The following is a 72,089-nucleotide window of genomic DNA, read 5'->3' on the forward strand; positions in this document are numbered from 1 at the left end:
CTTCCCCAAAAGACTTATATTGTAATGTTTTATGCATATATATCTTATATATAAGATACAATGTTATATATATAAAATGCTATATCTATAAAGTTTTATATATGTTTCTCTTTAAAGAAATAAGTATGTAAATTAGAATTTAAATTACAAAATATTTCTGTGACTGTAGGCTTTAGTTATCTATATTTTTTACATGTACAATTGATTAAAACAAATATAAATGTTGACCAACAATTATAAAAAACTTAAAAGTAGTGTTTTATTTGGAAATTTACATCTTAGTGAGGAATATAGGTATTTAAAAAAATTAGTTCAATTATCTATGATGAATATTCAATATTGTTAGCATGAGAGACGGGTCAGCATCCATATTCTCTGTTTTAATCATTTTTTCTAGTTTTAAGCCTCAAGAAACTTTCATTCACAGCAGTAAGTAATGAGACTGGAAGAACTTTTATTAGGCAATGTAACTCAATTTTTTGAATGATTTCTAAGTTACTTGCTAAATATAACCTAGTACTCTTTCAAGATATATTTTTTAATGATCAGTGGGCAACTGGCTTAGTTTGGTTCAATGCTATTAAGAGCAAAAGAATTGGAAGCTACCTGACCCACAAAAGGACTAGAAACTCAGTCATTAGAATCATTTACTTTCTCAGCACAGATACCAGTATTTAAAATTGTCCCTGTGATGGATTTCCCATAGATACCTGTATCCCAAACAGTGCACCTTTGTAACCTTTGGTTGTGTGGGAATTAAGCTCTTTTTTTTTTTTTTTTTTCTTTTGGGTGCACCATTGAGTTCTAACCACTGGACCTCCAGGGAACTCCCCAAGCTCTTCTCCTTTTTAAAAAAAATTTATTTATTTATTATTTTTGACTGTGTTGGGTCTTCCTTGCTGCCCGCGGGCTTTCTCTAGTTGTGGCAAACAGGGGCTACTCTTCGTTGCGGTGCACGGGCTTCTCATTGCGGTGGCTTCTCTTGTTGCGGAGCATGGGCTCTAGAGCGCATGTGGGTTCAGTAGTTGTGGCTCGTGGGCTCTAGAGCACAGGATCAGTAGTTTTGGCGCATGGGCTTAGTTGCTCCGCGGCATGCAGAATCTTCGCGAACCAGGGCTCAAACCCATGTCCCCTGCATTGGCAGGCAGATTCTTAACCACTGTGCCACCAGGGGAGCCCCGCCAAGCTCTTCTTTTTTAATAGGAAAAGGGGGAGACGGGAACAGAGTACTATAACAATACAACACAAAACAACATGACACAACATCACAGTTATACCAGCATAACAGCTGGCCAGAGATTACCAGGGCTATCAAGTTTAACAGTTTTAGAAATTACCAAGATTATCAAATTTGGAAACAAATACAAATGGAATTTGAAGGTACAAGGGAAATGTATCTCCTTTAAATTATTCATATATATATATATATACACACACACACACACACACACACACACACACACACACACACACACATATCCCTTGCAAAGTCTTTGCTCATCCCAGGTTGAAATCACTGGTTTATCCCAAAAGCCAGTCTATGATGAAGCTTTCCATAAGTCTGATGCCAAATAGGACCGTGGTGGTAGGGGCAGAGGGGGGCATTGTTAAGTTTTCAAAGTGTTAAATTTGCTGACTTTAAATAACTCTTCCTTATTTTGCTGTAATGTCTTCTGCATTGAAAAAAAAAAAAAGAAATATGGTGCTAAGAGATGTCAGTATTGATTTTGAAAGCCCATGCCATGTTGGTGTCTCACTTATAGTGCTTTTTAAATTGTGCCAGTTAGAATAGCCTGAATAGGCTGACGTAGTAAACAAGCCCAAATCTCAGTGATTTGAGAACAAGTTTTATTTCTGCTCACGCTGTATGTTCATTGCAGGTCGGCTGTGTCTCTGCTCCTTGCTTAAGACCATGACAGAGCAGCCCCTCTCTCGGACAGCTGGATCGTGGCATAGAAAGTCATGAGCATTCTCTTAAAACTCCTGCTCCCAGGGACATGCATCACTTCTATCTACATTTCTTTGGAAAAAGTAAGTGCATGGCCTCTGCTGAGTTCAACACGGTGAGGAAGTACAGACTTGGTCCAGGAAGAGGCAGCAGATGTTCTGACAGACAGTACAAGCCCCCAACAGCCATAAAAACCCCAACTCTAGGAACCATTAATTTACAGTCAAAAGATGGTAATCATTTTCTAAAATTATTAAATTAAAATAGCTATTTTAATTTTAGAATTATAAAATATTTCCAACATACAGAAAAGTATAGAGATTAATATCACAAAGACATGAGTACTTATATCCCAAATTACCAGGGGATAATTATGTTAACGTTTTCCATATTCCCTCAGATCCCTTTGTCACAAAGAGAAATAAAACATTGTAGGTGCAGGTGAAGCACCTCCAGTAATCCCATCTCATTCCCCTTCTAAACCCCTAACTTTTTAGAATTAACCCTATTCTGATGTTAGTATATTTTCTTTGTGCCTATTCTTTTATATATTTGTTACAAAGTGCTTTAAAAATATACGTGATGTAAAATGTATATATTTTTCTACAACTTTTTCCACTCAACATTATATGTTTTAGTTGTATCCGTGTTGATGCATATAGATTTGGTTGTTTCATTTAAAGTATTCAGTAGTAGCATGAGATAATGTATAGATCACACTTTATCCAGGTTGTTGGAACTTTAGTTCATTTATAGCTTTTTGCTGTTACAAACAATGGAATGATAAACACCTATATATGTATCTCTGTGTATAAGACAAGAGTTTCTCTAAGATTTATGCCTTCTAAATGATTGAAACACTTCACCAGAATGGCCTTTCAGGGTCGAAAAGCTAATTGCTTTTGCATACCAAGTTGAAGCTTTATAAAGGGTGGCCCCAAAGGGGCAGACTCAACAAAAAATGACACTGTGGCCCAGTCTTCCTGAAACTATCTTGGCAGAGAGAATCAGAGACAGCTCCACAAGACTCTCCTGGGCCTCTGAGTTGTGCTCAAAGCAGATGAAAGATCATCATCCTAGAAAACCAGGTTTTCCTAGGGGCTGTGAGTGGTGTGGTGGACATGGGATTGAGAACCAGCAGACTTGGAGATGCCTTGGGGTTGGATGAAAAAGGCCCAGCAGGGAATGCCGGGGGTGGGAGTGGACTTGGTATCAAAAGGGTAATAAGGACCAAAGATTGGAAGGAAAAATGTACAGCTGAGCTGATGTCAATTTGAACAGATAAGGACTGAGAACCCATATATCCTTCCTGATGCCCTGATGCCATGGGCTGTAGTGAAATTGCTATTGCTACTTCCTGCTTTTCCCATTCTACTAGAACCCAATTTTGTTCAGGTGTCAACCCTTCACCTGCAGAGCCCATATGTTTCAGTTCCAAATATAGGTGTAAATGGAATAAAGGCAATCCTACATCCCTTGCCAGTAATCCATCTAAAAATGGACTTGTAATAAAATTTGAGCCAATAAGAACTGAGGAGAGATTTTTCTGGGGAAACCCTGAGAAAGCCTTTTCTTACTCCTTTGGAAGAACTTCCAACACGTTGTTTTTCTCTTCCTTTGAACCTGGCTTAAGTGCAAATGTAATTGCTGAAGCCTGTGGATAACACTGGCATGTGGAGTAAGGCAGAACCAAAGGAATTGAAGTGAAAATGAGCTTGAATCATGGTCCTACCTCTGTGCTTTTAATGATGTAAGCAAACCAGGCCCTTTATTGTTTAAGCCTGTTTGAATTATGTTTTTAAATACTTGTCACTACAAGTACTGCTTCTAGAGAGTGGCAGGAAGTGTATGTTGAGGAATGGGGAGTGTGCTGAATTGACTGATATTATTCCAAATTGACTGAGATTCATTTCTGCCATAAGGTAGAATGAGAGATTAAAATAGAAATTATTTTTTTATTGAAGTATAGTTGATTTACAATGTTGTGTTAATTTTTGCTGTACAACAAAGTGATTCAGTTATACGTGTATACACATTCTTTTCCATTGTGGTTTATCTCAGGATACTGAATATAGTTCCTTGTGCTATACAGTAGGACCTTGTTGTTTATCCATCCTATATATAAGAGTTTGCATCTGCTAACCCCAAACTCCCAGTCCATCCCTCTCACACTCCCCCTCCCCCTTGGCAACCACAAGTCTACTCTATGTCTGTGAGTCTGTTTCTGTTTTGTAGATAAGTTCATTTGTATCATATTTTAGATTCCACATATAAGTGATATCATATGGGATTTGTCTTTTCTTTCTGACTTAACTTCACTTAGTGTGATAATCTCTAGTTCCATCCATGTTGCTGCAAATGGCATTATTTTGGGTTTTTTTTTTTTAATGGCTGAGTGGTATTCCATTGTATATGTATACCACATCTTTATCCATTCATCTGTTGATAGACACTTAGGTTGTTTCCAGGTCTTGGCTATTGTGAATAGTGCTGCTATGAACATAGGGATGCATGTTATCTTTTTGAATTATAATTTTGTCTAGATATATGCCCAGGAGTGGGATTGCTGGATCATATGGTAATTCTATTTTTAGTTTTTCAAGGAACCGCCATACTGTTTTCCATAGTGGCTGCACCAACTTACATTCCCACCAATAGTGTAGAAGGGTTCCCTTTTCTCCACATCCTCTCCAGCATTTGCTATTTGTAGACTTTTTAATGATGGCCACTCTGACCATTGTGAAGTGATACGTCGTTGTTTTGATTTGCGTTTCTCTAATAATTAGTGATGTTGAGCATCTTTTCATATGCCTGTTTGGCCATCTGTATGTCTCCTTTGGAGAAATGTCTATTTAGGCCTTCTGCCCATTTTTTGACTGGGTTGTTTGTTTTTTTGTTGTTGCATTGTATGAGCTGTTTGTGTATTTTGGAAATTAAGCCTTTGTCAGTTGCATCGTTTGCAAATATTTTCTCCCATTCCATAGGTTGTCTCTTTGTTTTGTTTATGGTTTCCTTTGCTGTGCAAAAGATTTTAAGTTTCATTAGGTCCCGTTTGTTTATTTTTGTTTTTATTTCTATTGCCTTGGGAGTCTGACCTAAGAAGACGTTGGTACAATTTATGTCAGAGAATGTTTTGCCTATGATCTCTTCTAGGAGTTTTATGGTGTGATGTCTTATGTTTAAGTCTTTAAACCTTCAAATAGATATTAATTTTGATCACAGAATATATACAAGCAGTCCTTGCTTTGCACAGTTCTGATATGCACGCATGTCAGTTACCATGCTTTAGTTACATAAACATGGTTCAAATTCCAGTTACTCTGATGTGATATATTAGCTGTGTGTAACTGGATAAAAGTATCAATTTCGCTGTTTCAGTCCATAAATCACTACATAAATAACAGATCCCGTTGTGACCAATGACCAATCACGTCAGTTCTTTCAAAGTCTGTTGTTCATGCACAAAGTCTGTTCATGCAGACAGAAAGGGATGTAGTCATGTTGCCTCTGCGTTTCCCAGTGATGCAAACACATGATATTTTAATAAAATCAATACTGGAAAGAAAGAATTGGCCAAAAAAGATGAAAGTGAAGCAAAGAAAGAAAAAAAGCGATAATGCTGGAGGTGAAATTCGAACTGAATATAAATGTAGTTAGAAAGAAAAAATTGATAGTGAGGATGTAGACCCTGCCACCATTTGAGAGACTATAGATATACAGTTAGAAGAACTTAATGAAGGTGAATTTATCAATGTACGTGAGGAAAGCGATTGGGATGAAAAGGATATAGATGCCCCCAGAGAGAGTGATGCCTGCAAAAATGCCACATTAAATGACCTCATAGAGATATTTCATGAAATTGAAAGTGCAAAGGATAAAATTTGGAAGCTGACTCAAACTTAGGAAGGAGTATAATAATCCGTCAAGACATAGAAAAGATGATCAGTATTCACTGTAATTTATAGGATAAGAAGTTAGGAGCTGTTCAAGCTATTCCTTTCTTTTTTAATATAAATTTATTTATTTATTTTTGGCCTTGTTGGGTCTTCGTTGCTGCGAGTGGGCTTTCTCTAGTTGCGGCCAGTGGGTGCTACTCTTCGTTGCGGTGCGCGGGCTTCTCATTGCGGTGGCTTCTCTTGTTGCGGAACACGGACTCTAGACACGTGGGCTCAGTAGTTGTGGCTCACGGGCTCTAGAGCACAGGCTCAGTAGTTGTGGCACACAGACTTCGTTGCTCCATGGCATGTGGGATCTTCCCGGACCAGGGCTTGAACCCATGTCCCCTGCATTGGCAGGCGGATTCTTAACCACTGTGCCACTAGGGAAGTCCCCAAACTATTCTTGATAAGTTTTTTTTATGAAGAAATAAAACACTTTAATTCTCAATGTTTCTAATGTTTTAAATTACATACTAAATCAATATTAGTTTTACTACTTTTTCATTTCCCTAAATATTTATAGTCAACAGTAAGAAAGTTTTTTTTTTTAATTAATTAATTAATTAATTAATTAATTTATTTTTGGCTGTGTTGGGTCTTCGTTTCTGTGCGAGGGCTTCCTCTAGTTGTAGCAAGCGGGGGCCACTCTTCATCGCGGTGCACGGGCCTCTCACTATCGCGGCCTCTCTTGTTGCGGAGCACAGGCTCCAGACGCTCAGGCTCAGTAGTTGTGGCTCACGGGCCTAGTTGCTCTGCGGCATGTGGGATCTTCCCAGACCAGGGCTCGAACCCGTGTCCCCTGCATTGGCAGGCAGATTCTCAACCACTGCGCCACCAGGGAGGCCCCAGTAAGAAAGTTTTTAATGTTTTGATTAAAATGTTTAAAGATCACAGAACAATTGTAATTATGCATCCATGCCTTTGCACCAGCCATTCCTTCTGCCCCTCCCCCCACCTCTATGTCTCTACCTGGCAATCTCATATGCATCTCTCAAAACCCAGGTCAGGTGTTAAGATTGCTTTGCACAGTTTCAGCTTGCTGTGTAAAGAGAGGACTGCCTGGGAAATAAAGTCACAACTTTCTGCACACCCAAGTTTGTGAGTCTATAAAATTCATACATCCTGAAAATTGGATAGATTTGTATGGATGTCTCCTTCAACATCTTGTTAGAAGATTTTGCCTTCACTTGATAACTGGCATGGCATAGGACAAAGGTGCTGGACTGGGTTATTGGGAGGCTCGTGTTCTGGTCCAGCTTTGCGGTTAAGTAGCAGGGTAATCCAGGCCAGGTCACTTAAGCCCCTTCCATTTCCCCTCTGTAAAATACAGTGAATATGAATTTTCAAGGTACTTTTGAACTCTACATTTCTATAATTCTCTACCATTATCAAAGAGAGATAACAGAAGGGAGAGAACAATGCACCCCCCCTCCCAAAGACTATTGCCATTTTCATAGTAACAATAAATGTTTATGGAGTGAATAAATGATTAGCATGATTTTGGTGGGGTAGGTAGAGCTATGCAAATATTGATGCTGGTGAGAAGCTGCTGTTTACTCGCTATTTTCATGTGAACCTTGCATATGAAGCTATAGCTACCTTGAAAACTTAGGGTACCGTATTATGTATTCTTCAGCTTGGTTGACCATTTATTCACATACTCATTGGGCACAGTGCTAGGCACTAGATGAGAAAAACTTAAGCCCTGCTTTGGAGGATCTCCCACCATGGTGGGGAAAACAATTCATTCTTCCCAAGGTAGGCGCATTTAAACTGGATTTTGGAAAATGCATATGAGATAGCCCAATAGAGAAAGAGAAATGGGGTTGGGAGGAGGGCATTTTAGGAAGAGAGGATGGCTGGTGCAAAGGCATGGATGCAGAAAAGAATATGAAGGGCACTGAGAGTGGAGTGATCCACAGAGGATGGGTGGTGGGAGGATTTAGAAAACACTCTGGGTATTTCTAGTAGGAAGGTTTTCACGGAGAGAATTAGGTGCTTACAAAATTGCTGGGAGGGAGGGAAACGAAGTAGGGGGTTGTTGTGCAGTGTTTACGTCCTGTCACCGCGGCTGCTACCCAGAGGTTGGGGGATGCTGTTTCCTCACAATGGTTGGGAACAGTGTGAAACCGCTGCCAATATCACAGCTGGTACATAGTCTTTGACTGGACAGTAGAATAAAGTATGGCTGGTACAAAACTCAACCTGATGCCATCTGTTACTATAGTGTAAGAGGAAGAACAACTTCAGCTTCCTTTCTCTCTACCAAATCCTGCATGAGTGTATTTAACTGACAGGATCACATCTAGAACCTGGTAGCAAGGGGATCTGGGAAATGTAGTTCCCAGCCTCCCAGACCCTGTGATAAAGAACTCAGAAAGGGAGTGGGAATGAATGCTGAGGGTCAATAGACAATATCTAGCATAGCTGGGAAGCCAAGTTGGGACCAGACTGTGAGGGGACTGGAAAGGCATGCTAAAAGTATCAGAAAATGCTGCATGGAATGCCACTGAAAGTTAAAAGCAGGATTTTCACAATTCAATCGGTTTTATAAGCATTGATGGCATAGTAGATGCCATTCTTCTAAACGAAGAAAACCCCAAGCTCTATACCACAATGATTTATTAAATAAATAATATACGTATAACCATGCAATGAAAAAGTCCTCTAAAGGTTTTTTTTTTAAATTATGTACAGTCGACCCTTAACACAGGTTTGAACTGTACGGATCCACTTTTACACTTTTTTTTTTTTGCAAAAATAAATACTAGAGTACTACTACATGATCTGGGGTTGGTTGAATCTGTGGATACAGAACCAGGATGTGGAAGAACATCAAATATGGAGGGTAAGGGGCAGACTGTAAGTTATACACGGGTTTTCAACTGCATGGAGTGTCAGCGTGCCTAATGCCCACGTCATTCAAGCGTTAACTGTATTTGTGCTAACTCATCACCCATTTTTTTATTAGGCGCACATTTTATGGCAGGCATTGTGAATACAGATATAAAGCACCCATGGTCTCTGACATTAAGAAGCTAATGTCCTTTTTCTTTTCGGTAAAGACTAAGAAAGTTTTAGAGGGTTATTTGGTAGATTAATTCATTGATTCTCAAAGTAACTTCTGCTGAACCTTGTAAGATGAACATCTTGTAAGATGCTAAGAAAAAATATGGTCCTGCTATCAAACCAGGTTTAAAGAATTTGTATTTTATTTCCTCTTGCAAATTTCAACCTCTAATAAATCCTGTAGTAAAAAATTAACTATTTAATTTTGTTTTACCAAAATTACCCACTTTTGACTCCTAATATCTTTCAGCAGTTGAGTTCTTCAGGGCACAGTTGGGGAAAGACCGGCTGCTTGTGTAGAAGAGCCAATCAAACTTAAGGCTACCATTGTGCTATTTACAAAAAAGGGTTTAGATATGAGAGAATGAAAAGAAGAAAACTATTGTAGCTTCAGGTATGATTTCTTCATTTCAGAAGCATTTGAGGACAGAAAGGACATTGAACTAATCAAACTGATCTTAATACTAAAAACATTAATAGCTATCAAAAATTAATTTCTTAAAGATGAGATATTAAGTGCCATAACAATCATCTAGGAAGATGCAAATCTTGGACCGTGGAAGGTTATAACTATTTTAACAGGGTGTTAAATGGTGAGCTTGGCCGCAGCAGCAAATTATAATTGCATTCCAAACAATTGATCAAGGAGGTTTTGCAAACCAGTTACACACTATGGAACCCCTTTACCCACAAGGCCTTGAAAGAGCCTTGAAAGGGTTGAGCAAATGGAAATAGAAATGGATTTTGTGGAGAGTTATGCTGTGGTTCTTCACCTGTGGCTCTAGGGAGGCCTCCCTAGAGCCACTAAGGGGAGCTGTGGGGTGTTGCTCGCCTCACCTCTTGCCCGCAGTTGAGACGCGTTCTCTTGTATGACTCTGGCCCGGGGGATCTGGGTGGGATCGCAGCTTTGGCAGGGAGGGGGGAGGCTGCGTGAGTTTGGCTGGGCCTTCTCTCCACGAATCAGGGCAAAGAGCACTGGATGTGGGCTAAGACGGCAGATAGAGCCAGCCCGGGGCTGTTCTAAATCCTGCCCAGTAGGGTATCTGGAGTGGATGCAGGAAAACCGGAGACTGAGGGAGAATATCAGCTGCAGGAAAATGAACTGCCTGCAGCACAGAAAGTTCAGGCAAGTGTTCCCAAGCTGAGGCTTCTGAGGAACTGTCCACACAAAAGAGCTCCAACCTCTGCCAGCCCCACCGTATGAGAAGCCTGCTTACGACAGAGCCTTAAACCGCTGATACGCTGCGGCCTTTACCTCTCCCACTGCCCCTGCTTTGACCTCGCTGGGCACAGAAATCTAGGCCAGCTCACTGGGAGAGGAGAGACGCCCCGCAGAGAAAAGACAACGGACCATCATCGGTGACCAGGCTACAGCGAGCCCCAGTGGCAGAAGTTTTAAATGCTCATTCTGCATCGTGAACCGAGACTGTCTTAACTTAAAATGACTATAGAACTTCTATTATTTACAGTAACAAGGAGGTCACAGCACCTGACCTCATGTTCCTACAAGGGTTAGTGCATTACCCCCACTGACCAGGCTCAAAGGGACACTGGGAGACAAAACCAACTTGCTTCCACGATTACCCCATGAGTTCTGCTTGTTCAATGTACCCTTTACACTGTTAAAGACAACCAAGACGGGCATGTGTGAGAAGATATTGGTAGGTGCCTGCAATACAGCAGGGCCTTGTTATAACGTAACATGCCACTAAATATAGGCTGGTAAAATCCTAATCCTGGCATGTGTGTAGAAGCAAATCTATCCTGGGTTATCTTAGACACGTCTGTCAGATGAAGGCGGAAAACTGGGACAAGAAGTGATGTGTTGAATCTAACTGAAGGCTGGCAGAGGGGCGAGCCCTGTTGCGGCAGGTCCTACGGTCCCTCCATTCACCATTTTGGGGGCCTCCAGAGTCCCAAGTGCCAGGCTTGGCGCTGGGGTTTCAAAGCTGTTTCCCCAGCACCTGACAATTTAGCAGGGGAGACTGACAACAATGCAACCTCTGATGGACTCCGGAGATCATACGAGCTAAGGAAAGTCAGAGTAGGTCAGCGTGGAGGTTCATTTACAAGTGAGGGTTAACAGTAGAATCTGGCTTTGAACTACAGGTGGGCATTTGCTAGACTGAGAAGCATTTAACCTTGCAGGTAACATGAGAAATCAGGAGGTAGTCTCACCTGTGATTCTTACATTGGTGAAGCTTCAGAGTCATCTGGAAGCTCCAAACCCCCAGTGATTCTATCTCTGGTAGAAATCAAAAGCTCAACAGTATAGTCCCTCGACCCTCCCAAGCTCCCACGTGATTCTGATACAGTAAGTTTTGGCGTTTGGGAACCACTGGAAGGACTCAGCAAAAGGATCTGACTTGGGTTTATGAAGGTCTAGTTGACTGTTCTGCAACGGTGAATGGTTTTACTGAAATCGGTACCCACAGAAAGCCCAATAAACCCAACCAACAACTCTTGTTAAAATGAATTAACTTTTATTGCTATTTCATAAAGCTTAATACTTTGCTAAAGGAAAAAATTATATAGATAATATAGCCATTAGAAGAAAGAGCAGGGCTAAGTGATACAAAAAAAGCAGTAAGCAGCAATAAAATTAATACCTACACAAAACTAGCAGTGCAATAAGATAAAGCAGAAAGCAGCTTTACACTGGGAAAAAAAGTTATTTAAATACAGAAATAGCACCTTACAAAAAGGAACTGAGAAATGTAAACTTGGTAGGTAGATTCAAGTATAAAAGTTATACCCCCAACTCTTGTACCAGAATGAAAGGGTTTCACAAACCCCAGACAGTGTAGGGCACACACACACCTCCCTCAGTGCTGACTCGAAGCTGCATTTCCTTAGCAGGATCGTGGACAATCTTTTTTTTTTTTTTTTTCTTTTACGAAATTCTACAACGATAGACTCAAGATTGCCACGGCTTCTTCACCACCCCTAATATCCAAGTCTAGCTCAGCTGCTCCACTACCATCAGTTGCTCTGTAACAAACAGATTCATACTCCCGACAGAAACAACCACTGCATTATTATTTCTACACATCACAAAGACACGTGAAGAAGTGGGGACTGAGTACAAAAGGAACCTGCTCTTGGTGTTCTATTGCTAAGTATGGTCACAGAATCATAATCTCATTTATGGGTTTGTTTCTTAACACCCCTCAAGAACTGTGAATCCTCTGAGGTTTATGTGGTCATATCGTGAACAGAATTAAAAAAAAAAAAAAGGATAGCAGAGAAGTTAAAGTGGCGGGCATCCAAGAACAGCAAGGAGAAAATCGGTCTGTGTTTTCATCTAAATATAGACCTCTCAAGTGAAAGTATTTTGTGGAAGGTCTGAAGCATGATATATTTAAAATGCATGTATCCTGTGCAGATTTATATGCCATGTGTCTTATAATCTACTTGAAAAAGGCATATTTTTGTTTCGATAGGCAACCCATCATATTAGTTCAGGGTAATCGTCACCATGCAATTAGATTAGCTGATGATGAGAATCACATTTTTTTATCAGTTTAACTCTAGAGAAGACTGTGAACAAGGGGGAAAAAATACCATCTTGTAAACTTTAAAAGTTTAGTGTTGATAAAAATTTTATATAATAGCAAATTTATTTAATCTGGCTACCTACCTCAAGTTTTCAAAAATCTTGTGGGGGTGATAAGGCTAATATTATCCTGTAGTTAATATAAAGCTACTTTATTCAGACTCCCAGAGTCTCTTAAATTAATATTTTTATTCTTTCATATAACATTTCCTTGGGTCCAAAAAATAAAAATAAAATCCCACACCAAGATTCCACAGCTAAGAAGTATAAAAAAGGAGAGAGGAATAAAGAAAGGAAGGAATGAAGGAAAGGAGGGAAAAATGAAGGGAGGGAGGGAAGGAGGGAGGGAGGGAGGGAGGAAAGGAGGGAGCCATTTACTCTGAAGAGACGAGGTAAATAATACATCTAGGCATACAAAGATCTAGTTTGGCTACTTAATGAAACCCTAAAGTAATATGGTTTAACAAAGGGATACTGGTAAGTTTCCAGAATTATATTTATGCTAGAACAACGATCCCCTGCACTCTCTGTTCTTATTTTGCACTCCTATGAAAAATAACTCTGATTTGAATATTCTTGGATTCTGAACATCAACGTGTCCGTTTTCCCTCTTACTCTTCCCAACATGAAGAAAAAAAAAGTAAAAGAAAAAAAATAAAGTATCACCTATTGTCCTACATCAATTTCTACACTGTCACTCTTCAGAATTCTACTAAAAGGTCCCAACTAGGTTCCAATTTTCCATATAATTCCTTTCTACCATCCTGATTTATTCAATAAACAGCAATTGCTAGAAGACATCCCATACCTGACGTTCTACAGTTAACATTTAAATTAAAAAAACCACAAGGGCATGTAGTGAAGGAAACTGAACATAGTAGGATTTTTTTTTTTTTTTTTTTTTTACAAACGAACAGTAAAACCTCACCGTTCACACAGTTATTGAGAAGCAGCTATCTGGCTGCTATAGTTCATCTTAGTTCTCAGGCCCAGCTCAGGTTAGCATAGTTCATTATAGCAAGGTGTGTCTTCACAGTTATTTTGGTCTTGACATTCCGTCATGTATATACACTTATCCACATTATTACTAGGTTGTAAAGTAAGTGCAGGGCAAATTATAGGAAAAAAGTACAAACATTCAAGTCGTCATACCCTGAAAAACATGTGTTTTGCTGTCGTTGTAAACTTCTTGCACTAAATCCCACTTCAGGAAAAAAATAAATAATACCATAGGATTCAAACTGAAGTTGGCTTCCTGATGAAGCCGAAGGAAGCAGTAGCTTTTTCAAACTGCAGAAAGGAAGTTTCTCTCACCACGGATCTACTCGGGGTGAGTGGGAATACACGTCAAGAACGCTCAACCCAGTTAAGTGCTAGACGGGCCCCCCCCCCACAACTTTAGAAAAACCACAAGGCTCCAGGAGGCTGTTCAGATCTCCTTCCAGCAATAAGATGATTCTTGAGTGAAAACCACGACAGTCAGTTGGTGCTTCCACTGTGACACCACGCACAGAGTCTAGACTCTAACTGGTAAGAAATGCACAATTAGGAACAATTACTTTCAGGAAAATAGATGCTTCCTGAAGATGGATAGTTAACATTAGAACCAGGGGATGCAGGAGAGAGGAAGGATGCATGCTGAAGACCAGATGGTTTGCATTCTAGTTTCCATTCACCATTAGGACATGCATGACCTGTAACACAGGGAAACTCAGGCACCTCCATCCCACCCCTGCTGGGCAAAGCTTCAGGTTAGGTGGCCCCGCCGCTGGGGATTTCGAGCCTCCTCTGTGCTGAGCTGGTGTTTCGTGACTGATTCCTTTCTCTTCTCCTAAGGACAGGGTCCCCGAGGCTGCCAGGCGTCTTGAAAAACGTCTCTCGATGTGTGCGTCGGATGCTCTTGGGGGTCACTGGAACTGGTGACTAAAATAGAGAAGAAAAAAAAAAAGACTACATAAAAACAGAAGTGAAGTCAAATTGTACCCAATCTCTGAACTGGAAGCCCCCTCTTTTTTTTTTTTCTTTTCTTAATTGAAGTATAGTTGATGTACAATATTGTGCCAATCTCTGCTGTACAGCAAAGTGACTCAGTTATACACATACAGATGTTTGTTTTTTATATTCTTTTCCATTATGGTTGATCATAGGATATTGAATATAATTCCGTGCTATACAGTAGGACCTTGTTGTTTATCCATCCTACATATAATAGTTTACATCTGCTGATCCCAAACTCCCAGTCCTGCCCTCCCCCTTGGCAACCACCAGTCTGTTCTCTATGTCTGTGAGTCTGTTTCTATTTTGTAGATAGGTTCATTTGTGCCATATTTTAGATTCCACATATAAGTGATATCATATGGTATTTGTCTTTCTCTTTCTGACTTACTTCACTTAGTATGATCATCTCTAGTTGCATCCATGTTGCTGTAAATGGCATTATTTCATTCTTTTTTATGGCTGAGTAGTATTCCACTGTATATATATACCACATCTTCTTACCCACTCATCTGTCAGTGGACATTTAGGTTGTTGCCAGGTCTTGGCTATTGTGAACAGTGCTGCTATGAACATAGGGGTGCATGTATTTTTCTGAATTCTAGTTTTGTCTGGATATATGCCCAGGAGTGGGATTGCAGGATCATAGGGTAATTCTATTTTTAGTTTTCTGAGGAATCTCCACACTGTCTTCCATAGTGGCTGCACCAACTTACATTCCCACTAACAGTGTAGGAGCCCCCTCTTGACCTGTGTCGCTGTGATCCCCATGCAGGTGTTCCATCCTCTTTGCTTTTCTGTCACACTCCTCCAGTGTATCTCCTTCACAACGCTTACCACAGCTGGAAATTAGCTGATTTATTCTGTGTGCAGGAAGGCAGCCTAGCGAAGAGGTCACAAGTGTGGCACTGACACCTGCAGCCAGGGTTTGGGCTCTGCCATAACTAGCTGTGTGACCTTGGGCAAATGACTTAACCTAACCAGTTTATCCCTCAGTTTCTTCATCCATAGATGGGGACGATAAAAGTACCAACTTAGCAGGGTTGTAGCAATTAAAGGAGATGATATTAATAAAGCACTTTGGATCATGCCAGGCAAGTAGTATGTGCATGTGTCTTTGCTCTTTTTGTTTACTTGCTAATATTTATCCTCTCACGTTAAATATTTATCCCTTTAATGTGCCCTAAAAGGGCAGGAACCATTATCCTGTTTACTGTTATATCTTTACTGCTTAGGTCAGTGCCTGGCACATAACTGGTGATCAGGAAGCATATGCTATATTATAATCGCCTTGTTTAAAAACTAACATGTATATTTCAATGTCTAACAAACTTTTGAGCCCCTGAATTACTTATCTAAAATACTTTTGGCCACAACGTAACCCTTTCTCTGGGAGAGAAATAATTGCTCTGAACAATGCCTAATGCATAACAGGAATTCAACAAATGCTCACTGACTGAACTACAGATGGAGTTGGGGGAGGCAAATAAAGTACTGATTAATTTATATCGATTACAGACATTTATCTATGTACACCTGTATCGATTTTGAGTATGTATATATATACACATCAAGGAAACAATGGATATATTAATATATAGCCATTGCCTCCTAAACAATGCATTTTATGAAATGATAGACACTAAAAATCTTTGAGCTAGTATCAAGACTTTCGTTTCCCTTGATTGTTTCTATAGCTGCACAATTAAAATTCAGGATGGTCTCCGTTATGGACCTAATGAAATGAGAGCTTGGAGAAATCATCTGAATATTCAGCGTGCATCAAAAATCCCCAGGAACTATGCTTTAAATAAGTTCCTTCTGATTCTAAGAAACAGATTGACACCTAAAACGAGTTTTGCCTTTAAAGCACAGGATCTCCCACCTTCTGTCTCCACGCTTTATGAACTAAGCAGATACCTCTGGGTCTACAGTGGAAGCCAGGTAGAATCTGATGTAGAACCCCTGTCCTACGGTTGTTTGACTAAAATCTGATTAAACGCAGGCGATTGCTATCACGGAGTGAAGCGCCTTCTTGTGCGGAGCTGAAATGAACCTCAGGACTCACCTGTTGTAATTTCACCACAGAGGCTGGATGTCCTCCGTAAACGGGGGACTCGGGCTGGATGATGCTGTGTGATCGTGACATCACCGGACTCAGGTTAAGTGAGTGCGGACCCTGAAGCTGAGCGTCTGCGGAGGGGAGCGTCGATGATTTTGGATTAACCAGGGCAGCAGGGCCGATGAGAAGATGAGCTCTTGATCCGAGGCCAGGCAAGCCAAGATTCACAGGTCCCGTGCTTGGGAGGGCACTGGGAGCAGAGGACACCGGCCCGGGCATCGTGGGTGAATAGAGAACAGGAAAAGGGCCCAGCGTCGGCGATGGTAAGACCACGCATGGAACACTGAGCGGCGGCAGCGGACCTGAAGACGGTCCCACAGCGCGGGGGGTCTGATTGCCGGATAAGAGCACACCGAAACCATTTAATCCTGGAAGAGAAGCAGAACAAGGTGAACGTCAGGGCGATGTGAAGACACCGTCCAAGCTCCCACCCCTCAGGGCCCTTTCAAACGGGAGCCCACTGTCGATCAACCCTCACGCCGCAGCCCGGCCACCCACTCTGTGCTCTCCCAGCCCCGCGCCGCCTCCTTGCCACAGTGGCCACCGCTGAATTCCCACAGTTACCTATGTGGCAGTTTGGTGGATGCTTGAGTCTCCTGAGAGACTTTATTAATGTGAGCTCCACTGAATCCAAATTGAGGAGGAAAGTGAACTTGGTTGGGAACAATGATAGCTTCCTTTTTTACAAACTTCTAACAGAAATTTATATCTCCCTCAATTAAGACCACGGGCAACAAATCACAACAGAATGAACGGTACCTTGACTTTATCACTAGTAAAAAGCACAGGATGTATTCATGTAATGTTACCACGATGGCAGATGTCTTAAGAGTCTAACGGTCTCCACAACTTTGAAGTTATGAGAGGCCTGCACTTGCTGTCAGATCTTTTTATTACTATAATTTAAGATAATTCCTTTTCTAACTGGATTTCAATATAATTGGCTTCCTCTGTGATCCTATGTATTTAATTCTCTGCATTTGTAAACATCCTGAGGAGGAATCCACAGCCTTCACCATAGTGTCCAAGGGTCCATGGCCCAGAAAAAGCTACTGATGCCTATGCTGGGCTGTCATTTTCATTCTGAAGAAGCCGGGTCTGTTTTTTTATTTATTAAGGTATCAGCAACACTGAGTAGCGTGCTTAGACGAAACCCTCACAAAATATTTGCTAAAGGAATAAAGAATGTTTTCTAGATAAATGAGTAATAACAAACACCTACCTAACCTGTGATGGGAACAAGGAATTGAAGAAAATCACTTTAAGTCTCTTTGCAAGAGAGCAGCTTCATGTACACAATGCATATTTTAAAAATTAGGTATCTGTTATATTTCAGCTTTATTTCAAGAGTAAGGGCATTTATTGAGTCTTACTAAGCGTCAGGCACTATTATTCTAAGTGCTTTAGATGTATTATCTTATTAAATTTAATCCAATTTTCACAGCACCCCCATGAAGCAGGTGCTCTTATTATTGCTGTTTTACCAATGAGGAGGGCTGAATACTTAAGTTCACGCAGATAATAAGTGGTTTTAACGTCCAGCCCTCTCTCTCCAGCCCTGCACTAGACCACAAGGGCATGTCAGCACTTCTGGATATTTAAGAGATCAGCATGTGAGCTGCACATGGTGGCCAGGACGTTCATATTGTTAAACTGAACCACTGCCAGATTCAGCTGAATTATGAAAACAGAATCATCTTTTGAATTCGTTGTGCTTTTTTACCAAGTAAAGTTGAGTGCATTAAAAATAAATTACCTGCCCTAACTGTTTTCTCCTTACCCGTGAGGTTGGTGAAAGTGAAAGCAGCCTCTGCCTTCATTTCGTCGATGGAGAAAGCAAGGGGCTAGGAGTGAAATGACTCAGAGGAGGCAGCTCATCAATGCACCAGCTTGGTCGGGTGACATGAACAAAAATTTAAACATCAAATTTATGGCCCGAGTACCCCAGGGGACTCGAAGACATGACACCCCTTACCTGCTGGCGACTGCACATAAAGATACTGCAGCAAAGAGGGCTCTTTGGTGCTTTCATTTTCTTTCGAAGGCTTTTCTATCTCTGTATTTCTAGAAGGATTTCCCCACTCAGAAGAAATGAAGCAGTCTGATGTAGCCTTTCCCGAAACCTCCTTTGCCACAGAAAGTTGTCCATTCATGTGAATGTCTTCATGGGGTGCAGGTCCCCTTTTATCCACGGTCTTGGAAGAGGCAATGTCTGTGGAATCTGAGGGTTTCTAAGCACAACGCAACCAGGAACCAGAAAAGCAAGTCAAAATCCCAGCAGTAAATTATAATAACAGCTTTCTCCAAATAGCTAACACATAAACAAAAAGGTCAGACACAGCTGTGTGCCACCCTGATTTGTGTATGTCAGTTGTTTCTGTCATATTTATAGGAATGGCCTGAAGATCACTGTCACGTCACGGGCTTCTGTAGGCTTATGATTTCTTAAGCACAGAAACGATGGAGATTTTAATAATGGGAAACTGGGTATGGTGTTTAGACTGTGAAATAAATTTCTGAGCTGGAACACATAAAGGGTGTTGATGCTGCAGGCTTTTAGGGCTTGATAAGAATTGCAGGGCTGACCCAAAGCTGTCTTGGTTATCTAAGACACGTATATATACATATACCAGTCAGTCTTTTCCTTCTGTTTTGCAACCCCAGGCTATATACAAAATTAGAAAAATTCATTCTGGCAGGAGGAAGGCATAGGGGAGGAAGGGTCTTAATTAATGGACTGATTTCCATGAGGTGTGCCTCACTGATCCTCTACAAACGGCTGCAGGGAGTGCTTCTGCTTTCTGAAAGTTTTACCAGTCATATCTCATTAACCTCCGAAAGGCTACTGTGGACAGCTCAGATTTTTGTTCGTTTCATTTTGTGGCTAGGGGAATGGGCTCTCTGAGCAGTGACACGAGCACTGACATAGACACTGAGAGCCAAACGGCACCTACATTCCTGACTGTGGACCTCAGGTGCACCCTGGATTAAGATGATTATTTCATCAACGTGTTAAAAAAAAAAAAGTATAGCAAAAAAGACTGGGAAAGAATATACAAACATGTTGACAGTGATTGCCTCTATGTGGTGGGATTATGGGTAGGTTTTTTTCCCTTTATACTTTTTATTTATTTATTTATTTATGGCTGTGTTGGGTCTTCATTTCTGTGCGAGGGCTTTCTCTAGTTGCAGCAAGTGGGGGTCACTCTTCATCGCGGTGCACGGGCCTCTCACTGTCGCGGCCTCTCTTGTTGCGGAGCACAGGCTCCAGACGCGCAGGCTCAGTAGTTGTGGCTCACGGGCCCAGCCGCTCCGCGGCATGTGGGATCCTCCCAGACCAGGGCTCGAACCCGTGTCCCCTGCATTAGCAGGCAGATTCTCAACCACTGCGCCACCAGGGAAGCCCCAACCCTTTATACTTTTTAGCGTTTTATGCAAAGTGTGATTTTTATAAAAATCACTTTTATTACAGTACTGCTTCATGGCAAGATTATTTGGGACAGCCAGTCCTGGGCTTAATTATACAGGTGACACATGCACTACTTCCTATTCCAGACTCAGTAGCTTATCTGTGTGTCTCTGTTGGGAAGGAACTACGGGTCGACGGGCCGTCAGCTAGCACGTCCACCTGAACCCCTTACCTTGGGCATGACGAGGGAGAGGGGGCCGTCTTCGCAGTCCCTGCTTTGTCTCTTCGTGGCCGGCTCCTCCTCCTCCTGCGGCTTCCTCTCTTCCCCGAGGCGCTTCTGAACTGAGGGCGTGGCTGACCGCTCTGCTGTGCCTTCCGAGCCCCTGCTGTCCCTCTCGGACCCTGACCCCGACCCCGGGGACGGCGGCTCTTGCAGGCTCCCACACAGCATGAACAGCGAGGTGGAGGGCACGTACACCAGGGGCTGGCCGGCCAGCAGAGCTGGCTTCAGGCTCTCCGCGTCCAAGGCGGCAGAGGCGAGGGAGACACCTCCTTGTCCGTTCAGACCATTCTGGGCAGAGAAGGCCTGCAAGTCCGTTGGAGCCACGGAAAGTACTGGGTGGGCCAAGGCATTAACACAGTATTCTGAGTCAACAGAGAGGCCGGGGAAAGGAGCAGCGGCCTCCAGGCTGCTTGATGGAGGTATCGCTCTCTGATTGGCAAAAGCTTCTGCCCTGTGATAAAAGAAACAGAGTGGGGCCCATCCAGTTACCACATTCTACCAACTCCTGACTCTGCTTTCCTAAAGAGAGATGTACCAAAGCAGGAGTGAGAGAATACTGCTCAGGATGCTATTAAAGCGCACTCTCTGAGCACGTGAGCCGACTCCAGAGGCAGGTGACCATATCACCTGGATGGATGGTTAGGGGTGGGGCAGGGGGATCTCAGGTGAGGGCTAATAGCGGCTCCCCCCCCTGCCTCTCCCACAGCCAGTAGTCACCAGCTACCCAGCACGTACCCCTTCCCAGGCACACAGATGCTACAGTGACTAGCATAATAGGGTAATTATTTCACGTAATTATTATAACACTAGCTACTCTCATCCATCCCCCCTGCCCCCGTCTACTAGGGAGGAAGACTGAAGCTCAGAGGCTAATCCACCCACTGAAGGTCACCCAGTGGGGCCTCACAGTCAATCACTGTGAGAGATCCTGGGTAGATAACAGAGTCTAGGCCAGACATTGATTTAAAGGACACACCTAGTTTGTCTCAAATCCACTGTGAGATAAATGAAGTGGGCAGTGAGTGAGGAAATAAATTTATCTACAAAATTATTTTCTGTTATTCTTGTCCCATTCTGCTCCATATTACTACAGAATTTTTAGGCAGCACACATTCAAAATTAAGTCCCCTCAATCTAGGAGATTATAAACGATGTCTGGGCCTTTTATAGAGAAAAATTTCCAAATACTAGAAAGCATGTTTATATTTTTAGTATTATTTTGGAAGTAAATGAGGAAGACTCTTTTGACACTCCTTTAAGAACTAGTAAGTAGAGAACAGGGATTTCCCTAAACCTCTGTGATGGAATCACTGAGAGCAATTTTGCCCACATTCTCGCCCCCTGTGGTGCTGGGAATAAGCGGAGTGCACGGGGATTGCAGAGATGAGTAAAGCTCTCCAACCACAGCCTCCCGGAACGAGTGATGGCTATCACTCAGCTCCATGAAACAACGTGCCCACGCTGATGGTCGCGCCCACTGCCCTACCTCTGGCCATTCACCTTCAACCTCCCCATCTCCACCAGTAAGACCACCGTCACCTGAGACCCAGGTGTTCTTTGTGATGCTTCTTTTCTACTTCAGTGACTCTTGCTGACTCACTGTCTTATACTGATTTCCATTTCTTCCCATCCGCAGCTGACACGGCTCAGACCAGCACCACAGCAGACCAGAATGACTCGGAATGCTCTATTCTATGATCTCCTAATCTGAAGCCCTTCTCTATTCCAACCCCACCTGCTTAAAGCAGCCAGAATGGTCTTCTCCAGTGAACCTACAATAACTCTTTACCATCCATCTAATAAATCCAAACTCTTCAACTTGGCTTTCAAAGCTTTCTGCCAACTTGACCTACTTACCTCCAATATCCCAAGCTCTTCTTATAAATACTTTCTTTCACGATCCTATTTGGACAAATCATTAAGGCCAGACTAACCAGTTTATTTCCCCTCCACTCCCTGATCCTGGCTCAACAATCTGTTTCTTCCCATGTCTGGCATTATAAAGTCTTTGCTTTAGCATTTCCTCTGCTAATATATGATTTCCTTGAAAATCAGACCCCAAATCTGACTCAGCTCTGTCGCTTAATAGCATTGTGACCTTGGGCAAGTTACTTAACCTCTCTGGGTTTCAGTTTCCTCTCTGTAAAATGAGGATAATAGTACCAACCTCAAAAAGTTGTTTTTATGATATTAGATGAGATAATACACATAAAACTTCAGGAATAGTACCTGGTAGTTCATAAACAACGTTAGCTACAATGATGACAAAGTGGTTCATGGGACTATGATGTGTCATTTCTCAGTGTCACGTTAGTAGTGACTTGTCTTTTCTCATTGTATTTGCCTTTTTATTTATTTTTTTCCTTGTAAGCTTTCATGGCCTAGGGGAATAAATTTTTCATACTTTTGTGTCTCTGATGCCATATCCTGCACAGTGTTGGGCACAAGGGGGAAACTTACAAAATTCTTAATAAACAAATGGCTGACTTTTGAGCAGGACTGTTAAATTTTACCTTTTGATGGGTGGCATTTCAATTTAGTCAAAGTTAAGACTAGGAAATAGAAAAAAATATACTTGGAGTTTTTAAGACTACTTACTGTGAATTGTCTTCTATTTTCTGTCTGTAGACAGCTGCCAGACTTCCAATTTCTAAGGAGTAGCCACTTGATCCTAAAAAGGAAAATGAAGGTCTAGCGAATATAGCAAGGGACTTATACACACCAATTATATATAGCAGGATTCATTATTCACAGCTCAGGGATTATAAGACTATCTCAAATCCATTCTGGTTTTGATTCAAATAGAGAAATGTCCAGAAGCTAGCTGTTAATGGTGAATGCAGGTCTCATCAAATATTAGTAAGAAAACAAAACAAAGCAAGTATTGCTCTGTAAGTCTGATGAATTGCTGAGACGCATCAAACAGGCCAACCATGGCAAACCAAATGATCTTCAATCTTTAAGGCCGACTAGAATCAATTTCAGGCGTGGGGCTATGTTTATAACCTTGAAGTCACCAACTCTTTTACCCCCCCAAATCATTGCACTTGAGGTAAGTGGAAAAAAACAGGCAAAGCCTAGAGTCAGCTCACTTTAAAATGACAGTGCATGGGTCGGGCTACAATTACATGGTGACTGATGGATTCCATGGATTAAGTAAAGGCAGATACCTTGTTTTTCTCTGTAAGGGCTGCTGGGTTCTGAGTTCACTTTCCTCTGGATCCTCTCAGAAGCCTGATCTGAGTTAAAAGAGCCATGTCGAGCAAGCTTCTGTTTTGCACAGAACTGAATGTGGCCGTACGTTTCTCTTTTCAATTCTGGTAGGACAGATGCAGAAACATCCACTAGTTCTTCATCTAAATAAATAAGAGAATTGGTAGTGTTGTTATACAGCTATAATTCAGGATAATATTAGCCTTTTTAAGATATGGCTTTGAGGACCTATCATTGTAATGGAGCTACCCTATAAATTAAAAACTAAGACAATCAAAGGAACTTTATGAGCCTTGTGTCAAACCCCAATTTCTTTCAATGTATTGTACTAGTCCTTTTTAAAAGTTAGTGGATGACTTTAAAGTAAGACTGAATCCATATATATTCTAAAATTATCTAAACTGCAAAAAAAGTAGAACAGGATGTTCTATAACCCAAATTAGAATGGACCTGACATTTTAGATGCTTTCTTTGGGCAGAGATATCCAAGGAAAACCCAATCATACTCAGCCCAACATGCATATTTGGAGATTTTAACATTAATTGAGATCAGCCTCTTACGCCACAGCCCTAGGGCAATGAGTATAAGAACCTGTGTTTTCTATTATTATGCTTTATTATTTCTTTCTTATGCAGTAGGAGGCTCAGTTACTAAGTGACCAAAGGAATAAGGTCAGCAGAAACTTCACGGCTGAAATGCTGCAGAACAGTGAAGATAATAGAAGGCTGGGCTTTGGAGGCACATTTTATGCTTAAATAAGCCTGTATGAAATCAGGACAGAAATTTCTATACAGAACTAGGCCAAGATTCTATAAAGAAATGACCCCTGTTGTTCAGATAGTCATTCCTACCCCGCTCATCTGTGCTATTTTTTTGTAAGTTCAAAGCATGTACATTTAAATTATAAGACTGATTTAATAAACTGAAAGGCCCAGCTAGACTTACATTTTCTGAAACACACAAATATTGAAAAAGAAAATCACTTATAGTTTTCTTTTTCTTATAACAAAAACCCAACAGATGTCCTGTTTAGAAAATCGGAAGTTAAAAAAAAAAATCAGAAGTTATAGACTCAAAAAGAAGAAAATGGGTCAAGATAGTAATGGATCATATCTACCCTCCTTCCTGAAACAAATAAAATATTGGACAAAATATATAAAACAGTGGCTCTCAAGACACTGGACATCAGGACAGTGATCCCTTAGAGATCACTGGGAAGAACTTAACCCACATCCTCTCTGAATTCCTACCGAGCCAGTACTGCCATGGGTAGTGCTTAAGAGTTCTCTAATTTTCCAATGTGTGCTAATTATACACCTTCAATAGAAGCTCATTAACCAACTGAAGTGCATAAGGCACTGATCTGGGTACTAGGGTGTAACCAAAGGTGAATAAAAACTGTGTCTGCCCTCAAAATTGTACAGCAGGGACAAAGCATAATATCATCACCAAGTACAATAGCATGACGCCAAACTGCAAGAGTTTAGATGAGACACTCTGCTCTGGGTGATCAGGGAGAACTTCATGCAAGAGCTGATGTTTGAGCGAGATCTTGAAGGTTGAATAGAATATTTTTATGTTGAAAGGGGGAAGAGAGCTTCACAGGTGAAAAGACTGGGAGAAGCCAGAAGAGGAGTAGAAAGTGGCAAAGTTGTACACTTCATGCTGGCAGGGACCATATCACACACGTCTTTGAATCTCTCACGGCATTAGAACAGGCAAACCTCGGAGATATTGCGGGTTTGGTTCTAGACCACTGCAATAAAGCGAGTCACATGAATTTTTTGGTTCCCCAGTACATATAAAAGTTAGGCTTACACTATATTGTAGTGTGCAATAGCACCATATCTAAACAATGTACATACCTTAGTTAAAAAAATACTTTATTGCTAAAAAATGCTAAGCATCACCTGACAAGGCAGGGTTGCCACAAACGTTCAATTTGTGAAAAACACAGTATCTGCGCAGTGCGATAACATGAAGTATGCCTGCATAGTCCACATGAAGTAAGTACTTGCTGGGTTGAATGAATTATACTTGGTTTTAAGTGGTTTCATCTAGTTCCTAAGTGAATAATGTGTTACCAGTGAGGTAGAGAGCTATATCTCTTATAAGCCTGGGTTAAGTGCAGGAATTTATGCTACTAAGACTAAAATTGGAAAGGTAACTTAAAAATAACTTTAGTAAAAAAAAAAAAAAATAACTTTCGTGGCTTTTTTCCAGGCAGCATAGCCATACATAAAGTAGCTGGTGCAGAAGGATCCAGTCCCCAGTTGTGCAAATATTACTTTTGAAGTTAGTAGAAGATAATACCCTCTTTTGCTCTAATTTAGTAAAATTATGACATTCGCAACCTTTTAAATAAATTACAAAAAAGGTGTTCATTACATCCATACTATATTTAGAAGCCATCTTACCACATATTTGTTTTGGGATAGTAATTGATATAATTTTTACATTATCTGGAATTTCAAAGAAAAACAATGTTTTATTCTGCTAATGCAGAAACAACCAGAGTTCATAAGAAGTGTCATTTAAAAAATTAAAAAAATTTTTCTTTTATGAAGTGTCATTTTTAATCCTCAGTCCCAAACTTCCAGGAACTTTGGAATAAAATAAAAAATGCAAAAGAGCTGTGCTTTAATAGTTCCAGAAACTGCCAGGTTCTAAGTTATCTGTGTGTAAGCCAACCAGCATAACCATTTGTAGACTAAGGCTCATTGTTCCAAGACTGATGTCACTAGTCTAATTTTGAATGTGATGTGGGTGATGGGAAATGAAGGTGAAGAGCAATCTCACTGTGTGGTAGGTGTATGATTTGGAAAAGGAACTGGGGATTATACATAGAACGGTCCCTAGCAAAACCATGCCTTACCAGTGGAACTGAAATCCACAGGCCCAATCCACTTGAAGGCGGGTTTCCGGCCTCGCTCCTCTGTTACGTGCACTTTCTTTATCAGTGCCAAGCTGGTCAGAACATTGGCTATGTCATAGAGGCGTCGTACCTTTGCTAGAAGATATAAAGACAATTGCGGTCACACCATACATTGGTCAGCAACACCATTACGTTTTAGTTTATGTGACAGGTCACTTTCTAGCCACCATATATAAGCCTCTAGCAGAGAGTAGTGGGGTAGTATGAAGAGACCAGTGGCTCCGGCGTGAAATCACCCAGGATTTATGTATCTGATGACACTAAGGGAAGGTCACTGTGTTCCCCCATTCCCACAACTTCATACCTCGTACAAGAGGTACCTGGTGACAGGCCAGGATCGCTGTGATTGCAAACGTACCAAGATAGGGAAATGGGCTGTAATGAAAGGCTTAGGAAATGTAATTCTGATCTGTGGCTCGTCAAAAGCTTGCCCGGAGTTTCTTCCAGCAGGAGGTGGTGGCACCTGCTCCACGGGGCAGCTAGGCTGTGAAAATGACAGGGATTCCCCAGAGCTTCCTGAGAAGCTGCACTGCTGGGCACACAGACCGTCTAGGGTTCAAGGTTACGAGGTAGGACTGTGCTGAAGACAGGCAGCGCCTCCCCTTTAATCCCAGCGTTCTGGCCGCCCAGCGGGGGAGGGGTGGGAGGGACATTCCCTGAGTCTGAAGAGGTTTTGGGAGAGACATTTGAAAATACAGGGATTGGAGGAGAAATTCAGAGGGGTGGTAACACATTAAACAGGCAGGATGATGCCCACAGAGTAAGTTCTATTCAAGAAATCAACTTACAGGTCGGAAACCTACTTGAACTTAGGGCTAGGATCAAGCAAAGGGCTTTGATTACCGACCAGAAACATCAAGCATTCACCCCAGATGCCATATTCTTCCCAATCTGGATAGAGCTGGATTTTATCTAGTCATTTCTCCCACAGGGTGGCTATACTTCTAGCTGGAAACAAACAAAAAAAAGCTAGAGAATGTTCAGCTCATGGTTTCTCAGGGCTTGAATGAGCTACCAGGAGCCAGGGCCCTTTGGCTCAGCACCCAGGCTTGATGGAAAAGGAAGATGCACGGGGTGTGAAACCTGGAAACACTTTCCTCATCCAGCAGGCACGTCCCACCACCCCTATAACCCTACCCTGCTCATTCCTCTGGTTCTTACCTGTAGACAACTTTCATGTCCACCCATCAGAAGAGTATGCAGGGGGCAAGGAAAGAAGGGAAAGAAAACTCAGACATTCCGTCTTGGATGCAGCGATACTAAAGAGAAATGCAAAGCCTCTTACATCCTCCCTGACCTGCATTTGTGGGATGCCATTCTGCTTCCACCATCCACTCTGCCGAGGAAAAGGCATCGGACAGAACTTTCACAGGAATTCTAGTATGTGACCAGCTTACCTCTCACAGCACCAAGAACCTTTATGAAGGCAGGAAGGAGTGCACGTCTCAAAAAAAAAAAATAATTTTTTAAATCTCTGAGGCAGCAAACATCAGCATATGACATCCCACTCTTTCTGTGCTGATAAGTGGATTTAGGTGAAGATGCTTACTTTTAAATTTACTATGATCCGGCGTATCTTGGCTTTCTTCTATCAGTATTTTGGCAGCCACATCAAGAGTAACAATCTTGGTTTTGGAGACCAGGAACAGCATGACAAATTTCTGGCTCATAATTCTCAGAGACTTATCTTTTCTACTGTTTGCAGATGCTACAAAGGGAATAAAACAAAAGCGTCAAAACGTAATTTACCACAAGAGAGACTGTACTTCTAGTTTGCCAGGCCTATCTAATTGTATCAGCCGATGGAAACATCACTCTTGTTACAGTGATCAGCGGAAGCCTGTTGGACACACATCATAAAAAGATGGTTCACAAAGAAATAAGACAGATTTTCTTGTGGGTCATAAAATTAGAGTAGGTATAAATTCTGAAATGCTTTATATTCATACTTCATTGAATAGAAGCCATGAAGTAGTTTTCCTGAAGCAACTTTGGAAAAGATTAAAGTAGAGGGATAAAAGGATAGAGTTAGGGCTCAGGAACTGTTTTCAGGACATCAACTCTTCCCTCAATGGCAAGGTCTCCACTTTTATTTCTCTGAGCCCACAATAGCTAGACTATACCCTCCACATAGTAGGCACCCACCTCTTCCATTGCTTTTCAGAAATAAGTGAAGAAATAAACAATAAGTAAATAGGAGACACTGATTAGATGTGTGTTGCCATAGATGGCAGGCAAACCATCGCCGACAGATGGCTGTCTCCTCTGGTTATTAGGATAAGAACTGGCTCATAGGGTGGAATTACAAGGCATGAGGTAGTAAATGGAATGAAAGCCAGGCCCACCCTTCCATTCCTATTGCTTATAAATGCAAGTGAAGTGTTAGGGATACTTGCACTTTATTATCTTAGCAAGGAGGAGCAGGGTGAGAATGACAATCAATGGTTAAAGGAGGGACAGCATAAATATGAGCTGGGAGGGGAAGAACAATGTAATATTAAGTAAAAAAAAATTCTGCATCAAATAAAGGTTGTCTATCTTTCTAATCAGTATCTTCTGCTAATGGGGTTCTTTTCTAAGTCATCTACTCCAGTATATAATTAAACAAATAGGATCCTTTGAAGAGATAAATTCTTTCCAAGTAAATTTTCCTTAAAGGCTCACGAGCCGGAATCAGCATGGGGCTGTCAATCTGAAACGGGAGCGCTGTTCGAGATCTATGGTCCAGACACACCAAATACCAAGTGAAACTGCCACTAGACAGTTTTTCAGTGAGGTCGAGTGGGCAGCCCAGTCGGGAAGCCATCTGTCTCCCTGTCTTCAGGAGAGAGAATAAGAGGACATCTCCCTCCAGGGTGGTCCATTTGGCTCTTCCCATTCTTAGCAGTGACCCTCTTCAGAAGACACCATCGCCCTCTCCCTGCCATTACTCGTGTGGGTACAGTGGACTCACAAGAGGGATAGTCGGGTTCAGAGAAATCCAGTAACTGTGGATCCTGGGACTCTGGACAGCCATCTCTTCTGCGTTCTCCAAATTTATAATCCATCAGGTCGAGCTCTTTCTGTTGGAGGTGTGCCATCTGTTCTTCGTATTTCTGCTCCTCTCCTAGCCTCTGGAGGTTCCTCAGGGTTTTCGGCAGGCTGTGCCGTCCGTGCCAGCCGTACTGATTCTTGGCCACCCGGCTGACCAGATGCAGCGACTCCAGCACATTCACAATGTCGTAGATGCGTCTCCTTTCAACGCCTGTTTGAAAGAGAGAAGCCAGCCATCATCATGCCGACCAACATTTTTGAGTATAAATTCCTTGAAGGCTTGGACCTTGTCTGTGGGCTATTTTGTGTGACACTTTGCCCAGCAAATATAATTGCTCAACAAATTCATACTATATGAATGCAAGCAAAAGAAATTGTTTTCTTCTTGGGATCCAACTCTCGATAAGATCTAGGATAAACATCCACCTTGAGATGGATGATAGTTTCATCTGTATTACATAAATAGTAGAGCAACTTTTCTCTGGACCTGTTAGGCAAACCACATGAACATTTCAGTGCGTTAAAACTGGTGGGCTTGAGCAACACACGTCATAGTAATAAATGCTTGATGAATGCTGGATGGTTGATTTTGACTTGTATTCCTAGTTATATAGACTATAGAACTGTGTCCAGTAACTGTTAACGCATTATTGGACCATATTCTCCTTTCCTGGAGTTTGAATGATGTGAAAAAATTACTTGTTAATTCTCTTAATGGCCAGTAAGGAAAGCAGATGGTAAATATTTTGTTTCCCATTTTGCACTGGAAACTCAGGAGTCAAGAGCTTGGGCACCCTTCTCAAGTTGCTGGAGGAAGCTAGTGCCAGGGCTGGAACAACATACAAGTCTCCCTCTGTTCCTCACACCTGCGGACAACTCTCCCTGTGCTCCCATTCACTGTATCCTGCCAAACAGCCCATTAATAAAGCACAGAAACTCTAGCACAGGCTGACCATCCGGTCTATCAATTCCCTACCCACTTTCCCAACACTCCCTAAATAGCCAGGATTACGAGCAGTCTATTGAATTTACTAAAAATATTTACACTGGTTAAGTGCGGGGGCTTCAGGGTCAGACTGCATGAACTGGAATCCCTGCGTTATCCCTTACTAGTCGGGTGAGCCTGGGAAGTTACTTGATCTCTCTGAGCCTTAGTATTTATCTCATAAAATGATGAGGATTAAATGTGATCATAAACTTAAAGGGTTTCTGATAGGTGTTAATTTATCTACTCTTTGTATGTTATTTGGTAAATAAATTTATCTACTCTTTGTATGTTATTTGGTAAATATCAGTACTTCCTGCGTGGCACTGGAGATACCCAAAATTCCTGCTAGCGTAAGAGGTGACAGTAGAAACAGATATTTAAATCTTCCATCTTGACTCATCCTGTTATGCAATAGGCCCTTAGGCTTTGGGGACTCAACTGGCCCCTTGTGCTCTCGCCTAAGTATCCGTAACAAAAGCCTCCACGCATCTCCCAGAAAACTGGCCCAGCTACAAAAATGCCTTCTTTCTCTTCACTTGCCAAGAGCTGTTCTATAATCAGGGCAGACTTGGTGCACGTAGCTCTTGGCCTTTCAAAGATTTAACACAAGAAATAAACCAGGTTACAATGAAAACTGTGGAGCTGAGAGGAAATTCTATCCCATGCATGAAGAGGCATTTCGCAGTCAATCAGAACATTTCGGCTCATGACCCTGAAAGGTTCTTCACTCTCAAAAAAGCTCAGGCTTTGGTGCCAGATGCCTGCTGGAAGGTGTTGGCCAGAGCAGTCAGCAGCCCCTTGTCCAGATCTGCCTGGCTCCTTATTCCAGTCTGTTTTCATATATTAACACATGTTGTTGAGAGTGGCACGTTATAAACCTTCCCATTGGAAATGTCATGTGAAAGCAACTGAGACAGCCCAGGGCCAGCCATAGGTCTGGCTGTTTTGTTATTCTGTATTAGACACAAGCTGCTAAGTCTCCATCTAGTGGCTAGACATCTCAAGAAATAAAGGAAGATTTGGACAACTAAGAGAGGAAGATGATGCTTGATACGCACCGTAAGTGTTCAGAAGGTGGTGCTGGCAAAAGCCCATAGGCAGCTACTTGCCTGAATAATCACTCACCTTTGCAATCTGGACTAACTGTCCACTGGCTGGGTGCGCCTAAACGTCCCACGTCACAGGTCTCAAGTCCAGCAGGTAACTCTGGGGCTTGCTCTGCCAGGAAAGTCTTCCCTGGCACTGAGCCTTCTTTTTCTTTTGTATTCAAGGCAATCCGATTAATCGTGGGCATGGCATTAGTTATGCCCTTGAGGATTTACCAATTGTTACCATGCTTCCCTTATGCCCCATAGAGCTTATCAAGAGCATCTCAGCCCAATACATAGTTTCCCAGGCTGTGTAACTTTCCGTTCACTAAAGTCACTCCCAGTTCTTTAACCTCTTACCTATAATATCAGTATCGAATCTACACGAGACCAGAAACTGGGAATGAATGCACTTTGAATGCTTTGCACATCCTTGGTTAAAATATGGTCTTATAGCTTTGTGACCTGGGATAGAGCAGGAGTTTAGACTCAATCCCAAGAGACGGTTAGCCCCGAAACAGCTTCTAGGAAGGGACTCACATTTTTACGATCTCACGTGAAGAGAGATGGCAAGTTCATCTGGCAGGTCTTGGAAACTGTGAGACAGCAGGAAGCTGTTGCAAAAATCTGTGACATTCTGCTCCAGGCGGTTATAACATGGGGATTTACAGCCCGTATGAGAGTAGGAGCCCACTCTTCTGTCCTCCCTGGGACCTGTAAGGTAGCTTTCCAACATCTAATCTTCTGTCTTCTGCACTGATAGCAGTGCAAGGACTCTTGATGAGGCCGGGGTACATGGAGGAAGGTGGCTTCATGAGCCCCAATGAGAAAGACATTGTATGATCTGTTGTTTTACCCTCATCTTCTTTTTTTTTTTTTTTTTAATTTATTTTTGGCCGTGTTGGGCCTTTGTTGCTGCGCGCGGGCTTTCTCTAGTTGCGGCGAGCGGGGGCTACTCTTCGTTGCGGTGTGCGGTCTTCTCATTGCCGTGGCTTCTCTTGTTGTGGAGCACGGACTCTAGGCGCGCGGGCTGCAGTAGTCGTGGCACGAGGGCTCATAGTTGTGGCTTGCGGGCTCTAGAGCGCAGGCTCAGTAGTTGTGGCACACGGGCTTAGCTGCTCCGTGGCATGTGGGATCTTCCCGGACCAGGGCTCGAACCCGTGTCCCCTGCATTGGCAGGCGGATTCTTAACCACTGCGTCACCAGGGAAGTCCCTATCCTCATCTTCTTAAGACTAGTTTCCAGGACCCAGTTCCTCAGCTGTGTCTACACCAAGCCTCTGTCCAGCTGGCTCGCTTTCCCCTTCCTGTTTCATTGCTACCAATGCCAGAATATTGTATTTCTATTTCTGGGCTCTAAAATGGCTCCCTGTCAAAGCCCTCTGCTTCCTCTTCCTAGCTGTAGAGGATCACAGGATGGCTTGAGGATGGTGGAGGGGGTGGGGGGAGTACCTCTAATGAGAGCTGAGTAGAAACTATTCCATGTAGCAATAAGAGTAAGCCAGGCTCTGAGTTGGGCATGTTACTGACATTATCCCCAACTTTTCTAAGTTTCTGCAAGGTAGGTGCTATGGTCCCTATGCTATAGATGAGAAAAGAATAATTAACTTTTTAAAGCTCTCACAGTCTATAAATTAGAGAGCTGGGCTTCAAATCCAGCTCTGTCTTACTCAAAGTCCAGCCCATGGTCTTCCCATCACAACACATTGGCTCCTCATTACCTCAGTTTCCAGCAAATAAAATCTTTTTAGCCATCAGTTTGAATAATTCAGATTGATAATCATCTACTGGGTCACATTCTTTGGGCTATGGGAAGATATAGAACTAATAAACAAACTAAAAATATAATCTATGATAAAGCCTACTGGGCTGATTTCTTTGAGACTCTTTTTCCCCCTGTATGCAAACCCTCCTAATCTTTTAAGGGGACACTCTGACATCTTCAAATCATGTGATTTCTACTTATTTATTGTCAACAGTATGTTCATCCAGAAACCAACTGCAATCCACGTCCACTAGGAGTCTCTATTCTGAATCAGCGGTCTGCATATTTATAGTCCAGACACCATTGCACATTACACACACCCACGCCATGTGAACGCATGTATTCCTCTTTGTTATAAGGCTTAGCTGTCTGAGTTATATCCAGATGTGCTTTTACTAGTTGGGCAGACTTGCTGTGAAGGTCACAGTATAGGGCTTCAAACATAATGCTCTTGCTTTCAAATCGTGCTTTATAACAAAAATAACACCAGTTCTGAACTCTTTGAAGCATTTAAAAAAATAAACAGAAGGATATTTCTAAATATCTTTTGAGTCTGTCTGAAATAACATGGAATTAAGATATTAGATATTAATCTGTAATGTGAGTCTTCTGTAAACATATTTTTTAAGGTTAAGAAAACCAAATATTTGTTTGACCCTCAGGCCTAAAAGGCTCCCTGGAATCCTATGCATAATGATGATGGCAGAAGAAAAGCTCTACCTGCTCCTCTGTCCTCACTCCTTTGAGGGTCAGCTCTTTACTTAGTAAAGGAGGTGATCTGAAGCCTTTGGCTTGCCCGAGGAATCACCTTCTCACCGTAACTGGAGACAGGCCTCCAGGTGATCCCATGATACATACCGAGACTGACAGCAACCTCATCTAGGGAGATGGTAGTTTTCTCAGTCGACAGTGGATAACTTGGATAGCGAGCTAGAAACTTCTGGCACAGGAGTCCTAAACTTTTCTGTTTTCTGCTTGGCCTTTGCTTTTCAAATTCGTCCACAGCACTGTCCCCAACAACATCAAGCTACAGAGGGCAGACAGAGGGAGGGGGGAAATGTCACAGTTAACATCTTAACAGAGAAATTGCAATGGGTGGTATTGGCGAGTTGAGGGGAGCATCCGAATCCATACCATCCTAGATTCTGGTTAAAATACATTTCCTAATCTAATTTTCTGAACGTTTTACCTATTGCTTTCTCTGAACTGAACTTTTCCTCCTTTGTGATTTGAGGCTGAGTCTACTGTTTAAATTAAAAAATGAACAATGCATTCATTTATAGGTTGCTACAGCCTTGCTACTAGCGTGCTTGTTAGACTGAGATCAGCATCACCACGAGCATGTTAAGAGATATAAAGCCTCAGGCCTCACCTCAGACCCGATGTATCAGAATCTGTCTCTTCCTAAGATCCTGTGTAATTCCTATTAACGTGAAAATGTACGATGTTCTTGCCTGCATTGTGTCACCAAACTCTTTACTTTTCACAATTTACCAAGGGTTGATGGAACTGAACAGGGGGAGCTAAATCTTATTCTTCCTTATTCTTTCTTATTGTAAGTACATTAAACTAGTGTCCTTGTCTTATCAACTCACATTTGAAAAAGGCTCAATTCAAGCCCCAAGAAAAACTGTTTTTTAAAAGTATAGATATGCTGCTTATTCAGTAGCCCTGGTTCCCTACAGGACAGGTAATTTAAAGATGATTTAACTTTAAAGCCCTAAACCAACGAACTGAACATACATGAGAATGATAAAATTCCCCAAGTCAAAAACATTTAGATTAATATTACCCTTAAAGTCAAAGCAAAAATTATAATTCATGGCAGCATTTTAAAAAATCCAAATTTCTTCATTAAATCAAAATTATTAAATATCATTGCTTAAAAAATTTATCATTTAAAAATATGTACTGGTGAAGAGAGTATCATACAGAAGAAAAGAAAGCATTCATTATGAAAAATGAGATATAGAATAAGAGTTCCACTTCAGCTGTAAATAAATAAAAAGATTAAGTGGAGTACTGCTTTTGACTCAATAGTAACCAAAAAATTGAGAATTCTGTGACTTTTTAATAATCAGGTAAACATTTTAAAATTCTATGAAAGGCCTTAGGAGCACAGCCTGTTTACCTGCAGACAGTCTGTAAACGCATCGTCCTTGTTCTCAATGGGCCTGAACAGTCCTTTTTTCTTCTCTCGGTCTCTTATGTCTGGGCTGGCAGCACTAATGAGCATCTTCAGGTTAGCGGTGGGTGTCCATGGTTCTGCCTGCTGTCTGTCGACAAGCTTAACTGGAGTGATGGGATTTCTTTCTGGAGTGAAGATTTTTTGTCTCGATAAGTCAATTGGTTCATTTTTTATTGGTGTCTTTGGGGCCATCCTTGAGCGATCAACAAATATATTTTCCTATTTTAAAAAAGAGACCTTTTAGCGAAAATGAGAAAGGGCAGGTATCAGCTAAGAGTACACTTTATTCCCATTATTCAGTAAGTCATGAAAATACAAACAGGACTATATGTTCAGGGCTGAAAAATATCAGGATAGGACTAATGAAAATAAACAGAAGGATCCATGGGAACCAAAGAGTGGCTGCTACTCCTTTGAAGCATATCTTTCACGGCACCTCTGTGAAAGAAGTCATGAGTGTTATGCGTCACTGGTGGATGCTTGTAATAGGCGGGGATGATAATAAGAGCAAATGTGGGTTGAGTCCATATTGCTTCTAAGTGACATATTTTTTTAAACACTATTTATGAGTTTGCATTAACTAGTGAAGAGCAATTATGCTTTTGTTCAATGTTCACCAGTGCTAATAGAGCAATTACCAGGACAGATTAATGGAAGGGCATCCAACAAAATGCCACATTTCAAACCACCCAGCTACCTAAGGTCACTCCCCCAGAGCAGTGCTTCTCAAACTACCCCTGCTGAAGGACCAGGGTTTTTCACAGACTGAAAACTCCCGGAGACTGATACATGGTCTTACTTCATAGGACTCATATGCAACTCCCATCACATGTGACTCTCCTCTTGAGTTTGCCACTCAACTTGACCTACAGCTTGTTCGACAAGAAGAGACCACTGAGCCCAGGCTTAGATGTCACAGGGGCAAGATCAACTGAATTACTGTAGAGGTTTCTAAGTGCTAAACCCTCAAGTTCTGTTCGTAATGTTTTGCAGCTTGGTAATAGTTTGTGGAATAGCACCTTCCCCCAGACTCTTTGAGTAGACTATCTTAGATAATTAAAAGAAAAGATTAATGATGGGTCCATTAATCCATGAAGAAAAAGGACTAAGTACACACAACTCGCGTTTCGAACTACTAAGTTACCGAAACAAATTTCTTTCCCCTAAAATAAGTTTTTGCCATTCAAACCCAGAAAGATTCTGCTCTTCCCAGAGTTGAACTCACCTCCAGGTAATAGTGCCTTTACATAATTAGGAAGGTGGATGAATTACATATTTGTCACTCCCTTTCCTGCACACAATATCACTCTATAGATTATTGCATGCTTGGATTCTGGCTGAACAGTGGTTTAAAAAAAAGTGTTTTCCTATAAACGAGCAACATATGAAGAAGGAAAAAGAATTGTTTGGGATGGACTTCCCTGGTGGCGCAGTGGTTAAGAACCTGCCTGCCAATGCAGGGGACACGGGTTTGAGCCCTGGTCCGGGAAGATCCCACATGCCGCGGAGCAACTAAGCCCGTGCGCCACAACTACTGAGCCTTCGCTCTAGAGCCTGCGAGCCACAACTACTGAGCCTGCGTGCCACAACTACTGAAGCCCGCACACCTAGAGCCTGTGCTCCACAACAAGAGAAGCCACTGCAATGGGAAGCCCGCACACCACAATGAAGAGTAGCCCCCGCTCGCTGCAACTAGAGAAAGCCTGCACACAGCAACGAAGACCCAACGCTGCCAAAAATAAATAAATAAAATACATAAATTAAAAAAAAATTGTTTGGGAGAAACTGGAGTTTGTGGTAGCAGGCCAACTCTTGTTCTCTGCGTCAGCAGAAGCTGCCAGCTAGCCATGGTGAGGTTCTGTCCTAGGGTAACAGGAAAGGGGTGGAGATGGGGGTGATGATTTCTCACGCCACTGCCGCAGTAAGCATCCTGCCTGAGGCAGTGCATCTATTCACATCTCTTAACAAATCCCTACTAGTATACAATTCTGATGAAGTCTTCTACAAGGGAACTCTCAAGGGAAAGTACTGAGGGCATATTACATGCTACACATGATACCTGTTTCATGCACTTTACACCTATTAACTCCTCATCCAATCCTGTAACGGAGGTAGTAGTATTTTTCTAGCCTACAGATGAAGAAACTGAGGCACACAGAGGGTGCCTTGCCCAAGGTCACATACAACCTCATTCAGTATAAAAGTCATTGGTAAGGCAAGAAACAGCTGACAGCAGAAGTTTTCAAAATTCTGCATCTAGAAGTAAGCTTGTCCTGGGTGTGAACTGGGAGGAAGTTATCTTTTTCGCAGCTCCAACAAAAGGTATCCAGCAGGCCATGGATCCCCAGTAGCCTCTATGGAGAGGCAGTATGGGAAGCAGTTCTGCATGCGGGCTGGTAGGGCCAGCTTACCGGCCTCTGCTACTTATCAGCAGGGTGAGAGCAGGCAATTAATTCCCTTCTCACTTTAATTCTCTCAACTGAAAATGAAGTTCATAAAAACATTGATCTCCGGAGTTATGAGAATAGTTCCTGGCATATAGTGAGCACTCAATAAAACTTAGCTATTCTCTCTCCCCCCGCTCCACTTCCTCTTCTTTATTACCATCCATCCTGGCCCTCAGAGCTAAGATAACATAGCACACTGTATTGCTATTTAACTTCCTGGGTGTGTGTCTTATCTCATTAACGAGACTGTGCACTTCTGGAGGTCAGGGAGCTAGTTCCACACGTCCCATTCCTCACAGTTTTTGGCACAATGCCTTCCCCTTCGCATGTGCTCAAGGAACACTGGGCCTTGATTATCTAGTTATTTCAAAAGGTATCCCAACGGTGGAGGGCGTGTCCCAGGCTTGTTGAGGTGCAGAGAATCATCCTTCTCCTCCACTGCCCTCATGGTACCTGTCCTCCCAGGAACACTGAGCTCCTGCTTTTTCCCCTACCAAGGAGCAATTCAGATGAATTATTTCCTCCAGCACTTTGACATATTTTCACTACAGTTCAAGTAATACTTAAAGCAGGAGGGGAGTTACGTCACGTGGTAGGTTACGATCGTTATCACACCTCTACTCAACAGAAAAAAATGCCAAGCAAATTGTTTCCTGAGGTTTCAGGTGGGCAGAAAGTCAGCTGCAATCTAATCACACTCTGCTCCATCCGCCTGTCTGTCCTGCAATCCTGACACTGTAGAAGGCAAAGGAAAGGGGATTGGAATGAGAATTCAGAAATAGAGCGGTTTTTGACTCCACTCGATGTCTTTCTGATACTGCACAAATTGTTCATTTTGTCTGGGCCCAAGTTTCCAGATCTTTGAAATAAGGGGTTCAGACCAAATTATATATGTCCAAGGCTTTCCGGCAAGGCTACCCAGCCGTGTGGTGGACACTGGGATGCAGCTGGCTCACTTCTGGAATGAATGACTCAGTTCCCCAGCTGCTGGAGTAACGCCAATAGTAAGCCTCTTCACGCTTTGGCTGAAGAGGGCTGACTCATCCGGGATCACACCCCTTCCCGAGAGGCCGGTACTGTCCTCAGTGGCTGGGAGAGGCAGCACTGACGTGTGACAGCTTGGTCCCCTTACCCTGACTCAGGACTACTCCGAGGGGTCGTCCCAGAACTCCCCATGGGGTAAACCCAACTTCCACTGAGACTGTTCTGCAGCTCTGCTTCTCCCTCTGTCTAATTCTGCTGCCTTCCCTTCCCTTAAATGGGCACCCATCCCCAGGGCACTCCCTAATAAACCACCTGCACACTAATCTCCACGTCAGATCTGCTTGCCAGGAAGTCAAGCTGCAACACCCTGGAAATCACCTCTTCAATTAGAGAGGGCCCGGAGAGAGTCCCCAGGAAACGGGTTCTCCATTTCTCATGTGCAAACGGAGGTGATGCACCTTGGCTTACCTGCCATGCAGTTGCTGTGAGGATCAGATCAGATAATGAGAGTGAAAGCAGTTTGTAGTCTGTGAAGTGCTATGCAAGTGTTCATCACCATCGTCATCATTATTATTTATTATACCAGCATTATGACTGAGCTGTAAGCTGACATGGAAAGGACCTGGTAATTAGAAGATCTTGGTTCTAGTCTTGCTTCTGTCTCAGATACAGCTTTGATCATGTTACCTCAAATAGTACATAGTCATCAGCCTGTTCAAGGCCCTTGGTGACATTTTGCCAACCTCTTTTCCAGTCCCATCTCATGCACGTCCCACATTTTGCCCAAAGAGTCCACTCGTTCTTCTTCAAACCTGCCCCGAATTTTATCACATCTGAGCCGTTGCTCACATCATCACGTTGTCTCTAACGCCATGGGCTAAGCTTTGCCCACTGAAACCAGACCTACTGTTTAAGACTCATTGCAAATATGACAGGCGCGTCAGGAGGCGTCTCCTTCTAGCTATTGACTAACAACTCTCCTTCCCTTCAGAGCGCACTTTCCAGAATGAGTAATCCACACGGAGGGCTTTCCCCTGCCTGTCTCCCAGGGGGCTCCTCAAACCACCAGTCTGCTCTGATCCACTGCTCTCACTTAGGTCATCTGTCAGTTGACAAGCCAATGGCAAAATATTGCACTTGACCTCACTGCAACGGTTAAGACTGTTGACTATTGGCTTTATAAAACTCTCAGTCCTTCTGAGCTACCACTTTTTTCTCCCTTGGTTCTCTTCTGACTGTTCCTTCTCAGCCTCCTTCACTGGCTCCCCTTTTTCCACTCTTAGAAACTCAGTCCTCCACACCTCCCTGTTTGCTCTCTCCGGGGCAGCTCACCCACTCATGTACAAGGCTTTAAAACCAACCTGTATGTTGTCAATTCCCAAGTTTGTATCTGGCTAGGACTTTCCGTGAATTCCCAGATCAGGCAACCAACTGCCTCTTGCACATATTTATTTACCTGTAATCACACGGGTACAAATATATGCTTCAAGTTGAACTCACCTTCTTTTTTAACCACTCCCAAAAGATGAATGACCTTCAAAGAAAACCCATGCCCACTAAGTCTAGGCGTGTCCACAGATTTACCATGCTGATTTACTTCTTTACTAGTTTCCTTCCTCTCTACTTGCCTAAGTCTTAGCACTCATCCCTTCAAGCCCTAGCTCAAGTGTTGTCTCCTTCACAAAGCCCTCCCAACAGCTCAATCCTTGTTGTCTGCCTCTTCATCCCAAACCATCCTTTTTCTACTTTCGTCATTCCTAAATGCACTGTAGACAACTGAAGAGGAGAGTCTTGCTTATAATCTCACAACTTGGGCACAGTAAGATTGGGTAATGGCGTTGAAAACTCCTTTATGTTTTAAAGAAAAGTTTCTCCGTGAGTGGTAAGAAGATGCATGCCTACCTATAGACCTTGAAGCAATGAAGATCAGACAGTCAAGAAAGATAAGTCCTCTAAATGCCGACTGACCCACAGGATACTGTTCCAGGCACCCACCAGAGGTTTCAAGAAGTACCACTAGCTTCTGGCCACTCTGGAAACTTTGAACATTTCTTGAATGTCCACAGCACATATACTCATATAGATTCTTCTGCCTATAATGACCGTCTTACTCCTTCTTGTTTCCTTATAGCTGAAGTCCTCAGCCCAGATATTACCTCTGTGAAGCTTTCCAACTTTCTCTAGACTCCCCATGAATTTCTTTCTTAATCTTCTGTTCTGCTGGGGCACTTGGTTCCCACTCCTATAGCTCTTACCAAATCACAGTCTAGTTGGTGAGTTTTACATCTCAGTCCCTGAAAGTGTCTCAGGTAACCGAGGGCCAGGCCTGCATCATATTCGTCTTTGGGCTGTCAGTTCAAATGAGTAAGGTGTGAACAGTATGGGTTGCTGGTTACTTTACAGACACCCAGAGAGGAGAGGCTACTTATTAATTTCAATTTATGGAAGAAAAAAATAGGCTTAGGGAAGCTAGGAGACTTCTTAAACCGCTGTACCCCCAGCCCCTGAAACATAAATATTTGTTGAAAGACTGAATAAATATATTTATTCGAGGTTATGAAGCTAACAAATGGTAAAGCAGGAAATCGAACCCAGATCTCTCTGACTCCAGATCCCACGCTCTCGGCAGCCCTAGAAATCCTCCTTCCTTTACTTCACAGCAATGTGAAAAGAGAGACAAAAGCCCAGCCTAGCATCTCGCAGGAGCACTCTGTTCCCTTCCTGTGCCGTTTCTTTGACAGGTGAGATAAGCCCTGCTCGTGAATTCTATTTCAAACGTTTTAACCACTTTCCCAAATCTCTATGGCGTCATTTGAGGTTTTCTCTACACCCACTAAAATATGGAAGCTCAGCTGGGCACAGCACTTACTGGGCTAACTAGAGTAGGAGAAGTACCCTTGTTGAAGGCACCATAAAAAGTCATTGACCCACGGGCTTCCCTGGTGGCTCAGTGGTTGAGAATCTGCCTGCCAATGCAGGGGACACGGGTTCGAGCCCTGGTCTGGGAAGATCCCACATGCTGCGGAGCAACTGGGCCCGTGAGCCACAATTACTGAGCCTGCGCGTCTGGAGCCCGTGCTCCGCAACAAGAGAGGCCATGATAGTGAGAGGCCCGCGCACCGCGATGAAGAGTGGCCCCCGCTCGCTGCACCTAGAGAAAGCCCTCGCACAGAAACGAAGACCCAACACACTCAAAAATAAATAAAAATAAATAAATTAAAAAAAAATCTTTAAAAAGAAAGTCATTGACCCAGAAGGAAAGAGGTGGATACTGGCTTTAAATAAAAGTATACACATTCTTTCAAGGCTGTCCCATCCAAATTATGAAGGAAAACAAAAAGTTTTGCTCTGAAACTCCCAAAGCCAAAACTCTGAATATATACTTTAAAGTCTGGGCATTGCGACTCTCAGATGGCATAGCGAATTCTTTAAAAATGCTCTTTAAAAGAATAATGTTTTGGTATACTTCTTTTCCTAACAAAAATAAATCAAATGCTGGGGGGAAAAAAACCCCTACATGAAAAAGCATACAGTTTCACACCTACCCAAAATTAATGGTTGTCAAGTATTCTTCAAAGGCCCATATAACAGGTGCTTTGCAACCAGGCAATTTCATTGTGGGTGCTAAGCCTAAAATTAAGCCCAGGAACCAGAGAAGTTCAATGCCTATGGAAGTTGCTATGCTCAGATTGATATTTAAACTTTCTAAACCTGGGTTTGTCATATCTACTTGCCTCTGCCCAAAAATGCTTAGATGTTCGCTACTAACAAGCTATTACACCTTTTCGGTAGGGCACCGGCTGGTGAGGGCATTGTGCCGACATGGGTCCGGTTTAGACATTGCTATGGCCGGTTCACTTCGTAATGTTTCTTGAAGACGCTACTACTGTCTTACAAATCACAAGGCATGCAAAAACCACAAGGGAAAGCTCAGTGCAAAACCAGCAGTAACACTGTAAAATATTCAAAGAGTCCTTGGTGAGCTCAGTCACTTTATCTCCCTATATGGGAGACACTGGTCATGCTCTTGGGAGAATGGAACCACCTCTAGGAGCTGGTCCATCAGGATGAAGAACATTTCACTGCACTTTAATAATCTAGCATTTAGAGTAAAAAAGTCTATTTTCCTGGGAACTGAGGCTTAATATTCCTGCCCAGCATTAGCTAATTCTACTCTTGATAACTACAATTATTACAGACATTTGATTGCAGTGTCTAGCATATCTTTGATTCATATAAGTCGGTTTCAACATTACATCTAACCACTGCACAATGACTGAGAAATTCAACAATAACGGTTGGATGCCTCCTCCATAAAAAAAAAAAAAAAAAGAAAAAAAGAAAAGCATAGTCCTAAAATGTTCATCAAGATTATTATGTTTATAAGACAAATACAAATGGCATGTTGGAATCCTGAATTGAATTAGACTTCACCATCCTAAATATGATAGAACTTAAGGTATTTAAGTTCACTTACCTTTTGTGCATTTTCCCCATCTTCAATTGCAAAATCTAGTCTGGGGTTGATCAGGTCTTTTAGTGTTAAACAATTTACCTCCATCTGTAATGCACAGTTACATTAGAAAATGACTTTAAATTGGATATTCTTTCCTTCAACAAAAATATCTATTACTTGCTCATGAACATGAACTTCCGCTCCCTAAACTCATCCTGGGAATTTTCAGGATTGTGGCCACTCCAACTCTCCAAAACGCACACGAACGAGCACAAACACTTAAGTGTGCTTAGTAATTACTGAAATTGGGAAGAAAAAAAAACCCGACAAAAATAATAATTTTTAATGAAAAGCAACAGGACAAAATTAAGTTTCAAGTCAGGAGAGTGTAGGGCAAATCTGTCAGAAAGCACAGGGTCTCCTAGGTCAGTTAATTTTGGCGCAAAGAACGGGGAGGAATTCGGCTTTGAGGGGTTTTGAATCAGGGGGGAAGGAAACCTGATCGCTAGACCAAACCCACTCAGCGCTCAGCGCAGCCCTTTCCCAGGCCTCCGAGCAGACCCCAAAGATAAACTTTTCCAATGAAACCCCCAGATCGTGAGGAAGGGCAGGTTCCCTACTGCCCGGCCGGAGGGAGAGCTGGAGCCCAGACACCCCTCGCACGCCTGGTCCGGCGGCAGCCGGGGAGGGGAGGGGTGGCAGGCTGGCAGCCGGGGCGGGAGGGTCCCCTTTCGCCCCAATTCCCGCCTCCCCGCCAGCGCCGGGGCCGCACGCTACTTACTCCCCCTTTGAGAAGGAGCCTTCCTGCCTCTACCGGGACCTCCACGACCCCACAGCAGCGCGGGATCAGCTGGGCGAGTCGATCAGTAGCCGGGCGGCGACATCGGGCGGGGAAAGCGAGGCGCGCAGTTCCCCGCTCCGAGTGCCCTGCGCTAGCGGGGACCCCGCGGCGTCCGGGCAGCGCCAGCGCTCCGACACGCCGAGCGCGACTCCAGCGCCGGATCGCAGTCCCCGCTAAAACACCTCCTCTGGCGCCTTGAGACCGAATTTGAGAATCCACCAATCAGCGGCGGCCGGCGAGGCTGCCCCGGCCAATCGCGCGGCGGCACGGCCCGGGCTCGCCGCCCCTCGGAGTCTTGGCGCTCCTGGGCGCGCGTTTCGACCTCACCCGCCCAATTGTTGCCGCCTCGCCCCCTCCCCCTTCCGGGTACCTGGAAACCTCGGGCCCGGGAGCCAATTCTTGCCGGGGACGCGGGCCCGGGCGGCCGCGGGAAGCCAAGGTGGGGGCGGCGCGGGACGGCGGGAGGAGGAGGAGGAGGACTCTTTTGTTTTGCGTAAAAGACCCGCCCGTCTTGCGGCTTGTGGCGCGGGGAGACAGCGGGCACAGCTTGGGGAGGGGAGAGCAGATGGAGTTTGGGAAAACGATATACACGCTCTGGATGCTGCCGCCGCCACCCCTCCCCCCAGCAACCTGCGCGGAAGCGAAGTTGTCCAGGCTTGTTGGGGCAAACTTCTTAACACGAACGCTGGTGTGACACGTGAACCATGGTTACCACTCTATGCTGCGAGCAGATGGCACGCCAGTTAGCTCTGGGAACTCGACTGCCAGCAGAACCAGCTGTTTTTTCTTTTTTCTTTGCAAGTCCAGAAAAGTTTATTGGTGTTGTTACCTTTTCAGAACATCGCCAATAATTAGCCTTATTAAATAACTCTCTGCAGTATGGACTAGCATTCTGGGAAAGTCGAGAAAATTTCCTCAACATTGCTGATTTGTATGAAATGTTTCACTTCCCTCAACCTTAGTTTCTTACTTAAAATAGGAATGTTGCTAGAGACAGCCGTGTGTGTGTGTGTGTGTGTGTGTGTGTGTGTGTTTTAGTAGACGTTAAGAACAGCTTTAAATTTACAGAAAAATTGAGACGATAGCACAGGGAGTTCCCGCGTATCTGGCACCCAGTTTCACCTATTCATGAACATCTTTACTGTGTAGTGCGTTTGTTAAATGACCGATATTGCTATATTATTCTTAGCTAAAGTCATTATTCAGATTTCCGTAATTTTTATCCAATGTCCTTTTTTCTGTTCCAGGACACAGCGTTACATTTAGTCTTCATGTCTCCGTAGGCTTCTCTTGGCTGTGACAATTTCTCATACTTTCCTCATTTTTGATGACCTCGACAATGTTGAGGAGTACTGGTAAGTTATTTTGTAGGACGTTCCACTATTGGAATTTGCCAGCCTTCTTTAAAGCATGTCTGCAGACATTTCCCTACAAACTGTATCCTTTCTAGCAAGGATATCATTCTCCTTATTATCCTTTCTGTACCAAGCGCTTCACTTTCCACCCCTCACCTCCCGAATTTATATATTAAATATATAAACGTACTTAAACAAACTTTCTGCAGAATTCAGAATGCTCAGTCAAGTGCTTCACTTTGTACTCTATTTAGATTGCTGATAAATACAGCCTAAAAATCACTGCTAGATCATACATTGAAAAGACAAAAAAAAAAGCATGGGAAATATTAAACTTAAAGAAAAATAACAATAGTTATACAAATTTGACACTTTTATAATAGAAATGATACTTTAAACTGAAATCTGTCTTGTAGGTAGAAGCATAAGGAGACAACTATAAAGAATAAAATTGCAATTTATTAAATTTTGCACTTGTGTAGAAGCAGAAAATTAGATGAAGATTTTTTTTTTTCCCCAACTGTATTAATTTCCTGTGGCTATTGTAACTAATTACCACAGACTGGTTGGTAAGCCAGAAATTTATTCTCTCACAATTCTGGAGGCCAGAAGTCTGAAATCAAGATGTTGGCAGGGCCACACTCCCTCTGGTGCGCTGGAGGAGAATCTTTTCCTCGTCTCTTCCAGCTTCTGGTGGCTGTAAGCAGTCCTGACGAATGTATGGCTGTCTCACTCAGATCTCTGCCTTGGTGGTCACGTTGCCTCCTCTTGGTGGATTTTAAATCTCTCCTGTGTGCCTCTTATAAGGATACCTGTCATTGGATCTAGGTCCCATCTATACAGCCTAGAATGATCTCATCTCAAGAGCCTTAATTACGTCTGTAAAGACCTTTCCAAATAAGGTAGCATTCACCGGTTCCAGGGATTAGGACATGGATATGCCTTTTTTGGGGACCCCCATTCAGCCTTCTAGATCACCATTTCGATGATTAAAGTCCATTCATTTCTCTAATATTTCAAAATAATATTGGTTGTTTCTTTGAAGTTAGGCAGTTTTATGTTACAGACCTTTTCCTAGCATTTTCAGAGTATTTTTTCCATCTATTTCAATTAAAATGTAGCCTCTATCTATTCAAAACACAAAAAACAATATGTAGCCTCAAACACTTGTAATTTCATTGATTGCTTAAAGCAAGAGTGATCTTAGATTTGGAGGAAAACTAGAAAATGAATGTTTGATGGGCAAATTCAGAGACAGTACTCCATTTATATTGTACCACTTATTTATATGGATGTTTTCAAGTCCCAGAATTTGTAAGTAATCTGTCAGTTTCTCAGTTACTCAGTTGAAGCTGATGGTGGCTGGGAGCTCAGCTAGGGCATCAAGAAAATGTGCCTTCTCCATGTGACTTGATCTTCCTCACAGCATGGTGATTCAAGTTGGTTGGACTTACGTGGTGGCTCAGGGCTCCAAAAAGAGTCTCCTAGCCTACAAAGTGGAAATTGTACTTTGTGCACTTTTGTGATGTAACCTCAGAACTAAGATAGTATCAATTCTGCCTTACTTTTTAAAACGAAGCAGTCAAAGATCCATTCATATTTAAGAGGTGAGGACATATACCCTACTTCTCAATGGGAGAAGTGACAAAGAATTTGGGGCCATATTTTAAAATTGCCACACCACGTTTCATGCTATTTGAAGTATTTTACAGTTCTACCTCGATAATCTTTGCCTGAAAGATCATTGACTTCGGAACAGTATAATATTACCTACATGGCCACAGTCCCCAGGGTTCTGTATTGTGCTAAGCCTGTGGTTCTCAATCCTGTCCGTTCCCTAAAATCACCTGGAGAGGTTTTTTTAAAATACCTATACCTGAACTGCACACTCAGAGATTTCTAGTTTACTTGATCTGGAATTGGACTTGGGTAGTATTAAGTTTTTTTCAATTCCTAGTGTCTTGTTCGTTTGCACATGCTAATTGTATGGTTATTCATTGATTCCTTTGGATGCTTCTGACTCAGTGGTTTCAGAAATGGATCCTCAGGTCCCATCAGTGAGGACAGGAAGAGTTGGGCAGGTGTATTGCTCTCTGGAATAGGTGCAGAGGTTTCAAAGGGCTGGGTCTTCCTGATTTATGGCTATGTCATCACTGGTTCTCGGAAGGAGATGAGGTTGTAAATGAGAAACCTGATGGGCAGGTGGAGGTTAACAGAAGAATGAACAGCAAGGGCTGTGATCAAAATATACACAGATGATGACTGACATTCCTCTGTATACAAGACGTACTGCATGCCTTCTCAAACTTGCAAATAGTCTTTTGCCCTTTCGGGGTTCCAAATCTCAAGATTTATCACACTTTACAGAAAGAATAACTGTAGTGAAATACAATCCATGTCCTTTAGTCTGAGTCGTCCAGTTAATGTGTCAACTTCCTCTGATATTTTCCTTTCTTTCTACACTGCAAGCACAGTCATCTTGGTGTAACATCTGTTCGCAAAAGTTCAGTCACAGAAGGGAATTAGAAACTGATTTTTCCCCACATGGATAACAGAAGGACCTTGACTTCACATCCTGGCAATTCTGAGGTCTCTGAGTGGATCAGTTTAACGGTTCTTCTTAAACCGAGGGCTGCCATTTAAAATGGCCTTTGTCTTCAGCTATTCCTGGGTCTGGGAATGTGATATATTTGCTTCTGTAACTGCTTGCAGGTTCAGAGAAGGCAGAAAATGTATTCTTGGCTGACCATAAGCAATGTCAGAAGGAGAATGAGTTCATGATTGGTTCCTGCTCATGGCCTTAGCAACAATTTAAAAAAAAAGATATTAATACCAAAGGGCAGTTATGGCTCCCATCTCAAATGACATCCAGATGTCCAGCTGTTCAAAGAGAGCTGCTTAAGCTGTGATTACATGTCCCATAGGGAACAGAGGGAATTCATTCTTTATCTTTACAGACTCCTTGTCATCCTGGGCACTATTGAGCAAGGTCAGTTTCCTTAATGATTGTGTGATTTGCATCCTCACTTAATGAAAAGATAGCATATATTGTGTGCATGTTTGCATGTGTGTACTTATGTGTGCATGTTATAGGCAAGGGTGCAGGGAGTGGGTTGTGCTGTAACAAACATTTCAGACCACAACAGATAGGATGGATTTTGAGCTGGGTTGGGTGTTTCCGGGAATAATGTGATAATGGAGAGTGTATAGTGGGACACCCCTTTACATGATGCTACATTTATGCTGCAGGTTTGGGCGTGGTTGTTTGGAGAGACCACAATGTTTGGAGGGTAAAAATGGAGATTGACCACTGCCCTGGAACCGAGATTCTGGATAAAATGGGGGACAGGCGTCCCGTTAATCTCCAGAGCCTTATCTAGAAGGGAAGGAATTCACTTTGAGTAGTGGAGAGACATAGGTTCTAGATCAAGTTTGGCCGTGGAACAAAAGGTATTGCCTACCTAGACCTCAGTTTTTTCCTTTAAAATGGTTTGTCTGATTTGGAGGACCTTTGAAGAACCTTCCATTTCTGTCATTCTAAGTGTTTATTGGACACTTAGGATATCCTCTTAAAACTATTTGCTGTTGGCACCTAATCACGTAGCGTGGATGTGTAAGAATGTTTGCTGAAGTCACTTTTTAATTTCCATATTTGGTGAAACTGGACACATCTCTACTAATCATATTACATTATGTACATACATACATTAATAATGAGAATGTTAAAAAACATCAGGCTGAAGACTGACATGTGTCATCTTTATTCTTCTAAGCTTAGAATTAAATGGCTGCAGGTAACTTTTTATACCTTCCTAATAGCACTGTTTTAATAGCATTTTTTCATTATAATGCTTTGTAGGACCGAATGAAAATGTTTTCATCGTGAAGTGGAAAGAAGAGTTTGGGGTTAGGGGCTCAGGGATTGGAAACTTAACTTTAAATACTTCATATATTGTCTTTTCCTAACCTAGAGCCACCTCATGGTATGCAGGGGCCTTCAGCCTTGGAAAAACTGGACAAATAGAGTATTGAGCCCAAATGGAGATACATTAGCCCACAACTTCACTAAACAGTTGGGGGAAATGTTGATATACAAAGGTTAAGGTATTGTCTCCAAGAAGTCCCTCTTAAAATGCAAACTGTTCCTGGAGAGAGTAATCACTTAACCGACATCACCCATGTAGCATGTTAAGAGATTTATCCTCAGACCACACCTGGGGGTAAAAATTGGGTTAACCTTAAAGTACAAAACATTGTTTCTCTGTAATATCTTCTATAAAACACTGGACCTTCTAGCCTTGTTCAGAGACTCACTCCTGCCTCTCCCGTGAATTCTGGGCGCCCCCAGTCACACATACTCTGAAACAAGTCCCTTCAACTTCCCTGATACCCAAGGCCTCCACTGCAATATGTTGGTTTCTTTCTACCCCTACTGGGGATGCGTGACATCAGATATCTCCATGTAGCCTGGCTACTCCTGCCGATGAAGCTGTTGTCACTCAGAGAGTCAGGGATGCTCTGTGATGCCAGTTTGTCCTCTGTCAAGGGCGCCAGCTGCTGCTGCTGCCGCCATCAAGTGAAGCCAGATCTGGATCTTCGCTGGTGCTGCTGCCGGAGAGTATGGGAGATGGCCTTGGCCCCCATCTGCACCCTCCTGTCACCCCCCAGCAAAGTCTTATCAGGTCAGTTCCTTTCTGTGCTGAAATAGGCAGTCAGAGAACAATCCCTCCTGGTGGTTGTTTTTCACTTATTGTCCTTATTCCTAAGCATTCAGGCTGGGGACCACATCTGGGTAGTAGGCACTATGTTATACTCATATTCCTCCCCACCCCCCATGGTTGAGACATTGTAATTGGACCAAATTTTGGTCTCTTTGGTTGAATTATTTCCCCAAATGCTCCTCTCTCCTCCTCTAGTTGCAAGCTAAGATGGCCAATTCTTGGATGTGTATTAATGTCCTCATTATACTTAGATAAGTTTATCAACGTGTCTGCAGACAATAGGACCTACAAGGAGAGAGAGCTCAGGGCAGGCATAGTTGAGTGGGGCAGATGGAAGTGGAATCAGGTAAGATTGGGGACAGGAGTTGTTCCTTCCTCCAGGAGGAAAGCTTGAATGGAGGTGACTGTGTTCCTCGTGGGGTAGGAAGAGAAAGAAACTCTTGAGGAAAGGAGAAAGATTCAGAAAGGAGTGTGAGAAAATGGAGGCTTGCTTGACCAACTTAATGGAATTGTTTGGGATCCCTGGATTATTATTCTTGTCAAAGATTTAAGATATGAATAAAATCTGCAGTGGATAAAATCTCTAGATACAGCATGCCTGTCCAATAAACTGCCATGTCCATGATGGTACAACAGAGACTTTTGTTCTTATAGTTGGCTGCACCTATTATAAAGAATGGTACCATCTAGCACTGGGACCTGTAAGGCCTTGCAAATTAGGACATAGTCTTTTGGTCTACATTTTAATGATGCCATAATTACTTTAATTAAGTTCTCTTTCTCTCCTCTCCACATGTTGTCTGTTATAAAAGTCCCATCAAAAGTGATTGTGTTTTGTGCAAAGGAGTGCCGAAACATTATTTCTTTTGTTTAATGTTATTTTTTAAAGTTGTAAATCCTTATTTGTAAGACAGCATAGTTTCCTTTATTTTATCTTATGTTTTATGTAGTTTAAGTAAAGTGAGAATATTTTCTTTATTTTTTTTAAGTTTTTTTGTTTTTTTTTTTTTGATGTGGACCATTTTTAAAGTCTTTATTGAATTTGTTACAATACTGCTTCTGTTTTATGTTTTGGTTTTTTGGCCCCAAGGCATGTGAGATCTTAGCTTCCTGACCAGGGGTGGAACCCACACCCCAGGCATTGGAAGGTGAAGTCTTAACCACTGGACTGCCAGTGAAGTCCTGAGAATATTTTCTTATTCCTTATGTGTTTTGCTTTTTGCAAATAATGTCTAATATTTCGTTGCATTTATTTCTCCCCTCTTAGGCCTTAGACCTCTTTAGTAAACTGGTCTAATATCCTTTGTGAGTGTGTATGTGTCTAATTCCTCTTTGTTTCAGTTTTCAACATGCTTTTAGCTGATGATATTAAATTCTGCCTATCCTTTTGACTCAAGGAAGACTTCTTCCTGTTTCCAACACCCAATTTACTGGATTTCGTATTGTTTAATTATGTTCCCATGTGGCCACTTTTATTATTTTCTTAAGCTTGCTGAAATTTACTCTGGAATTGGTTTTTCCATTTTACTGATTTCTTGTCTCATGGTTAAATATTTTATTGATGTTTGCAATTACAGTGACATGATGCTAGAGTATCCTCAGGGTACTTTGTGTTTGCTCTTTTCCTAAACCTTTTGTAATCTTGTGATTTTTAAAAAACAATTACAGATTTCAAGAAGTTTCCACCTTAGTCAGTGTCAGCCTAAACCAGGCGAAGTTGCTAGTTGGAGAACAGTACAGTTATGTAAATGGATTCCTTTTTTTTTTTCAGTGACTCTTCTAAATGAGTAAAAAATTACAAACTCAGCTGAGACATAACTGAGAACATATTATAAAGAGAGGAAAGCAGACAATATTGCCAGAGAGGAATACCACATGTTGTAACGATAGGACTAAAATTTTAAAAGGAAAAGCAAGAGATGGATTAAAATTTGTACAATAGTAAGAAATTAATTTTGCTCTCACCATTATCTAATAATTCTCTTGTTAAATATGCAATTAGAAGTAAGAGAGGGTAACCCTCCATGCAGTCTGTGAGTCAAGCTTCACTGACTTTTATGGCTATAAAACTGACATCTTGATCGTTTTCCTATTTAAAGTGGTAGCCTGCCATTTTTGTTTGTTTTAGAACAATCACAGTTGGCTGTTTGAAAGAACCCAAAGCAATCTTGTCTCTCAGGCTAATGGCAGTTTCATGGTTAATATTTATGACAGCACTGAGGATGAATATATTTTAATAGTATTAAATCTCAGTGAAAAGTTGTTACGGGCTGGGTAGCTCAGAAAGCATTCATAAGACCTTCAGTTAGTTTTGTTTACTTTTTACACATCAATTATTTATTTTTTTAATACATTTATTTATTTATTTTATTTATTTTTGGCTGTGTTGGGTCTTCGTTGCTGTGTGCGGGCTTTCTCTAATTGTGGCGAGCGGGGACTACTCTTTGTTGCGGTGCGCGGGCTTCTCATTGCGGTGGCTTCTTTTGTTGCGGAGCACGGGCTCTAGGCACGCGGGCTTCAGTAGTTGTGGCTCACAGGCTCAATAGTTGTGGCACGCGGGCTCTAGAGCACAGGCTCAGTAGTTGTGGCGCATGGGCTTAGTGGCTCTGTGGCGTGTGGGATCTTCCCTGATCAGGGCTCGAACCCGTGGTCAGGGGTTGGCAGGCAGATTCTTAACCACTGCGCCATCAGGGAAGTCCCTGCACATCACTTATTAATACCTGTAATGAAACAATAATGCTTTTAGTCATTGGCAGAGCCCTTTTCACTATAGAGGACACCAAGTACTTTATGAGCTGCTGGGAGCCGATTTCTGCTCTTGATGCAGATATAGTTGTCTGACGTGAGCCAACCAGAAGCATAAATAGCATTTATGCCTGAATTTCCGACACGGAGCCTTTGGCACTACCTTAAAGACATACCCAGCATCCAAACACTGCTCCCGGCCTCCACCACCACCTCCTGATTCCAAGCCACCTTCACCTCCTCCCTGGATTGTTTTAATAGATCTCTCTATTTGTTGTCCCTCTGTAATTTATCCCTAAGCACCAGCTACAGTGGTCCAAATTAAAAGGTCATGTTCTCATTCTCCAGACTCTTCAGTGGCTCCCCAACTCATTCAAAGTAAAAGCCAAAGTCCTTACAATGGCCAACAAGGTCTTAAGGATTTGACCTCTTCTTACACCTCTGATCTTATCATCTTCAGCTTTTCCCCTTGTTTGCTTGGCTTTGGCCACACGCTGCTCCTTGCTGATCCCTGGACACACTTACTCTGTTGCCTGAGGGCTGTGTATTGACTGTTCCCTCCGCCTGGAATGCTCTTTGTCCAGAGAGCTGCTTACCTCTCTCCTTCACTTCTTTCAGGAGCATTAATTCGGGTGCTGTTCGCTTCTGTAGCAAAGAAACCTTACATTTACAGCGCCTTTAACAAAGCAGAAGTTTACCTCTCACTCCTATGACAGCTGATAATGGTGTACCTGGATGGCCGGTGGCTTTCCTGTAAGTGGCAACTCTGGGACCCAGGCTCCTTCTCTTTGTGACTCTGCAGTCTCTTTGGCCAGGCCCCCAGGGCCTCTGTTTCTTGTTAGTGGAAGGGAAATCAGACAGTGGACATGGCATACGTCACTTGTACGCACATCCTCTTGAGAGAACAGCTAGTCACAGGGCCACGCTGGATTCAAGGGGGAGCTGTGATCATGGTCACTGGCTCTGTAGCATGTTCCAGCAAAACTTTAACACTATAAACAGGGAGTAGGGACTCCTGGGGCAGCTAGTCATTTCTGTCACAGACTGCCTTCTGGCCACCAAATATCTGTGTGACCTCCTCCCTAAAGGAAACAACCCAAAGTACCACCCAGGTGCCTCATCCATGACAAAGTCCAGGCACTCTGGGTAATGTGTTCCTTTGGTCCAGAGACCTATGAATTCAAAAACAAAGTGCCTGCCACCTCTCCCTTCCACCCCCAACAAACCTCGTATAAAAAATATGGACCAGGAACAGGATAACCACAACAGAAACTTGTATGTATGAAAGGGCAGACTGGGAGATCCTTGGCGGTAACTGGTCCATAACAACGAGGAATCCGACTGGGCAGGTGCTGTGAAGGCTCCCTGCCCTGGACGTGGTGCAGATTCTTCCTTAGACCATACTCCCGCTCAAGGGGCGGAACTTGCTTGTTCACTGTTCTCTGTGGTCCTTGGCTCTGGCCTTTGGGATGTTCTTTCTTGTCCATTATCCTTTCTTGTGATACCTAAGATGAGCATTAAGGAATATGACCTCCTTGGAGCTTGCACGGTTTTTACAGCCTGCTTCCTTCTGGTGGATATTGAGATCCTCGGGAGGATGTTTTACAGTCACAGGCTTTGTAAGGCCCAGACCACTATTCTTCAGAAACATTATTCCCTTGATTTCTAGTTAGTTCCATGTGCAGTAACCATATCCCAAGTTCTTCCTTAGAAGTGATTCTTACACCTGCTCTATTTCTTTCCTTTCTTGCCCCTATACTTCCCTTAATTTAATGGGGCTTACTGGAGACCCCTTGAAGCAATAGGCTTGATGAGAAGAGAATAAGTTCCCATGATCTGTGTTTCAGCTTTGCACACCTCTGCTTAACCAAAGCAACTTAATGGGTGCTTTTGCTCAAAACACTTCAGATCTTATCTCCTACTGCTTTGTGTCTAGAAGCAGTCAGCTTTCTAAGCCTGCAAGGCCTCAAACCCACCTTAATTCCTAGATTTTCTTTATTCTGTTCCATTTCTGTTTGCAAGCTAGCCAGTTCTTTCCTGAGCACATTTCTTTCTTGAACTCCTTGTTCAGTGCAGAGAGGAGCATTCAGCATCTTTTTTGAACAGAATTTTACCCCCTCAAATTCATATGTTGAAGCCCTAACCCTCAATGTGACTGTTTTTGGAGCTAGGGCCTTTACAGAGGTAATTAAGGTTAAACAATGTAATAATGGTGGGACGCTAATCCAATAGGACTGGTGTCCTTATAAGAAGAGGAAGAGACACCAGGAGTACATATTCACAGAAAAAAGGCCATGTGAAGACACAGCAAGAAGGCAGCCATCTGAAAGCCCAGGAGAGAGGGCTAACCAGAAACCAACCCTGCTGGCACCTTGATCTTGGACTTCCAGCCTCCAGAACTGTGAGAAAATAAACTTCTGCTGTGTAAGCCACCCTGTCTGTGGTATTTTATTATGGCAGCCCTAGTAGACTAATACAGTGTCTTTTGGCATTCTGGATCTTTCAGACTACTTATTCTAATGCTACAGGATCACTAGGTACTTGTTTTGTCTTACAAGTGTGCACACCTAATAGTTTAACATTACGTGGATCTCTGATTTCCAGCTTCTACTGTCTATTTTGTGCCATCTCCTACCTGATTGCTAAGTCAATGCTCTATATTTTAGTTAGTTTTTTTTTTTTTAAGACCCCACTTCAAGGAATCAGTTTCTGTAACAAATGGACCTCAAAACTTTGGAAGATTAACATAAAAGAAGTTTATTTTTCTCTCATATAACACTAAAAATTATTATATCCTGTTGGTGGGTGGCTGTCTTCCACATGGAGATTCATGGACCCACCTCCTTTCATCTTGGCTCCAGCATATTCTAAACCTGCAGTGTCCAATGTGGTGCCACCTGTGGCTACTGAGTACTTGAAAAGTGGCCATCAGTACTGGAAATATGCTGTAAGTGCAAAACACATAACTAGATTTTGAAAAAAGAATATAAAATATTCATGCATATTTTATATTGAATGCATACTAGAATATATTTTGGAGATATTGGGCTCAAAAATGCATTATTGAAATGAATTTAACCCATTTCTGCTAGCAATAATCACATCTTGGATGAACTTCCTTGGCTACAATACTGGCACTACACAAAGCTATAATATATATATATATTTTACACAAAGTAATAATACATATATTAGTGTGGCTACTAGAAAACTTAAAATTACATATATGGCTCACATTGTATTTCTCTTGGACAGCCCTGTTCTAAAGCCTCAGAGTCTTCTGCTTCAGTTGGCAGAAAGGGAAAGAGACAGTGGAGGAGCCACTTCAGATTCATAAAAAACCCAGCTTGGAGGTAAGAGAAAGCTCATCTGCTCAAATTCCATTGTGAGAATTAGTTACGTGGCTATGTCCGGATGTGAGAGGGCTTGGGAAATGTCATCCTGGCTCAGAGGCCACCTCGTAGCAACAGTTCTGCTCTCAGAAGGGGAGAGCAAATGTTTGTGGACAGCTAGCCCTCTCTGACACAAGGTCTTTGCTCACACATCATCTCCTTGGTTCAGAAGTCTTCCCTGACTACTGCAGCCACCTACGGGCCACCCCTAGCATTCCCTGTCTTCCTTCCTTGTTTTGTTTTTCTTTAGAACATTCCACGATTTGACACATCATATGTTTTATGTATTTGTTCATTTTCTTTCTTTCTCACTATATGTAAACTCCTTGAAATAATTTTTTTTAAATTTCTTTATTGTGGTAAAATATACACAACGTAAAATTTACCATCTTAACCATTTTTATGTATGACATTCAGTGGTATTAAAAACATTTTTATGCAGCCATCAGCACCATCCATATCCAGAACTCTTTTCATCTTGCAAAACTGAAACTCTATACCCATTAGACAATAGCTTCCCATTTCCCTCTTCCTTCATCTCCTAGCAACCACCATTCTACTTTCTGTCTCTGTGATTTTGACTACTGTAAGTATCTCATATAACTAGAATGAAACAGTATTTGTCTTTTTGTGACTGGCATATTTCACTTAGCATAATGTCCTCAAGATTAATTCATGTTGTGGCCTGTGTCAAAATTCCCTTCTTTTTTAAGGCTGAATAATATTCCATTTTATGTATATATCATCTTTTGCTTATTCAGTCATCTGTCTATGGACACTTGGATGACTTCTGCATTTTAGCTATTGTGAATAATGCTTCTATGAATATGGGTATACATATATCCCTGATATCCCAAATATCCCACAGAGACCCTGATTTCAATTCATTTGAATATGTACCCAAAAGTGGAATTGCTGGATCACATGGTAGTTCTATTTTGAACTTTTTGGGAAATGTCCATACTGTTTTTCACAGTGACTACAGTATTTTACATTCCAAACAATGCATGGGATTCCAATTTCCCAACATCCTTGCCAACATTTGTTATCTTCTGTTTTTTTGTTTTGTTTTGTTTTATAGTAGCCATCTTAATGGGTATGAGGAAGTATCTCATTGTGGTTTTGATTTGCATTTGCCTCATGATTAGTGATATCGAGCATTTTTTCATGTGCTTATTGGCTATTTGTATGTCTTTGGAGAAATGTTTAATAATATCTGAAGGCATTGTTTTTCATCTGTGGATTCAGTGCTGTGTTACTCGTGCCTGGAACTGTGCTGCCATGTACCAGACACTCAAGGATTATATGCTGACCAAATAAACAATTGAACCTTACTGGCCCGCTAAGCCACAGATAAAGCATTGAGGAAGGAAATTAGGTACTTAATTCAGAACTCATTAGTACAGTCAAGATAAATGATATATTCTATCAGTTTGTAAATATGAGCAAACCAGAGTTAGACATAGTGGCGATGTCAACTTAACATCACAGATTTTTAAACTTGAGCAGAAATTTGCTACCCTGGTGTTTTGTTTGCTCTGCACAGTATTGATTTTTTTTGAGAATTTTAATTTTTTAATTTATTTTATTATTAGTGGCTAAAAATATCTGGATACTTTTACAATTTTTTTTAAATCGAGATTTCATTTTTTCTTCTCCTGTTTATTTTTTAAGTCTTACTCTTCTTATACTCTTTCAGTGGTGTTATTTAACTTGTATCATATCAGCATACCAGTAATAATAATTATAATGATGATAATAAATAATTTATGGGGTTAAAAAGAAGACAAACCTAATTCTAGATAACAAATATATGTAGGCCAAGAGGGAGGATATCAGAGTTAAGTTTCTAAACTCCGTGTATTGTTTGGAGGGGGTTAAAATATTAACTATAGACTGTTAGTTATTATGAATGCAAGATATCGGGTTGGCCAAAAAGATCGTTCGGGTTTTTCCGTAATGTCTTACGGAAAAACCCGAACGATCTTTTTGGCCAACCCAATATTATTTAAAAGATAATCAGTAAAGAGTAGACACAGAGTCTGTAATCTTCAGCCAGTAGAAGAAAAAATCAAATAAGAAAGCAAACCACAATTCCACTCCTAGGTATATACCCAAAATAGTTGAAAGCAGAGACTTGAGCAGATATTTGCATACCCATTTTTGCTGCACAGTTATTCAGAATATAGAAAAGATGGAAACAACTCAAATGTTCATCAGCAGGTGAATGGATAAGCAAATTATGGTATGTACATACAATAGAATATTATTCGGCCATAAAAAGGAATGAAGTTATAATACATGCTACAACATGGATGAATTTTGACAATTTTATGCTACATGAAATAAGCCAGACACAAAAGGACAAAGACTGCATGAGTGTACTTATGTAAAATATCAAGAATAGGCAAATTCATACAGACAGCAGTAGATTAAAGTTACCAGGGGCTGGGGGACAGGAAGAATAAGGGAATTATTGTTTAATTGTTACAGTTTGTTTGGGGTGATGAAAAAGTTTTGGAAATAGTGGTGATAGTCACACAACATTGTGAATGTAACTAATGCCACTAAATTGTACACTTAAAAATGATTAAAATGGCAAATTTATGTTATTTGTATTTCACTGTAAAAATTATTTTTTAAATGAGAGCAAACCAACAATTTGCTCAAAGAAAGAATTAAAAAAACATAAAAAAGTACAGTAAAGAGAAAGAGCAAGATGATAGGAACAAGTCCAGGTAACAGTATCTGTAAATCATCTGAACTTATCAGCTAAAAGACAGAGGTTGTTAGATATAAAAATGCAAAATCCATTTGCATGTTTATAAGAAACACACCTGAAACATAGGGACTAAGAAAGGTTGAAAGTGAAGGAAAAGTAAAAGAATTAAAAGAATTTTAAAAAGACATACCAGGAAAATACTAACCAAAAGAAAGTTCAAGTTTCTGTAGTTATATTAAAGTAGACTTTAAGACAAAACATATTGTTATGGATAAGAGAGTCATAAAAATGATAAAAGGTTTATTTCAACAGGAAGTTCTAGTAATTCTAAATTTACAGAGCTCAATAAAATATCTAAAATACAATGTAAGATTTATAAATCCTCAAAATATATAGAACAAAATTGATAAAACTATATGAGAAGTGGACAAATGAAATATTCGAATGGAATATTTCAACACATGACTGTCAATTATTGATGGTCATGTAGACCAAATATATAATGAATATATGGAAGATGAATCACACATTTAACAGCTGTGAGTTAATAGATATGTATAGAACCATGTTTCTAGAACCACTGATGAAAGAATGCATATTATACTGGAGAATATGAGGAACATTAAAACAAACAAGTAAACAAACAAACAAACCTGACTATGTGCTAGGCCATAAAATAAGCCTTAACAAATTTCAAAGATTAGGTATCATGTAATTCATATTTTCTGTCAGTAATGCAATCTGGTATACAATCAAAATAACAAAGATATTAAAAAATGCAAAACCTCACACTTTTGAACATTTAAAAATGTATTTTTAAATAACTCTAAGTCAAAAAGGAATAATAATGAAGATTAAAATATACTTAGAGCTCAATGATAATGAAGATACTAAGGATAAAACTTGAGGGATGGGCAAGTAAGGTATTTAGAAGGAAATTTATAGTAATAAATGCTCTTTTAAAGAAAAAGAGTGTAGGTTGAAAATCAAGGAGGAAGACATACAGTTATAAAAAAATGGAATAAAGAAAAAGAAAGCCAAAGAAAACAAAATATAAAAATAAAAGCAGAGATTAATGTAAACGAAAATAAAGATACAATGGAGAGGATAAACAAAGCACTAAATTTCGCATCTAAGTATATATCCTACAGAAATTCTTACACATTTGTATCAGACAAAAAAGATGTAAAGGACAGAAATACATTACTAAAATTGAGATAAATGAAAATGGACATAAGTGAAAGTCACAAATTATCAAAGTGGACACAAAAAGAAACAAAATCTGAATAGCATTATATATTTTGAATAATTTGAATTTATAATTAAAAGCCTTCCCAAAAGGAAAACTCCAGTCTCAGATGGACTTACTAGTGAATTCTACCAAAAATTTAAGAAAGAATAATACCAGTCATACATAAAAGCTTGCAGAAATAAAAGAGAAAGGAACCCTTCCCAAGTCATTTTATGAGACCAGAAATTCTCTGATAACAAAGATATTAAAAGATAAGACCATTATTCCTTAGGAACACAGAAAAGTTCTTAACAGAATATTAGCAAATCAAATTCATCATCTATAAATAGGATAACACACATGACCAAATTAGATTTATCCCAGACATGCAAGATTGGTTTAGTATTCAACAATCAATTAATGTAATTCAAATGTAATTAAAGAATAATAAAAGGGAAAAAACATTATTATCTTCATAGGTATAGTAAAAGTACTTTTAAAAATTCAACACTAATTAATGATTTAAAAGATCCTTGGGAGACTAGATATAGGACACTTCTTCAACCTGATAAAGGGAGTTTGAAGACCCTGCAACTAATACCATATTTAATAGTGAAATACTGGATACTTTCCCTGTAAGATTGGGAACACGCAAGAGTACATGCTTTCACTACTTTTGTTCAAGATTTTCCTGGAGCTTATAGCTGTTGCAACAGACAAGAAACCAAATAAAAGGTGTATAGATTGGAAAGAAAGAAGTAAAACTTTCTATTTGTAGAAGATGATAGTATATGTAAAAAACCCCAATGAAGCTGCAAAAAAACTACTAGAACTAGTAGTGAATTTAGCCAGATGACGTAAGTTCAATATACAAAATTTTATTGAATTTTTTTAATACTAGCAACAAATAATTGGGAAATGAAATTAAAAGAAACACATACTATTTTATAGCATAAAAATAAAATACCTAAAAATAAATTTAGCAAAATATATTGAATATCTGCATATAGAACATTACCATACATTGCTGAGGAAAATTAAAGATATAAACAAATGGGGATGCACATAATTAGATTCATGGATTGGAGGAATCAATGCTATTAAAATTTCAAAATTCCCCCAGTTGTTTTATTGATTCAATGTAGTCCCAGTCAAAATTCCTGTAGCCTTTCTTTTATAGATATTGGCAAATTTATATGGAAATACAGAAGATCTAGACTATCCAGTGTAATTTGAAAAATAAGAATCAAGTTAGAAAAGTTATGCTATCTAATTTCAAGATGTCATAAAGTTATAGGACTTAAGATAATGAATTTTGGCATAAGAGTAGACACACAGATGAATGGAATAGAATAGTGAGTCCAGAAAAAAAAAATATATATATATATACACACATTAATTGATTTTTGATAGGATTTCAAGGTCATTCAGTGGATTAAATGGTAATGTTTTCAACAAAGGATGTTGAGATAATTGGATAGCCACATGGAATAAAATGACTCTCAGCACATACTTCACGCTTTACACAAAGATTATCTTGAAATGGATCATAGACCTAAATGTAAAAGCCAAAACTATAAAACTTAAGAGGAAAGTATGAGACAATATCTGTGACTTTGGAGTAGGCAATAGTTTTTGAGATAGTACAAACTGTAAAATCTTTAAAAAGGATAAATTAGATTTCATTGAAATTAAAACCTTTTATTCTTGGAAAGTCACCATTAAGGAAGTGAAAAGCATGACATAGACTGGGAGAAATTATTCTCAATATATATATACGAAAAAGGTACTTTTATCCTTGTTCTGGAATTTTTTTTTGGCATCCAGAATGCATAAAGCTCTGTGACAACTCAAAACTAGGAAGACAAACAACCCAATAATAAATGAGCAAAAGATTTGAACAGATACGTGGCAAAAAAGATATACAAATGGTCAATAAACACATAAAAAGATGCTCAGCATTATTATTTATCAGAATAATGCAAATCAAAACTATAGTGATATACCGCTACTGACCCCGTAGCATGCTTAAAAAATGAAAAAGGTTAACAGTATCAAGTGTTGGCAAAGATGTGGAGCATCTGTAACTTATACATTGCTAGAAGGAGTATAAAATGGTACACACACTTTGGAAAAGAGTTATGTAGTTTAAGTTAAACATGCAGTTATATTATCTAGCAATTCCATGCGTGGGTATTTACCTAAGATAAGTGAAATTATGTGTCAGCACAAAGCCTTAATCATGAGCTCATAGCAACTTTATTCATAATAGCACCAAACTGGAAACAACTCAAAGGTCCATCAAGAAGTGAGTGAATAAACAAACTGTAGTATAGCCATATGACAGAATATTGCTCTGTGATAAAGAGAAAGGAACACAACAACATAGAAGAATCTCAAAAATATTATTATGCAGCAAAGAAGCCAAAGAATAGTACATTTTGTGTGATTCTGTTTACTTGATATTCTAGAAAATGCAAAATGTAACCTACTGGGATAGAAAGCAGGTAAGCGGTTCCCTAGGGCTGGAAGTGAGATGGGGTTGACCACAAAGAGCCACAGTAACATTTTTGGGTGAGGAAATGTTCTGTATCTGGATTATGGTGGTAGTTACACATTGTGGTAGTTATAAATTGTAAAAATGCTTCTAACGGCATACTTAAATAGTTTATCATATGTAAATTACACTTCAATAAAGTTGATTTAAAAGATGGATGGCAAAGAAATCAATGTCTGATCGCCTCAGCTTAGTTTAACATGGCTGTTCTCAATGGCCAGTGGAGTGGGAACATGGCCTCTAATTTGGGTGCTACAGTCAGGAAGGCTTTGAAATTACTGGTGGAGCTGCTCCATTCCAGAAATTTCTCTGATTTCTTTGATTGCTCTTTTTGTTGACATCTGTTCTTTTTTTTTTAACGTCTTTATTGGAGTATAATTGCTTTACAATGGTGTGTTAGTTTCCGCTTTATAACAAAGTGAATCAGTTATACATATACATATATCCCCACATCTCTTCCCTCTTGCGTCTCCCTCCCTCCCAACCCCCCATCCCACCCCGCTAGGTGGTCACAAAGCACCAAGCTGATCTCCCTGTGCTATGCGGCTGCTTCCCAGTAGCTATCTGTTTTACATTTGGTAGTGTATATATGTCCATGCCACTCTCTCACTTCATCCCAGCTTACCCTTCCCCCTTCCCATATCCTCAAGTCCATTCTCTAGTAGGTCTGTGTCTTTATTCCCGTCTTGCCCCCAGGTTTTTCATGACCACTTTTTTTTAGATTCCATATATATGTGTTAGCATATGGTATTTGTTTTTCTCTTTCTGACTTACTTCACTCTGTATGACAGACTCTAGGTCCATCCACCTCACTACGAATAACTCAATTTCGTTTCTTTTTATGGTTGAGTAATATTCCATTGTATATATGTGCCACATCTTCTTTATCCATTCATCTGTTGATGGACACTTAGGTTGCTTCCATGTCCTGGCTATTGTAAATAGAGCTGCAATGAACATTGTGGAACATGACTCTTTTTGAATTATGGTTTTCTCGGGGTATATGCCCAGTAGTGGGATTGCTGGGTCGTATGGTAGTTCTATTTTTAGTTTTTCGAGGAACCTCCATACTGTTCTCCATAGTGGCTGTATCAGATTACATTCCCACCAACAGGGCAAGAGGGTTCCCTTTTCTCCACACCCTCTCCAGCATTTATTGTTTGTAGGTTTTTTGACGATGGCCATTCTGACTGGTGTGAGATGATATCTCATTGTAGTTTTGATTTGCATTTCTCTAATGATTAATGATGTTGAGCATTCTTTCATGTGTTTGTTGGCGCTCTGTATATCTTCTTTGGGGAAATGTCTATTTAGGTCTTCTGCCCATTTTTGGATTGGGTTGTTTGTTTTTTTAATATTGAGCTGCATGAGCTGCTTGTAAATTTTGGAGATTAATCCTTTGTCAGTTCCTTCATTTGCAAATATTTTCTCCCATTCTGAGGGTTGTCTTTTCGTCTTATTTATGGTTTCCTTTGCTGTGCAAAAGCTTTTAAGTTTCATTAGGTCCCATTTGTTTATTTTTGTTTTTATTTCCATTTCTCTAGGAGGTGGGTCAAAAAGGATCTTGCTGTGATTTATGTCATAGAGTGTTCTGCTTATGTTTTCCTCTAAGAGTTTGATAGTATCTGGCCTTACATTTAAGGTCTTTAATCCATTTTGAGTTTAGTTTTGTGTGAGGTGTTAGGGAGTGTTCTAATTTCATTCTTTTACATGTAGCTGTCCATTTTTCCCAGCACCACTTATTGAAGAGGCTGTCTTTTCTCCACTGTATATTCTTGCCTCCTTTATCAAAGATAAGGTAACCATATCTACGTGGGTTTATCTCTGGGCTTTCTATCCTGTTCCATTGATCTATATTTCTGTTTTTGTGCCAGTACCATACTATCTTGATTACTGTAGCTTTGTAGTATAATCTGAAGTCAGGGAGCCTGATTCCTCCAGCTCCGTTTTTCTTTCTCAAGATTGCTTTGGCTATTCGGGGTCTTTTGTGTTTCCATACAAATTGTGAAATTTTTTGTTGTAGTTCTGTGAAAAATGCCAGTGGTAGTTTGATAGGGCTTGCATTGAATCTGTAGACTGCTTTGGGTAGTACAGTCATTTTCACAATGTTGATTCTTCCAAGAACATGGTATATCTCTCCACCTGTTTGTATCATCTTTAATTTCTTTCATCATTGTTTTATAATTTTCTGCATACAGGTCTTTTGTCTCCTTAGGTAGGTTTATTCTGAGATATTTTATTCTTTTTGTTGCAGTGCTAAATGGGAGTGTTTTCTTAATTTCACTTTCAGATTTTTCATCATTAGTGTATAGGAATGCAAGAGATTTCTGTGCATTAATTTTGTATCCTGCTACTTTACCAAATTCATTGATTAGCTCTAGTAGTTTTCTGGGAGCATATTTAGGATTCTCTATGTATAGTATCATGTCATCTGCAAACAGTGACAGCTTTACTTCTTCTTTTCCGATTTGGATTCCTTTTATTTCTTTTTCTTCTCTGATTGCTGTGGCTAAAACTTCCAAGACTACGTTGAATTATAGTGGTGAGAGTGGGCAACCTTGTCTTGTTCCTGATCTTAGTGGAAATGGTTTCAGTTTTTCACCATTGAGGACAATGTTGGCTGTGGGTTTGCCATATATGGCCTTTATTATGTTGAGGTAGCTTCCCTCTATGCCTACTTTCTGGAGGGTTTTTATCATAAATGGGTGTCGAATTTTGTCGAAAGCTTTTTCTGCATCTATTGAAATGATCATATGGTTTTTCTCCTTCAATTTGTTAATATGGTGTATCACATTGGTTGATTTGCGTATATTGAAGAATCCTTGCATTCCTGGGATAAACCCCACTTGATCATAGTGTATGATACTTTTAATGTGCTGTTGGATTCTGTTTGCTATTATTTTGTTGAGGATTTTTGCATCTATGTTCATCAGTGATATTGGGCTGTAGTTTTCTTTCTTTGTGACATCTTTGTCTGGTTTTGGTATCAGGGTGATGGTGCCCTCGTAGAATGAGTTGCGAGTGTTCTTCCCTCTGCTATATTTTGGAATAGTTTGAGAAGGATAGGTGTTAGCTCTTCTCTAAATGTTTGATAGAATTCGCCTGTGAAGCCATCTGGTCCTGGGTTTTTGTTTGTTGGAAGATTTTTAATCATAGTTTCAATTTCAGTGCTTGTGATTGGTCTGTTCATATTTTCTATTTCTTCCTGGTTCAGTCTCAGCTGGTTGTGCATTTCTAAGAATTTGTGTTGACATCTGTTCTTGTTTCAATGAATGTAGTAGCTCCCAAATTATCTGATGATATTAATTGGAATTTTATAATAGTTCTCTCCAGCCTCTGATTTACCTCTATTTCCTCTGTGGCCATAAAGATAAGTAAAAGAATTAAAGACCTAAATGTCAGCATTTTTTTTTTTCAAACTTTTGGGTTTATTTATTATTTATTTATTTATTTATGGCTGTGTTGGGTCTTCGTTTCTGTGCGAGGGCTTTCTCTAGTTGCGGCAAGCGGGGGCCGCTCTTCATCGTGGTGCGTGGGCCTCTCATTATCGCGGCCTCTCTTGTTGCGGAGCACAGGCTCCAGACGTGCAGGCTCAGTAATTGTGGCTCACGGGCCTAGTTGCTCCGCAGCATGTGGGATCTTCCCAGACCAGGGCTCGAACCCGTGTCCCCTGCATTGGCAGGCAGATTCTCAACCACTGCGCCACCAGGGAAGCCCAGTGTCAGCATTTTTGTTTCCCTTTTTCTCCATTCTCCTGTTATTTCACCCCGTGCCTTGAGATTAATGATGAAGGATCTCCATATCGTCTTAGATATTATACTGGCTTGGAATAGAGTAGTTGTTTCTAGGGTCAAATTATAAGCTAGATATAACGTTCTAGAAAGAATAGAGGATACTAGAAAGCTAAAAAAGCAATTGTGCTATCACTGCATTATTAATTATTTTTTAGAATTAATCATGATTTTTACATGTTTATTTGAGCTGTTCTGGTTCTGATTTTTTCTTTTATTCTCCATCATTTCACAAATTATTTCTTTCTAAAAAGGTCCTGCCAAAATTAATCGAGACTATTTTCTTCCATTTAAGTTTATTTACATTCTGTTAAACAGTTAACATTTTTAGTTTTCACATTTCATTTTAATTCTGCCGAGAATTACCAAGTGCCTGCTATTTGCTGTGCACTGATCCTGGAACTGGAAAAGTAAAAGTGATAACTCGACCTGTCCTCACAGTGAGAGACACATACAGAAGTAGTTTAATAACACGCAGTTCCCTGTCATAGAAGTACATTTAAAAGGCTGGGAGAACCAGTTGAAAGAACAATTGATTTCTGCTTTTTGAGAGAGTATTAGAGAGAGCAAGTGGCTATCAAAGGTTGAGTTATCTAGGGGTGAAAGAGAAGGAAGGGCCGCCTTCGTAGAGGGGAATGGTGTAAGCAAAGAATCAAGGTGTTTTTTTCCTCCCATTGTCGAGGAAAGTTGAATCAAGGAACAAGTTATTCCGACAGACTTTCCAGGATTTTTTCAAATTGCTTTCTAAATTTTCCCAAATATTTCATAAATATTTCACAAAATTAACCCCTCCAAACTGGCTGTACTACAGAACGAAGGCAAGAGGATTATATAGTCAGTGGGGTGGGCTTTCAGAGCCCCTGCAATAAACCCACGTGAATATGTCACTCGTGTCAATGTCAGTCATCATGTACATCTTCATGCGAAAAAGATAGAACCTTGGATTTTGAACATCTAGGCAGTAATCCAAAGCATTGTTGAAATCATCATAAAAGGAAACATTTTATCCTGTGGGGAAAAGGAAAGTGCACACAAGGTGAATGTTAATAGACACAGTATAAGTAACAAACCTGGTGTTGAATTTACTTTTTTTCTTCAGTATCCATGGACCTCTGTAATCCTCCTTCTCATAGAAGAAATTCAGGATCCTTTGTGAAGGAGGGTTTAGATTCAGAATGCTAATATATATTACTATAAGGGTAGTATACCATACTACTTAGTATAAGGGTAGCACAAGACTGGGCAGGCAGTTCCAGACCTGACCATATACCTAATAGGGCAAGCCACATCCTAATGGAGTGGCTTAGAACCACGACAGTTTATTATTTCTCAGCGTTGGTTTGAATTCAGGCCGGGCTCAGCTGCACTTTTCCTCTGCTTCTTGTGATCATCTTTAGCATCATTCATGTGGCTGAATTCAACTGGGAGCTCAACTAGAGTGGGAGGCCTTTTGTCCCTCAGGGCCGCTTTCCACATCATTCAGCTTGGACCTCCTTACCTCACAGTGGCTGGACAATAGTTTGGTTTATCTTTTCATCCAACCTTTGTTTTATCCCTTCAGGCATTCCCTAAACTGTAAAAGCATATATTTCACAAGACATGCTCATTCGTTAAGTTCTCTCTTGCCCCTCTGCTTCCCTTCTGCCCTTTGAAGTCCCTCCCATCCTATAATGCCCATCTCTACTACCACTTTTGTGATGAAAGCTGTATGTCATTTTTCTTTCCCACCTGCTTTATCCATACCCTCTGATAGCAGTGCACTGGCTCTTTCCGAGCTCTCACAGAATGCTGTCTGTCGTTCTGTCTTGTGTTTCGTTCAGCTGTTTAGTTGATCCGAGAAAAGATTGGCCCTGTCCATGAGTACTTATTCCATGGACCTACCTCTGTAAGGTCCTGAGGACTCTTCTTTTCAGACATGTGTCCTATTTTAGATGTCTCGACTTTCATAAGAGAATGTCAACTCTCTCCATTTTGACTGACCTATGAAACATGAAATTGAGCACTGTAAAATAATTCGTACTCCAAGTTCTTGACAGAGGTTATAACCTAGAAATCTCTGCTGCCCAGTACCTATCAAAAGCTCAGTTGTGAAAAGTAATATATGTGGAGAACTGCCTGAAGGATATGCAGTCCATCTGTTCTTTGGACACACTCAATTTTGTTCCTGGATTAACCAAACCAAGAGAGAGCTGCAGCCTGAAATACTTTTGATTTAGTTCCCCAGAGAATTGCTTGTATGGAATTGCCCATGGCATTATGCCATTGGCTTTCATTTTGATGGACATTATGAGGAAAAGTCTGTTCAATTTTTGCCAATACATTGGAAAATCTGGATGAAATAAGTGATTTTCTAATAAAAATGTAAATTATCAAAATTGACTCAAGTGGAGTTAGGAGAACCCAAATAGACCAATGACCACGGAGGGAGTTGAAAAAGGTTGCCAAAGATTTATTCCCCTCCAGAGCTGAGCCCAGTTTTTTTGGGGGTGGTGTATATCTACTGTGTTTATTTGCCTAACTATTATGTTTCTCCCTACATTTTTATCTGTCTTCTTTTTCTTTTATCAGTCAGTACCACTTCTTCCTTTGGGGGGTGGCTCCTCTCCCACCTCAGTTATATGATATTATGATAGTGGGATATTGCACTGATTCCTGGCCACAGAAGTAAACCAATCATGCTGAACCATATTAGTATATATCCTTGTATATAAGGATCCAAGATGGGCACGTGACCCCAGTAGAGTTAATTGAAGTCTTTTCTGGTAATTTTGTATTCACATATGTGGGAAAAGAAAGAGAGGGAGAGGGAGAGAAAGGGATCAGGAGCAGGGACATGGTGACACAGGACAGACAGACACACAGTCAGAAACTCTTTGACTGAGAGATGGAGTCTGAGAGAGACAGGCACACATGCAAACATAGAACTCAGACACAGACATGGAAATAAAGTAAAAGAGAAAGATTCCAGCATTGTTTGAGTCCTTGGCGCTACTCCTGTCCTTCCTATGTGTGGAGCAATACATCTTTCTTCCTTCCTTCCTTCCCTCCCTCCTTCCCTCCTCCCTCCTTCTTTCCCTCCTTCCTCCCTCCCTCCCTCCCTCCCTCCCTCCCTTCCTTCCTTCCTTCCTTCCTTCCTTCCTTCCTTCCTTCCTTCCTTCCTTCCTTTCTTTTGCTAAAGCTAGTTTAATTTAGGAGTCTTTCACTTGCGACTGAAATAATTCTGATCAAAATGGTTTTATAGGTGAACTTAAAAAATTAATTAAGGCACAGATCATTCCTTTGTTCCTTTTACTCTTCCAAAGCATATGAACAGAGAACCCATAACATTTGTCTACCCATTTTTTAAGGCTAGCATAACTGATATAAAAACTGAAAAATTATAGCACAAAAAGAAAATAATGAATATACATGAATATAGATGCATTTATCCTAAATGTGTCCCAGGAAACATTTATCTCCTAGTCCTCACAAGATGACTCTGTTTGGCCCTGCACCATTCAGTGCAGAACTCACCCTTTTCCTAGGCTTTCTCAAATCACATTATATCTGCCAGGATACTCAAGGTTTTGCTAGGGTAACAAAAAACCCCAAATCCTTAGTGGTTTAAAACAATGAAAGCTTATTTCTTGCTTATTCAACTGAGGGTCAGCTGGGGATTTCCTCACATAGGGATACAGACTTTCAGAATATCAACCATTTGGAAAATTATTTAATGACTGCTATCATTAAATTGCAGTCATTATGATTACCCAAGGAAATATGGGGAATCGTATTCTGGGCTCTTAATGTGTTGTTACAGAGATGATATATATAATTTCTACTTAGATATCATTGGCCAAGGCAAGTCACATGTCTGCATCTAACTTTTAAAGGTTAAGAAGAATCCTACCTTCATCATGGAAGTAGAAAGGTCTGGAATATTTGCAAACAGTCCTAATAATTACCAGAGAACTCCTTCCTGGTCACCAATTACTGGCTTCACTCTCCTTTCCACATTCAAAATACAATTGTCCCCTCTCCAAAGGACACTACCCAAAATTTCTACAGTCTAACAAAACCAGACTTAAAGTCCAGGATCTCTGGGTGATGTGTGTTGGGCTGTTCATGAACAAGGAGGTGATGCCTAATAAATAGTCTCTATCAAGCCTGGATATGGCTTCTTTTGATCTGGAGACTTGTGAACTAAAATATTATCTGCCCCTCACTCAATATGCACACGGGTTGGGTAACATGAAAAGAGCCCCTTTTCTGGAAGTGGGGATTATCCTTTGGTCGAGTCCTGACTTGGCTCCTTGAACATCTGTTGTTATTCATTGCGCCAAGATTCTACCTATAAGAGATTCTTCCTTCTCCACTATTCTCTTTGGTCATATCTGAAGTGGGAATCAGGGACTATATCCTTTATTGGGGCAGGCAGCGTTACTGGCCCACTTCCTGTTCAATAGAAGATTGGGACCTATGGTTGTCATAAGTCTAGAATCATTTTTTGTCCAGGTTGGTGGAATTTTGCAGTACAAATTGCTCAAAAACATTCATGACTACTTTCCTATTTGATTTCAGTCAGCTCCATGTACCAATAGGTGTAACCATAATTCTTTTCTGGACATAATTCCCATTTTGCTATATGTCTTTGTTTCCTCTACCTTGTTCCAAATGATTTCTCACTGTATAAAATAGATTTTCATCTTTTCGTGCTCAATGTTTTCTTCACCATCTACCTCCCATTCCTAAATCTAGTGCCAAATATTTTAATGTTTTTTTAAAATGCAGCAACACTCCACTATAAGCTATCAATTTCCTTATCAGTTAGAATAGACTGGATTATGTTGCAGTAATGATCTAAAAATTTTAGTGGCCCAAGACAGCCAAGACTTATTTCCCACTCATACCGTGTCTGTCACAGGTTGACTATGGGTTCTGTTGTATATAGTTCTTATTCAGAGACACAGGCTGTCAGAGATTCCACTATCTGGAACATGGCCATGAGAGGGAAAAGGGAATATGGAAAACCACGCATGGGCACCAAAAACTTCTTTCTGGAAATGACCCATGTTACTTCCACTCACATTTATTGGTCGGTGCAAGCCGCAACTAATTTTAAGAGGTTAAGAAAATGAAACCCTACTACATGTCTGGAAGGACAAAGAAGTAGAATATCTGTGAACCTGTCCAATAAATAACACACACACACACACACATACACACCCTGCAACATTAATGATCTTTGTGGACTTTATTGAAAATTTGTGGAGACTAGAGGAAGAACTATATCCCATGATATTTACAATCTTTCAGAAAACTCTCTATCTGAAATCTC

The 72,089-nt window shown here is 41.0% G+C and overlaps 1 protein-coding gene across 1 annotated transcript; it reads right to left on the reverse strand.

Moving 5' to 3' along the window:
• Positions 1-11,784: 11,784 nt before the first annotated feature.
• Positions 11,785-44,416, reverse strand: E2F7 (E2F transcription factor 7). The gene is made up of 13 exons (XM_036864723.1): positions 44,199-44,416; positions 43,439-43,522; positions 35,474-35,749; positions 34,201-34,369; positions 29,423-29,713; positions 28,019-28,177; positions 26,410-26,544; positions 23,491-23,676; positions 22,919-22,991; positions 20,270-20,771; positions 18,604-18,859; positions 16,575-16,996; positions 11,785-14,434 (listed from the first exon to the last, which is right to left on the reverse strand). The coding sequence occupies exons 2-13, from the start codon at positions 43,520-43,522 to the stop codon at positions 14,264-14,266; spliced, it is 2,724 nt and encodes a 907-aa protein (XP_036720618.1). The 5' UTR covers positions 44,199-44,416; the 3' UTR covers positions 11,785-14,263.
• Between the last annotated feature and the right edge of the window lie 27,673 nt (positions 44,417-72,089).

Source organism: Balaenoptera musculus, chromosome 10 (assembly GCF_009873245.2).
Source record: "Balaenoptera musculus isolate JJ_BM4_2016_0621 chromosome 10, mBalMus1.pri.v3, whole genome shotgun sequence".
NCBI classification, from domain to species: domain Eukaryota; kingdom Metazoa; phylum Chordata; class Mammalia; order Artiodactyla; family Balaenopteridae; genus Balaenoptera; species Balaenoptera musculus.

Excerpts from the sequence above, each read along its gene's own strand:
- E2F7 (XM_036864723.1), bottom strand. The coding sequence starts at position 43,522 with ATGGAGGTAAATTGTTTAACACTAAAAGACCTGATCAACCCCAGACTA. Across the intron at positions 22,992-23,490 it reads CCCTTACAGAGAAAAACAAG|GATCAAGTGGCTACTCCTTA; the intron begins GTATCTGCCTTT and ends TTTCCTTTTTAG. Across the intron at positions 18,860-20,269 it reads TCTCCCTCGTCATGCCCAAG|AAACCCTCAGATTCCACAGA; the intron begins GTAAGGGGTTCA and ends CGTTGTGCTTAG.